Genomic DNA, 72,089 nt, shown 5'->3' with positions numbered 1-72,089 from the left:
ACAAGGTGCTTTTTGCATCACAATTATTTCACTGTAAGCCCATTAAAAACTAGAAACAAAACACCATTCATTATTGTTTTGTGTACCTCCATGAGCTAATTTGACATTATAAAGTGGTATATTGTTATATGGGAATTTTTCATTTTCTCACAGACAGTGAAATTCCACTAAGATACACATGCTCCCTTATTGTAGCAATTTTAATTTTCACACCAAAATAAGCCATGCATTTTGTTGTTCTTGTTAAAACCAAACACAGAGAAAATAGTATGTTTGTCGCCATGTTTCCTGGGCCTGCCTGACCTCACTTCCATTACTCAATGTTCACTTGTTTGGCTGTCTAAATAGGGTCAACATATCCAGGATGCAGTCTTCAGACTCCAGTGTTATCTGCTTTCCAGCTCAGTCCACCACAGGCATTGCTGACAGGAGATTACAGTGTACAATGAGAAATAAGCTATAGCATTTTTCCTTCTCCTCTTAAATAAGGTGATGTTTCTGGCAGCAGTTCTGACTCTTCATGGCTCCAGTTTCTCTGCTCTATAGGCCATGCTGCTAGATCCTATTTGGTGATTCCTGCTCTTGGTATCTTATAACCCATAGTGGTACATTGAACAATGCCCCCCCCCACCAAAAATGTCCACATCTTAATCCCTGGAACCTAAGAATTTGTTACCTTACATAGCAAAAGGGACTTTATACATGTGATTATGTTGAAAGTGTATAAATGGAGAGATTATCCTTGATTATTTGGGTGGGTTCAGTATAATAGGAGAGTCAGAGTTAGAGAAAATGATGTGACCGCAACCAGAGAGATTGGAGAGATTCAGAGCCAGGCATGAATCAAGAAATATGGGGAGCCTCTAGAAGCTGGACAAAGAAATTTTTTCTTCCCTAGAACCTCCAAAAGGAACCCATCTCTGCTGACATATTTTGAACTTTCGACTTCTACAATTGTGAGTTAATAAACCTGTGTTGATTTAAGCCACATCATTTGTGGTATTATGCTACAATAACAATAAAACTCAAACATCCATTTATTTCCTTTGCCTCTAAATCCACTTGTAATACTATTTTCCTGTACCTGTTAAACTCTACTGGGCTTTCTACTTTTGACCCTTGAATTCCATTGTAAGAATGTAACCAAACACCTACATTAAATATCTTGTGTGATCCACTTCCAATATTGACCATGATTTAATAACCTGTGTCACTGTAAAACTCTTATCAATATCAACTACAATAGCCAAGATTTTTTTTTTTAACCTGAAGTAACAACTGTTTGGAAGCTCTTGAAAGCAACTAAGGTATCCAGGATTTGAAGTCCAATATTCTGAAGAGTGGGAAAATAACTAGAAGCTTTATTTTTCTCTACAAATTTTTTCTTCAAGGCATTTGCCTGTTCCTCACAGGTGAAACAGAAGTTTAGCACAAAGAGGTAGCCTGGAACCCATTGTATCTCACTAGGCTGAGAAGTCCAGTGTGGGTTTCTGGCTCTACAAAATAAATAAGCATAAGAGTACAAGTTTCTACCTATGTCGGCAAAGGCCATGTGGGAAGTGTAGAGTTCAAACCTTTCCAGGCATGTTATGTCCACCACATGCCAGGGTGGTGTCAGAGAAGGCTAAGTAGTGAACCAGGACTGAATACAGCCAGGCAATAACAAGACCTCCTCCCAGTGGTATCAGTGGAGACCACCAGGAGATCCTGGATTTATCCATACCCTCTGCTGGTACCAAAGCACCAATGCCCCTCTTATCTGGGATGGAGTCACAGGAGACCTGGTGAAGAGTTAAGACATTTTCCATAGACCAGTGATAACAAGAGCACTCTAGCCTATGTAGGGAATAGTAATTAGGCAATACTATTCCTTCAATAAAGGCAGATATCACTAGAGGCCTGGGGAAAAGCCAGAACTTTTATTTTAGCTAGGCTGTATGGAGGAGACCTACCCCACTTGTGTCAATTGCAGCAGTACGTAGAAACTAGACTTTCAACTCCGCTTAACAGTAATTATTCAGGGCCCCCTCTTTCTGCTGAAGTGATATAAGCAGCAGCTAGCTAAACAAAAGATTTAAATAATACTGAAAGCATAAAAACATGATACCTAAAATGTATAGAACTCACTTGAAAATCAATCATCATACCAAGATCCAGAAAAATATAACTTTCAATAAAAAGAGACAATCAGTAGATGCCAGCGCCAAGAAGGCAGAGGCTTTAGAATTCTTTGACAATGATTTATAAAAACCATGATGAAAATGATTCACTCATCAGTTAAAATCTACTTTAAACACATAAAATAACTTCAAACAGAGATAGTCTTAGCAAAAATTAAAGATGTAAAAAAGAACCAAATGGTATTTTAAAACTGAAAAGTACAATAAGCAAAATATCCAAGTATTAGAGTTATCGAAGGAGAGAAAAAAGCAGGTAGGGCTGAGCAGTATTCAAAGAAATAATGACAAAAACTACCCATATTTTGTAAAGGATATAAACCTACATATTCAAGAAATTGAGTGAAGCCCAAACATGAGAAACTCAAAAGAAATCTAAATGGAGAAACAATAAAATCAAACTTCTATAGGATAGGGACAAAGGAAAAACCTTGAAAGCAGTCAGAGAGACATGACACCCTCTCTACAGGGAATACTATCCTAAAGACATCAAATTTCTCATTGAAAACCAAAAAGACCATGGGGAAATGACACATCATTTTTCAAAGATTGAAGGAAATGATTTATCAAGTTAAAATTCTACATGCAGTAAAAAGTATGCTTCATGGAAGAGAATACAGAGCCCAGAAATGAACACTTGAACATTTGGTCAATTATTTTTAACAGTGGGGTAAGAATATTCAATGGAGGAAAGGATCAACATGCAAAAGAATGAAGTTAGATCCTTATCTTACACTATATACCAGCATTAACTCAAAAGGTATCAAAAACTTAAACATAGTATATAAAACTGTAAACCATCTGGCCGGGCGTGGTAGCTCACACCTGTAATCCCAGCACTTTGGGAGGCGGAGGCGGTTGGATCACGAGGTCAGGAAATCGAGACCATCCTGGCTAAGACAGTGAAAACCTGTCTCTACTAAAAATATAAAAAATTAGCTGGGTGTGGTGGCTGGCGCCTGTAGTCCCAGCTATTCAGGAGGCTGAGGCAGGAGAATCGCTTGAACCCGGGAGGCGGAGGTTGCAGTGAGCCGAGATGGCACCACTGCACTCCAGCCTGGGTGACAGAGCAAGACTCCGTTTCAAAAAAAAAAAAAAAAAGCTGTAAACCATCGTAGAAATGAATATTAGGAAGTGTTTCATGACACAATAATTTCTTAAATATGAAACCAAAAGCACAAACAACAAAAGAATAAATAAACTGGACTGCATTCTAATTTCAAATTTTTGTCCATCAAAAGATGCAGTTGGTTTATGTTTTTTTTTATTCCTCGCTCCTAATTCCCATTTTTTAATTGAGGTATTTAGAATAGTTACATAGACTGTAGTTATTAATATGCCAGCTCTTAAATCTGACATTTAATCTTGTATTTTTTTATTTTGTTTTCCTTTTTCTGCCTTCTTGTGCATTATTTCAATTCATTTTGGTTTAAATGTGGTGTTTCTGAGCGTTGATCTTGGTATTAATGTGTCAGTGGTGGCTTTGGGTATTACATCATATATACAACCTGTCAGCCTACTGGTACAGTCATTTTTCCACTTTGAGTGAATTGCAGAAACCTGATCTCCCTTTGTATCCTATTACTTTTCACTATTGAAAATTATTTAAAATACATACTTGATGTAAAATTATTTAAAATATATACTTAACATCCCAGCAGTGCTGTCGTTTTTGTATCAATGTTTAACCATAATTTAGACAACTCAAGAAGCGAGTTGTTTATATTTATCTTATCTACATTTGTACTTTGTAATTTGTTCTTTCTCCCTTTCTGATGTTCCAATATTCCTTTTCTTGTAATTTCTTTTCCGTCTATACTACTTTCTTCTTTCCAGGTAGAGCTGCTGGCAACAGATTTAGTTTTCCATCATCTGAGCTTATTTAGATTTTCCCTTCATTCTTGTAGTTATTTTTTAGTTGCGGTAAAAATGTACGTAAAATAAAATATGCCCTCTTAACAATTTTAAGAGTACAGTCCAGTGCTATTAATTGCATTTATGATGTTGTGCAACCATCAACATTGTCCATCTCCAGAACTATTCTATCTTCACAAACTGAAAAAATACATTATATATTAAAGATACATAAAAAATACATAATATATTAAAGAAAGTTCTTCAGACACAACATACTTATGAAATAATAACTTCCCATTCCCCCTCTTTCAAGTCCACCATTCTACTTTCTGTTTCTACGAATCTGATGATACTAGATATCTCATATTAATGGAAACATACAGTATTTGTCTTTTTCAACTGGCTTATTTGACTTAGCATAACTTCTTCAAGGTTTATCCATGTCGAGACATACGTCAAAATTTCATTTCTTTTGAAAGCTGAATAATATTATTATGTAATACCACAACTTGTTTATCCATTCATTTGTGGATGGATGGACATTTGGCTCTTTCCACTTTTTGTCTATTGTTACTAAAACTACTATGAACATTGGTGTGCAAATATCTGTTTGAGTCTGCTTTTACTCTTGGGTAGATATGTCAGAAGTGGAATTGCTGGATCACATGATAATTCTACATTTAAATTTTGGAGAAGCCACCATACTATTTTCCAGAGTAGCTGCACCATTTTACATTTACATTTCCACCAGCAATTCACAAGAGTTTTAAACTGAACTAATTTACATTCTCACCAACAGTGTATAAACACTCATTTTGTCTGCATCCTCACCAATACCTGTTATTTTTGACTTTTCAATAATGCCCATTCTGACTGGTCTGACATGGTATCTCATTGTGGTTTTGATTTGTGTTCCTCTAATGATTAGTGATGCTGCGCATTTTTTCATGTGTTCATTGACTGCATGTATGTCTTCTTTTAAGAAGTGTCTGTTCATGTCCTTTAATATAGGACCCAAATAACGCGAATTGCCAAAGCAATCCTATGCAAAAAGAGCAAAGCCAGAGGAATCACATGACCAGACTTCAAGCTATAGTACAAGTCTACAATAACCAAAACAGCATGGTACTGGTATAGAAAGAGACACAATAGGCCGGGCATGATGGCTCATGCCTGTAATCCCAGCACTTTGGGAAGCCAAGGTGGGCGGATCACCTGAGGTCAGGAGTTCGAGACCAGTCTGGCCAACATGGTGAAATCCTATCTCTACTAAAAATACAATAATTAGCTGGGCATGTGGCAGGCGCCTGTAATCCCAGCTACCTGGGAGGCTGAGGCAGGAGAATCACTGGGAGGCAGAGGTTGCAGTGAGCTGAGATCATGCCACTGCACTCCAGCCTGGGCGACAAAATGAGACTCCCTCTCAAAAAAAAATAAAATAAAATAAAAAATAGACACAATAAACACAAAGACCAATGGAACAGGATATAGAACCCAGAAATAAAGCTGCACACCTACAACCATCTGATCTTTGACAAAGTCAACAGAAATGACTCCCTATTCAATGAATGGTGCTGAGAAAACTGACTAGCCATATGCAGATGAAACTAGAGCCCTAACTTCTTATGTTTTATTAATTATATATATATACACACACACACATATCAACATATATTTTAAATTTAAAATTATATATTATACTATTACTTATGCATTTTATATATGTTATACTATAACATTATATATTATTTTATTATATATAATATAACATATATATTTTATATATATGTGTGTGTGTGTGTGTGTCAAGGTGGATTAAAGACTTAAATGTATGACTTGAAACTATAAAATTCCTAAAAGAAAACCTAGGAAAACCATTCTGGACATTGGCATTGGCAAAGAACTTATGACTGAGTCTTCAAAAGTAATTGTAACAAAAATAAAAATTGACAAGGGACGTAATTAAACTAAAGAGCTTCTATATAGCAAACCAAACTATCAACAAAGTAAAAAGATCACCCACAGAATGGGAGAAAATATTTGCAAACTATGCATCTGACAAAGATCTAATAACCAGAATCTATGAGAAAGTTAAACAATTCAAAAAGCCAAAACAAAAATCATTAAATGTTTCTGTCTTAATATAACATTACTAAAATTGTAAAACTGTAGAAGAACAGGTGAAAGGGAAAAAGGTGTGGGAATCCTTGTGGTGATGAAAATTTTCTGTATCTTCAATATAACAAGGTCAATTACATTATAGTTTTGCAAGATGGTTTCAGTGGAGAAAATTAATAAAGGATATTTGAAATCACTCAGTATTATTTCTTACAAATGCATGTAAATCTATATGAAAACTTGTCTTAAAGATTATTTGTGACAAAAATTTAATATCTGACTTGGAAAAAATAATGGAAATAATGAAACATTTTCAGAGAAACCAAATTTAAGAAAATGTGTTATCAAAAACCTGCACTAAAAATATATTAAAGAAAGTTCTTCAGACATAACTAAAATAATTTTAGATTAAAAAATTTTTAATTCAGTCTGGTAATGCAGAAGTTTGATGTATATGACTTTTTCATTTGTTTAGTGACTACATTTTATTTATGTCATGTCTTTCTATTTCTTTTTTCTTCTACTTTTAAAATAATATTCAGTTTTTAAATTCTCACTTTTAACTGAAGTATTTAGTCCTATTTACATTTTTCTGACATGTTTGAAATAATATTATCATAACATTATTTATTCTATTCATTCCAGTTTTTTGTTCTTCCCATTGGATTTTTTGCCTTCTTTAGAATAAATTAAATCATCTTTTTATATCATTTCTTTCTCTCTACCTTATTTATTATATCATCTTTTAATAATTATACCTAAGATTACAGTAGTCATTATAAATACATGATATACTGGTGCTTCACCACTTCAAAGCACAGAAAGCAATTTACAATGAATTAAATCTATTTACTCTTTCTCTTGCATTGTTTTGCTACTATTATCTGGCTTTTAATGCCAGATAAACTCTATACCTCCAAACACATTATTATTTTTAATAGGTTATTATGTTAGTTTTACACATATATTACTTCATTTAGAGTTATTCATTCCTCCCTGCAAGGTTAAGCTAAATTCTAAGAATTTAAATGAGCCACTACGTAGCTGCTACAGAGCAAAAGTCCTTCTGCTTGAGCAAAGCAGAACACAAAGTAAAGGGGACTTTGTCTTACACCTTAGGTACCAACACAGCCACAAAAGGGTAAAAAACCAAGCAGACTCTTGAGATCCCTGATTCCAGGACTTGACTCTTAGATGGCATTTTTGGACCTTTTCTGGGACAGAGGACAGCCCACTGCCCTGAAGGGTGAGTCCCAGGCTAGGCAATATTCATCACAAGTGGACTCAAGAGACCTTGGGCCTTGAGGGAGCATCAGCAGTAGCCTGGCAGTACTCCTTATGGCCTGGGGTGGCAGTGGCTGCAGTTTGAGGCTCATCTGTCTTTGGAAAATGGAGAGAGGAGTGGGACAACTGCACCTTGTGGTTTGAGTGCCAGTTCAACCACAGTAGACAAGAACAGCAGTTAGACTTCTAAGGTTTTTGACTCTAATCCCTGAATCCTAAATTATACCTATGGACCCACCTGGGGCCAGGGGGAGCTTGCTGCCCTGAAACGAAGGACACAGGCCTGGCTGACTTTGTACATTGGCTGGCTGTAGAGCCCCAGGTCCTTGAGCAAACACAAGCAGTAGCCAGGGTGTGGTTACAGCAGGCCTTGGGGACCCAGTGCTGTGCTAGCTTCAGGTCTGACTCAGCACAGCCATTAAGGCAGTGACCAAAGGGCCACTACACCCCCAGCTTTAGGTGACTCAGAACAGAGAGAGAGAAAGACTCTGGTTTTTTTGGAGAAAGTAAGGGAAGAAAACAAGAGTCTCTGCCTCGTGATCCAGAGAATTCTCTCAGATCTTGTCCAAGACCATCAATGTGGACCACTGAGTCTGTAAGAACAGCAGTGTTACTGGGCTTTGGGTGCCCCTAAAACAGATACGGTTTAGCTCAAAATACCCAAGTCCTTTCAAATATTTAGAAAGCCTTCCCAAGAAGGATAGGTACATGTAAGACCAGACAGTGAAGACTACAATAAATACCTAACTCTTCAATGCCTAGACACTGAAGAACATTTCCTAGCATCAACACCATCCATGAAAATTGACCTCACCAAATGAATTAAATAAGGTACCAGGGGCCAATCCTGAAGAAACAGAGATATATGAACATTCAGACAGATAATTCAAAATAACTATGTTGAGGAAACTGAAAATTTCAAGATAACACACAGAAGGAGTTCAGAATTCTACTTTAGTAGCAGAATAGATCAATCCGAAGAAAGAATTAGCTTGAAGACAGGCTACTTGAAAACACATAGTCAGAGGAGACAAAAGAAAAAAGAACAAAAAACAATGAAGCATGCCCACAGGCTTTAGAAAATAGCCTCAAAAGGGGAAATCTAAGAGTGATTAGTCTTAAAAAGAAGGTAGAGAAAGAGATGGGGTAGAAAGTTTCTTCAAAAAGATAATAACAAAAAACTTCCCAAACATAGGGAAAGATACCAATATCCAAACACCAAGCAGATGTAACCCAAAAAATACTACCTTAAGGCATTTAATAATCAAACTCCCCAAAGTCAAGGATAGAGAACGGATTTTAAAAGCAAGAGAAAAGAAACAACATACAATGGCACTCCAATCCATCTGGCAACAAAATTTTCAGTGGAAACCTTACAGGCCAGGAAAGAGTGGCATAACATATTTAAAATGCTGAAGAAAATGTCCTATAATAGTATATCCAGTGAAAATATCCTTCAAACACGAAGGAGAAATAAAGACTTTCCCAGACAAACAAAACCTAAGGGATGTCATCAACATCAGACCTATCCCAGAAGAAATGCTAAAGGAAGTACTTCAATCAGAAAGGAAAGGATGTTAATGAGCAATAATAAATTATCTGAAGGTACAATATTCACTGGTAATAGTAAGCACACAGAAAAACACAGAATATTGTAACACTGCAACTGTGGTGTGTAAACTACTCATATACTAAGTAGAAAGACTAAACAATGCACCAATCAAAAATAATAACTAAAAATTTTTAAGACATATTTAATACAGTAAGATATAAACAGAAACAACAAAAAGTTAAAAAGCAAGGAGATGAAGTTAAGGTATAGAGTTTGTATTAGTATTATTTTTGCTTATTTGTTTGTTTATGCAAACAGTGTTAAGTTGTCATCAGGTTAAAATAATGGGTTATATGATAGTATATGCAACCTCATGGTAACCTAAAACAAAAAAATACAATAGATACATAAAAAATTCAAAGTAAGAAACTAAACCATATCACCAAGAAAATCACCTTCATTAAAGGAAGACAAGAATGAAAGAAAGAAAGAAGACCACAAAACAACCAAAAAAAAAATAGCAGAAATACGTTCTTACTCATCAATAATAACATTAAATGTAAATTAACTAAACTCTCTAATCAAAAGATATAGAGTACCTGAATAGATGAAATAACGAGGCCCATTGATCTGTTGCCTACAAGAAACACACTTCACCTGTAAAGACACATATAAACTAAAAATAAAGGGATGGAAAAGTTATTCTATCTTTTTGGAATATCTTGGACAACGGAAACCAGAAAAGAGCAGGAGTTGCTATGCTTATATAAGAAAAAAATGAATTTCAAGACAAAAGCTATAAGAAGAGACAAATAAGGTCACAATATGATGAGAAAGGGGTCGATTCAGCAAGAGAAAATAACAATTTTAAGTATATATGCACCCAACACTGGACTATATAAAGGAAATATTATTAGAGCTAAAGAGAGAGGTCTCAATAGAATAATAGCTGGAGACTTCAACACCTACTTTTAGCATTGGACAGAACTTTCAGACAGACAATCAACAAAGGAACCTTAGACTTGATCTTCACTATGGACCAACTGGATCTGATAGATATTTACAGAACATTTCATTGAACAGCTACAGGGTACGTTCTTTTCCTCAGCTCATGTATCATTCTCATTGATAGGCGATATGTTAAGACACATAACAAGTCATAAAACATTAAAAAACACTGGAATAATATCAAGCATCTTCTCTGACCACAATGGAATAAAACTAAAAATTAATAACAACAGGAATTTTGGAAACTATACAAACACATGAAAATAAAACAAAATGCTCCTGAATGACAAGTGAGTCAATGAAAAAATTAAGAAGAAAATAGAAAATACTCTTGAAACAAATGGCAATGGAAACACAACATAGCAAAACCTATGAGATACAGCAAAAGCAGTACTCAGAGGGAAATTTATAGCTATACATGCCTGCATAAAAAAACAGGAATAGTTTAAATAAACAATCTAATATGCATTTTAAAGAACTAAAAAAGCCATAGCAAACTGAACACAAAATTAGTAGAATAAAAGAAATAGTAAAGGTCAGAGCAGAAATATATCAAATTGAAATAAAAAACAAAAGATATAAAACAAAAAGTTATTTAGTTGCAAAGTTAAACAAAATTGACAAACCTTTAGCCAAAGAAATATGAAAGAAAAAATAAAAATAAAATCAGAAATTAAAAAGGAGACGTTACAACTGATACTGTGGAAATTCAGTATCAGGATAACTATAATCATAGTGGTTACTATGAGCAACTATATGCCAGTAAATTGGAAAATCTAGAAAAATGGAAACATTCCTAGCACATACAACCTACCAAGATAAAACCAGGAAGAAATTCAAAACCTGAACAGACCAATTACAAGTAATGAGATTTAAGTGATAATAAAAAGTCTCCCATTAAAGAAAAGCCTGGGACCTGATGTCTTTACTGCTGAATTCTACCAAACACTTAAAGAACTAACACCAGTCATACTAATACTATTCTGAAAAATAGAGGAGGAGGAAATGCTTCCAAACTCATTCTATGAGGCCAGTATTACCCTGATACTGGAACCAGACAAAGATACATAAAAAAAAAAAGAAAGGAAGGAAGGAAGAAAGGAAGGGAGGAAGGAAGGAAAGAAGGAAGGAAGGAAGGAAAACTACAGACCAACATCTCTGATAAATATTGATGTGAAAATCCTCAACAAAATACTAGCAAATCATATTCAACAGTATATTAGAATGATTATTCCTCATGACCTAGTGGAATTTATCTCTGGGATGCAAGGATAGTTCAACATATGCAAATCAATCAACGTGATACATCATATCAACAGAATGAAGGATAAAAACCACATGATCATTACAATTGGTACTGAACAATCACTTTATAAAATACTATATCCTTTCTGATAAAAACTCTCCAAAAACTGGGATAGAAGACACATACATCAACATAATAAAAGCCATATACCACAAAACCACAGCTAGTGACATATGGGGGAAAAAAAGAAAGCGTTTTCTTTAAGATCTGGAACATGACAAGTGTGCCCACTGTCACCACTGTTATTCAACCTTGTGCTGGAAGTCCTAGCTAGATCCATCAGACAAGGTAACGATACAAAGGTATCCAAAATGGAAAGGAAAAAGTCAAATTATTCTTGTTTGCAAATGATATGATTTTATATTTGAAAAACAACTAGAGTCTATGAAAAAACAATTAGAACTAAAAAAATTCAGTAAAGTTGCAAGATAGAAAATCAACATACAAAAATCAGTAGCATTACTGTATGCCAACAGTGAACAATGTCAAAAAGAAATAAAAACGTAAGCCCATTTACAATCGACACACACAAAATTTAATACTTAGAAATTAACCAAAAAAGTGAAAGAGCTCTATAATGAAAACTATAAAATACCGACAAAAGAATTGAAGAGAACACTAAAAACAAAGGAAAATGTTCCATGTTAATGGGTTGGAAGAGTAAGTATTGTTAAAATGTCCATACTACCAAAAGCAATCTACAGAGTCAATGCAATTTCTATCAAAATACCAATGACATTCTTCACATAAAGAGATAAAAAAGAGGATTCACATTACCTGACTTCGAATTAAAATACAGAGCTGTAGCAACCAAAACAACATGGTCCTCGCTTAGAAACAGACACATGGGCCAATGGAACAGAATAGAGAACTCAGAAACAAATCCACACACCTACAGTGAACTGATTTTCAACAAAGTTTCCAAGAACGTACACTGGGGAAAAGACAGTCTCTTCAATAAATTGTGCTGGGAAAACTGGATTTCCATATGCAGAATAACGAAACTAGAACCCTATTATTTGCCATATACAAAAAAAAATCAAAGTGGATTAAAGACTTAAATCTAATACCTGAAACTATTAAACTACTACAAAAAAGGACTGGGGAAATCTCCAGGACATTGGTCTGGGCCAAAATTTCTTGAGTAATACCCCACAAACACAGGCAAACAAAGCAAAAATGGATAAATGAGATCACATCAAGTTAAAAAGCTTCTGCACAGCAAAGTAAACAATCAATAAATTAAAAGGACAGCTCACAGAAAGGGAGAAAATATTTGCAAACTACGCATCTGACAGGGGACTAATAACCAGAATATATAAGGAACTCAGACTCCTCTATAGAAAAAAATCTAATAATCTGAAAAAAAAATGGGCAACAGATCTGAATAGAGATTTCTAAAAAGGATACATACAAATGGCAACAGGCATATGAAAAAGTGCTCAATATCACTGATCATCAGAGAAATGCATATCAAAACTGCAATGAGATATTTTCTCACCTCAGTTAAAATGGCTTATATCCAAAAAACAGGCAATAACGAATGCTGGTGAGGATGCGGAGAAAAGAGAACACTTGTACACTGTTGGTGGGAATGTAAATTAGTGCATCCACTATAGAAACAGTTTGGAGGTTTCTCAAAAAACTAAAAAGTTAGTTACCATAAGATCCAGCAATCCCACTGCTGGGTATATATAAAAAAGAAAGGTAATCAGTATATGAAAGAGATATCTGCACTCCTATGTTTGCTGCAGCACTGTTTATAATAGCTAAGATTTGGAAGCAACTAAAGGTTCATCAGCAGAATGAAGAAAATGTAGTACATATACACAATGAAGTATCATTCAGCCATAAAAATGAATGAGATCCAGTAATCTGCAATAACATGGATGAAACTGGAGATCATTATGTTAAGTAAAGTAAGCCAGGCACAGAAAGACAAACATCACATGTTCTTACTTATATGTGAGTTATCAAAATCAAAACAGTTGAACTCATGGACTTAGAAAATAGAAGGATGATTATCAGAGGCTGGGAAAGTTAGTGGAGGGCTGGAGGATGGGGGAGGAGAGGATGGTTAACAGGAAAGAAAATATTTGAAAAGAATGAATAAGACCTACTATTTGATCGCACAACAGGGTGACTATAATTGGTAACAACTTAATCGTACATTTTAAAATAACTTAAAGAGCATAATTGGATTGTTTATAACTCAAATAATAAATGCTTGAGGGGACAGATACCCCATTCCTCATGATGTGCTTATTTCACATTGCATGCCGATAACAAAACATTTTGTTTAGTCCCATAAATATATACACCTACTGTGTACCCACATTTTTTAATCTAAAAAATAATTAAATGAGCCACTATATTGAATGAATGTGCTAATATTTACAGTATATCTCAAATAATACTAAAAAGTAAACATGAAGAGGGTAAGTGGAGGGCAAGAAAAGGTGAGAAAACCAAGCGAACTAATACAAATATCTAATGAAAATAGCAGCAAAGAAATTAGTGTGAAAATAGGGTGGGAAGGGAATATAGTGATGGACATTATTTAAGGAGTAAAACCTCACTAGACTAAAGATGTTATGCAAATAGTCTTGATACATTATATATTATGATGCTACTTTTATCACAATGATATTTGCATGTTTACAGCTGACAATTTATTAGAAACCCAAGTTGTAGAAAAACTGTAATGGAATACATCTTAGATAACTAAAAATAAGGATTTACAGACTTAAATTATATAATCAGAGCAATCAACTCTGATTTTATTTGATTTATATTTGAAAGACAATGGTTTCAGAGCTCTGAATTATAGCTGAAAATTGTTTAGAAGCACTGATTAAAGTTTTAAGCACTTACATAAAAATATATTTTGGAAGATCTTTATTTTTTAAAAAGAATTTAGGTGTCTTCAAAAACATTATAGGAATTCTTGATAGAGATTTGAAGGTAAAAAAATGTTTTTGAACAACATTTTTTTCTAAGCTTTATAAAATATTGTATTCCACCAGAACTTAATATACTAGAAAATCCCTGTGGAGTGCAACAAAAAGATTTGTATGTAGTTCTTATGTCTTTTTTTCTGACTAATGGAAAACAAATGAAATGATGAAAAAGTCACATTAGATTCAGTCACACATCATAAATTGCCTTTCTTAGTGTGTCATTGTATAAAATGACTCAATGTGCCCCAGGGGAGAATTCCATTAGAACACACACCCTTTTCATTTAGAACCTAAGCTTCAAAAAGCAGAGAGGATAGAAAGTTAGTAACTTCATCTGAACAATTGATGTTATAATAAATGTAGGTAACTGTGGTTGGAAAACAAAGTGAAAACTTACAAAGAACGGAAAATTTCCTTTCTATAATACTCTCTACGTAACAAGAGGATTGATCAATATCTAAAGGCCTATTTTCTTTATTTGACCACTTAAAAATAGTATAGCCATTATGGAACACATTATGGTAGTTCGTCAGAAAATTAAAAATAGAACTATCATATGATCCAAAAATCCCACACCTGGTATTTATTCAAAGGAAAATAAATCAGTACAGGCATGCCTCAGAGACTGCTGTTTTGGTTCTTAATCCCCACAATGTAGTAAGTCACACAAATACTTTGGTTTTCCAGTGTGTGCAAAAGTTATATTTACACTATAGTGTAGTTTAGGTGTACAAAAACATACCTAAAAACAATGTACATGCTTCAATTTCAAAACATATTTTATTGCTTAAAAATACTAACCGTCATCTGAGCCTTAAGTGAGTAGTAATCTTTTTACTGATGGAAGGTCTTGTCTTGATGTTAATGGCTGCTAACTGATTAGAGTGGTGGTTGCTGAAGGTTGGGGTGGCTGTGGCAATTTTAAAAAAATAAGACAACAATAAATATGTAATTACTTCAAATAAAAACTTTACTTAAAAAAGGTTTGTGGCAAAAATTTAATATCTGACTTGAGAAAAAATAATGAAAACATTAAACACTTTTTTTGGGGGGCACATTAATTGACTTTTTCTTTCATGAAAGATTTCTCTATAGCATCTGATGTTCTTTGATAGCATTACTCACAGTGGAACTTCTTTCAAAATTAGAGTCAGTCTTCTCAAACTTTGCCACTGCTTTATCAACTAAGTTTATATAATATTCTAAATTATGCGTTGTCGTTTTAACAAAGTTCACAGCATCTTCATCAGGAGTAGATTCCATCTCAAGAAACCACTTTTATTTGCTCATTCATAAGAAACAACTCCTCATCAATTTTATCATGAGTTTGTAGCAATTAAGTCACATCTCACGGATCACTTCTAATTCAAGTTATCTTGCTATTTCCACCACATCTGCAATTGCTTCCTTTACTGGAGTTTTGAACCCTCAGTGTCATCCATGAAGGCTGGAATCAATTTCTTCGAAATTTCTGTTAATGTTGATATTTTTACCTCCTCCCGTGTATCATGAATTTCCTTCATGGCATCTGGAATGGTGAATCCTATGCAGAAGGTTTTCTACTTATTTTGCCCAGATCTGTCAGAGGAATCACTATCTACGGCAGGTCTAGCCTTACAAATGATAAGATCTGACAGTCTAAATTACTCTTTGATCCATAGATTGCAGAATAGGTGTTGTGTTAGCAGGCATGAAGACAACATAAATCTCCTTGTACATCTTCACTGGAGCTCTTGCATGACCAGATACATTGTCAATGCGCATTTTCTTACCAATAGGTATCAAAAGTGGGCTGAAAATGTTCAGTAAACCATACTACAGACAGATGTCCTATTAGCCAGGCTTTGTTGTTCTTAATGCACAGGCAGAGTTGATTTAGAGTAATTCTTAAGAGCCCTAGGATTTTTGTAATGGTAAATGAATATTAGCTTCAACTTAAAGCCACCAGGTGCACTAATTTTGAAAAAGAGTGTTAGCCTGCCTTTGAAGCTTTGAAGGAAGACATTGCCATCATTTATTTTAACTGTGAAAGTCCTAGATGGCATCTTCCTCCAATACAGGGCTGTCTACATTAAAAAAAAAAAACATTAAAAAATGTCATTAAGTGTAGCCTCCTTCATCGATGATGTTAGCTAAATCCTCTGGATAACTTGTTGCAGCTTTAAACCTCAGAACTTGTGACTTCCACTTTTGGGTTATGAAGATGGCTTCTTTCCTTAAAGCTCATTAATTAAGCTCTGCTAGCTTCACACTTTCCTTTTACAGTTCCTTACCTCTCTTAGCCTCCATAGAATTGGACAGGGTTAGGGCCTTGCTCTGGATTAGGCTTTGGCTTAAGGAAATGTTTTGGCTGGGTTGATCTTCTATCCAGGCCACACAAACTTTATCCATATCACAATAAGGCTGTTTCACTTTCTTATCATTCGTGTGTTCACTGGAGTAGCACTTTTAATTTCCTTCAAGAATTGTCCTTGGCGTTCACAATTTGGCAAACTGCATGGCACAAGAGGCCTATCTTTAACTTATCTTAGCTTTTGAGGTGCCTTCTTTATTAAGCTTAATTATTTCTATTTGTTGATTTAAAGTAGAGACAGATCACTTTTCCTTTCACTTTAACACGTAGAGGCCACTGTATGGTTATCAAATGGCCTAATTTCAATATTGCTGTGTCTTAGGGACCAGACAGCCTCAAGGAGAGGGAGAAACACAGTGAAATTGCCAGTTGGTGGAGCAGTTAGAACACACACAATATTTATCAATTAAGTTTGTTGTCTTATATTGGTGTGCTAAGTGGCATCCAAAAACAATTACGAAAGTAGCATCAAAGATCCCTGATCACAGAACACCATAACATATAGAACAGTAATAATTTGAAATATTGCAAGAATTACCAAATTTGACACAGAGACATGAAATGAGCACATACTTTTAGACAAATGACACCAATAGACTTGTTCCCCTCCCCTCTCCTCTCCTCCTCTTTCTCTTCCCTTCTCTTCCCTCCTCTCCTCTCCCCTCCCTTCCCCTACCCTCTCCTCTCCTCTCTTTTCTTTCTTTTTTCTTTTCTTTCCTGACAGAGTCTTGCTCTGTTGCCTAGGCTAGAGTGCAGTGGCATGATCTCAGCTCACTGCAGCCTCTACCACCCGGGTTCAAGCAAGTCTCCTGCCTCAGCCTCCCAAGTAGCTGCAATTACAGGCTCTTGCCACCACACACAGCTATTTTTTTTTTTTTTTTTCTGTAGAGATGGGGTTTCACCATGTTGGCCAAGTTGGTCTTCAACTCCTGACCTCAAGTGATCTGCCTGCCTGGACCTCCCAAAGTGCTGGGATTACAGGCATGAGCCACCACCATGCCCAGCCAAAAAGCTCCATCTTTAAAAAGAGTTTCTCTCCTTTCTTTGTCTGATCTAAAATATGCATCTTTTGTTAGATCGCTGCTTCTCATATAGTATCGTGAGCATTTGCTAATTTTAACGTAGCCCATGCTCACTGGACGAGACCTGCTAGAAAATGCCAGGTTTAGCTATGTAATTATTGAAGTATATAATGGAGATGCTTCACTGTGTAATTATTGGAGTATATAATTGGAGATGCTTCAAGATCACTATTGTTCCCTTTCTGTAAAATAATTTTCACATGCATCACTGAGGGCTCTGCTGTTTTAAATACGAAGCAGGGAGCTTACCAAAAAAGAACCCAGGAATCTGTGTTGATGTTTCTCAGATTCTAGCATGACTTACCTGTGACACATGTTTACATGCATTCATTTCTTTCTTTTTGGATTTTAAGAACAGTCTGAAAATGGGTAGCATCTCAAATTCTTTGGGTCAAATTTGACAATCTGAATCAGTATATTCTCAACAAATAATGAAGAGTGAACACATTTAGTAGCATGGCTACTGCTTCTTCCACCCTGCAGTTCACTAATCTAAAAAATAAATAAATTACATAAATCATAAACAAATTTAAAAAATATTTTTATAAAAAAGTTATTAAATTAAATAATAAAATTTTAAAAATGTAGAGTCCAAATAGGAGCAGGAATATGAGGATTTAATAACAACTAAAAAATGCTCAAAATAAATCAATAAAGAAATCGGTAAAGGCCTCTGGAAGTAGTAAGAATCATGAATTGGTGTTTGTGTGTGTAAAAATGAGGACTGCAACATGGGGCAGAGGTGGTCGTGAAGCAATGCTGAAAAGACAAGTTAGGGAACACAAGTAAGCTGGATTTTTCCTCTCCAAGGCAAATATTGCCTCAACTTACACTGACAGCACAAGCCATCAGGAACTGTGGGACAAGATAAGGATATTGTGAAAGCACTGCTGAGGTGAGGACTGAATGCTACCAGGCAGGGGTTTACCCACTCACCATTGGGAATTAATTCCCAAAGTCTGCTTTCTTTTAAAACCACAAGTTTTTTGTCCAGGAATAAGCCTTTGACCAAAAGAGTTTCCTGATGGAGATGCAATAAAGGGAAATGGCTACAGGTTGGGACTTTGAGGATAGCTGAGTAAGGAGCCCAGCAGATCCTCTCCCGAACAGGCAAAAGAAAAACTGAACAATATTGTCAAAAACATAATTTAAAGACTGCAACGTGACAAGGCAAATTTAGCAACACATCTTCAAAATATCTGCTAAATGTCAGAACAATTGTAGTGTGTACTCTGTTAATCACAGGCTACTCTCCCTGTTGCTTCCCATCTCCACTGTGAAGAAATTCCACATGGCCAAGCAAAGCAGGAATAGCAGCTCCCTTGTCTGACTGCACAAGGTTGACTTTTGTTGGAGCAAAATGCAGAGAAAATCCATGCTCAGATTTTAAAAGTCTCATCTAAGGCCACATAGTCAGTTAGTGGACCAATCTGGCTGAAAGCTCTAAGAATTCTCGCGCTTCAGAGGGTCTTAACAGCAAGCCATGCATTTTTTAAATTTTCACATTTGGTTCCCCAACCTGAATCTGCCTGAAATCTCTCATTCCTCCTACTTTTTGGAATATTCCTAAATGCAAATCTTATCTATAATCTGTCTTTCATAGAATATTATACCCAGATACTTCAGTTACATTGTAAAGAACTTCCCCCATCCTCATCATATGCAACATTTTTTACAAATAATTTGTCTCTCCTCTTTGCCTGAACTAAAATATTGGATCTCTTCTGAGATCACTCTTTCTTCTATGTCATCTATAGAAGGTTGCTAATTTTCCTGTAGCCCATGGCCCTAATGTCCCAAGGTGATATAGTGCTATCATTCATATGCTTTGTTCCCATTTCTAGGTTTATCTCTTTAGGCAATAACATTTTCAATTGATTTTCATTAGCAGAATTTCCTAAACCTACAGAAATGAGTCCAGATTGACTGAAAATCTGGACTCTGGGTCACAATTTACTTTCCAGACATCATCCTAGATGACTTCTATATCTTCGTAGATGATCAAGTGAATCCATTTGTTTCATAATCTCAATACCACTCTAACTTCTATGACCTGTTTTCCACACCTTCCTAGAATTTTCCCTCCTTAGACAGCTCATTTGGTCATATCATAACCTAGAATTTGGTCGTACCATAATTGTATTAGTCTGTTTTCACACTGCTGAAAAAGGCATAACCAAGACTGGGAAGGAAAAGAGGTTTTAATTGGACTTACAGTTCCACATGACTGGGAGGCCTCTGAATCATGGTGCAAGGTGAAAGGCATGTCTTACATGGCAGTGTCAAGAGAAAATGAGGAAGAAGCAAAAGCAGAAACCCATGATAAAACCATCAAATCACGTAAGACTTATTCACTAGCACGAGAATAGCACAGGAAAGATCAGCCCCCATGATTCAATTACCTCTGCCTGAGTCCCTCCTACAACACATGAGAATTCTGGAAGATACAACTCAAGTTGAGATTTGGGTGGGGACACAGGCAAACCATATCAATAATTTTTTATATAATTTTAAAAACCTCACCTAATCTTCATAATAAATTAACTTCTACTGTTCTCAATCCCTTATTTCTACCTCTGTTGTGCTTTGGCTTTCTTAAGCTTTTAAATATTCTCTTTCTTTCCTATGATACCCTTTTACTTTTAGCTTCTAGTCCGTTTTTCTTTCTTTCCTTTTTTTTTTTTTTTTTTTTCCCACAGAGTCTCGCTCTGTCTCCAGGCTGGATTGCAGTGGCGCAATCTCCGCTCACTACAACCTCCACCTTCTGGGTTCAAGAGATTCTCCTGCCTCAGGCTCCCAAGTAGCTAGGACTACAGGCATGCACCACCATGCCAAACTAATGTTTGTATTTTTAGTAGAGATGGGGTTTCACCATGTGGGCCAGGATGGTCTTGATCTCTTGACCTCATGATCCACCCACCTCGGCTTCCCAAAGTGTTGGGATTACAGGCGTGAGCCACCACGCCCAGCCAGTCCCTTTTTTTAACCAAAATGTTTTTTATTCAACCACAATTGCACTTAACCCATTTAACCACCTTATTTTTTTAAAACTGTTTCTATATTCGTAGAATTATACGTATTAATAGATAGCCTTTTGTTAATCCTAACATTCATTTTTTTTTCCTGGTGTTTTTGGAGCCTAGATAATCATGATACAGTTTAAATTTGTGGTTTCTAGTCTCCAGTTGTTTATCAATCTTTCTTTGTACTATTTATTCTTTTTAAATAGTCTGATTTTTAATGTTTGTGGGTACACAATAGGTGTATACATTTATGGGGTAGATGAGATATTCTGATACAGGCATGCAATGTGAAATAATCACATCATGAAGAATGGAGTATCCATTCATCCCATCAAGCATTTATCATTTGTATAAAAAGCAATCTAACTGTACTCTTTTGGTTATTTTTAAATGTACAATTAAATTATCATTGACTATAGTCATGCTGTCGTGTTATCAAATCATATGTCTTATTCATTCTTTCTAAATATTAGTCATCTCCACCTCTCCCTGCCAGCACCCCACTACCCTTCCCAGCCTCTAGTAACTATCCTTATACTTTCTATGTCCATGAGTTTGTTTTGATTTTTAGATCCCACAATTAAGTGAGAAGACGTGATCTTTGTCTCTGTGCTGGACTTATTTCACTTAGCATAGTGACCTCCAGTTCCCTCCATGTTGTTGCAAATGACAGAATCTCATTTGAGTAGTACTCCATTGTGTATATGTATCACATTTTCTTTATTCATTCATCTGCTGATAGACACTTATATTGCTTCCAAATCTCAGTTATTGTGAACAGTGCTACAACAAACATGGGAGTACAAATATCTCTTTGATATACTGGTTTTCTTTCTTTTGAGTATGTACCCAGCAGTGGAAATGCTAGATCATATGGTAGCTCAATTTTTAGTTTTCTGAGGAAGCTCCAAACTGTTTCCATAGTGATTGTGCTAATTTACATTCTCACCAACAGTGTACAAGGGTTGACTTTTCTCCACATCCTCACCAGTATTATCGCCTGTCTTTTGGATGTAAATCATTTTACCAGGGGTGAGAGGATATCCCATTCTTAGACACATTTCTTAGAAATGCTTAGGATTTTCATTTCTCTGAAGATCAGTGGTGTTGATCACCTTTTCAGATGCCTGTTTGCATTTGTATGTCTTCTTTTGAGAAATATCTATTCAAATATTTTGCCCACTTTTTGACTGGATTATTAGATATTTTCCTATAGGGTTGTTTAAGCTCTTTACATACTCTAGTTATTAATCCCTCGTCAGAGGGGTAGTTGTCTTTTCACTTTGATTATAATTTCCTTTGCTAGGCAAAAGCTTTTTAACTTGATGTGATCCCATTTGTCCAGTTTTGCTTTGGTTGCCTGTGCATGGAGGGTATTGTTCAAGAAATCTTTGCCCAGACTAATATCCTGGAGAATTTCCCCGATGTTATCTTGTAGTAGTTTCACAGTTTGAGGTCTCAGATTTAAGTCTTTAATTGATTTTGATTTGATTTTTGTATAAGGTGAGAGATAAGGGTCTAGTTTCATTCTTCTGCATATGGAGATCCAGTTTTCCCAGTATCATTTATTGAAGAGACTTTCTTTTTCCCAATGTATGTTCTTGGAAACTTTATTGAAATGAGCTCCCTGTAAGTATGTGGATTTGTTTCTGGGTTTTCTATTCTGTTTCATTGGTCTCTGTTTGTTTATTTATTTATGTACTATTTTTTATCATTCCAGTACCATGCTGTTTTGGTTACTACAGCTCTGTAGTATAATTTGAAGTCAGGTAATGTGATTAGTCCAGTTTTGTTCTTTTTACTTAGGATATCTTTGGCTATGCTGAGTCTCTTATGGTTCCATATATATATTAGGATTTTTTTTCTATTTCTGTGCAGAATGTCATTGATCTTTTGATAGGGATTGCTTCGAATCTACATATTGCTTTGGGTAGTAGAGACATTTTAGCAATATTTAATCTTCCAAACCATGAACATGAAATACCTTTCCATTTTTTGTTGTCCTCTTCAATTTTTTTTCCTCAGTATTTTATAGTGTTCCTTATAGGGATCTTTCACTTTTTTGGTTAGTTAATTCCTAGGTATCTAATTTTATTTGTGGTTATTGTAAGTAGGATTTAAATAAAAATTTTTTCAGATTGCTCACTGTTGGCATTTAAAAATGCTACTGACGTTTGATTTTATATCCTGCAACTTTACTGACTTTTTAAAATTAGTTCTAATAGGTTTTGTGGGTATCTTTAGGTTTTTTCAAATGTAAGATCATGTCTACAAAGAAAGATATTTTGACTTCTTCCATTTCAGTTTGGATGTCCTTTATTTCTTTCTCTTGACTGACTGCTCTAGTTAGGACTGCCAGTACTATGTTGAATAACAGGGGTAAAAATGGGCGTCTTTATCATGTTCTAGTTCTTAGAGGAAAGGCTTTCAGTTTTTTCCACATTCAGTGTGATTCTAGCTGTGGGTCTGTCATATATGGCTTTTAATTATGTTGAAGTATGTTCCTGCCATCTCCAGTTTTTTGGCAGTTTTATAATGAAGCAATGTTGAATTTTATCAAATGCTTTTTCAGCATCAGTGGAAATGATCTCATGGTTTTACCCTTCCTTCTGTTGATGTGATGCGTCACATTTACTGATTTATGTATGTTGAATCATCCTTGCATCCCAGGGAAAAATTTCTACCAATCTTTCTTTGTAACCCTTGAAAATGCCAATGGTCAATGTCATCTCATACTTCCTATGGGATGTGACTGAAATAATCATTACCAGTCTTAACCCTAAGCACACTAACCTTTGTCTCAGCTTCTCTCAATCTTTGTCTCTGTCTCTCACAATCTGTCTTTATCTCCTTCTCTAAGAACCCAGGCCTCTTACTTCACAGAGAAAATGAATATTATAAAATAGCAACTCCCTTATGTTTCCATAATATAAAAAGAAAATACTTTGTACATATGTTCCCTTCCTGTAATCCTATATTAGAGTAGTAGGTTTCTTTCCTGTTTAACTTTAATCTAATCTATTCTAGTCTGGATCCTATTACATTTTATATTTTGGGGGAATCTATGTAATTAAAGGTTTCCTTTCTCCAAATTCTGTATTTTTATATTTTCTCTCTTCACTATTTTCTTTAGCATACACTTGGCTCAACCCCTTCCCAGCTTACAAATATATACAAACAAACAATATAATCTGAGAAAACGACTCTCCCCTATCTAATTTGGGTTTCTTTTTAGGTGTCACTTTTTCTTTCCTTCATTCCACTATAATTTTCCTAGAGATAAAATATATACAAACTATCTTGTATTAATATTTTATAATAAAAATAGGAAAATTGATAATTTAATAACAAATAAAATATTTACAAAAGAGTCAATGATTTTCCTTAGGACTCAACTCATTAGTTTTTTGCATTTATTTAAACAACTATGGAGAATATATTATTCCTAGTGTCACACATAAATAATTTATACATTAACAATTTTCTTCTCAGTCTCACAGATACCCAGTTTCCCTTTGCTTCCAGAGCCTACATGGAAGGTCATGATTGGTCTGGCCACTGTGATATGAAGGTAAGTAATGTGTGACATATTGGAGCTGAGGCAGTGAAGATGCCCGCATAATTATCCAGTCTCTTTTCTTTTTGTCAACATAATGGTAGAAGCCTTCTGTAGAGAATACGGAGCTGCAATATGAAGGCCAACAAGTTCACTGAGTCACTGCATGCAGTATAGATGTCCTTAAGAATTTCCTTGTCTTGCAGAGGATTTTGCATGTGTTAGGAACTAATTATTCTGCATAATCCAGGTTGACTGGCAGATTGTTGCCTTTCTTGGGGTTGATACCTTTTCTGAACCAGTATACTTCTCTTTTTGGTGATCTTTCTCTTTAGCCTCTGACACAATTGATTGCATTTGTATTTCTGAGGCGCTTTTCCCCTTGACTTCCATCATTGCCTTCTGTCCTGCTTCCTTGGATCAGCTCATTCTACACATCAGAATTTGTTGTTTATCATATGGACTTTATCTCCTGTTAACAATTTTATATGAAATAGGATGTTTGGTTTAAATATAACGGACAACACATTTTAACTGGCATGAGCAACCAGTGGATGATAGTTCAGGTATGTTTCTCTTTTCTTAAAAAATTATTTATTTATTTTAAATTAAACTAAATTTTATTTATCATGTAAGACATGTTTTAATCAATATTTCTGTGGTAGTTTCTACACATAATTTAACTACACTCTTTGCTATATGTCCACTTTTGCCCTCCTGATAGTAAACTGACATCAGCTGTTACAGGTCCCATATGAAATTCTCAGACGAAATGTGTATACTGGGATTTCCAGAGCAGGACTATGGCTGACCAATCCTTAGGGATATGAGGGGGTAGTAAGTTTGGTTATATGGATCAATCATGGGTGCCAAAGATAAAATATTTGCTCTTAATGACTTCTTTCAGCCAATATTCAAACAAATGTAATGGTGCTCTAAAGTGAAGGGAAGAAGTTTTGTAAGGAAGACCCTGAACATTACTAGAAAAAGCAAAGAAGGTGAATAGACTGTGACATAGATGCATCCTGTACTTTAATTTGTGTTTTCTTTTTAATTAAGTGTAAACATAATTAACCTGAAGAAATAGATATTACTCAAATTCAAGAAATTTTGCACTTCGTAAAATAATTCTATAATAAATTTAGATTTATCTAAATTTATATTTTCTAATAACAAATGCTTTTAATTTTTGTTTATAAAATAAACATCAAAATTATAAAATAATTTTAAAATTATACTAGTATATATTTGATTCTGAAAAGTAGCACAGTTTTGATTACATCATCAATTCTGTCACATCACACTGTTTTGATAGATTAAAAATGGGTAAAACTAACGTGACAAAGCAAAAAAATGATATCAATCTTAATATTTTAATAAGGAAACTTTTGAAGAGTTTAAGCCAAATATTGTTTAAATGAACTTTAAAGTTACAGTTTGTCTCAACATAAAGACAGACACCTGTTCCTTATGCAAAGGGCCTTAACACAATGAAGAACAACTGAGGAGAGTATTTTTTCTTCTAACATATCAGAAATATTCACTTAGGTCTGTACGTTATACTAATTAAAGTTATATTTTTATTATTTCTTTATAAGGAATTCATTAAAATAATGGAAATGTATCTCAATATTATACCGTAATAGGCCAGCAGTACTTCTTAAATAAATGAATCAATATTTTGCTTATTTATATTACAGTGCACACTATCTCAAGTATAAAGTAATTTTTACTTCAATTGTAATAAGAAAATAAGCTCTATAAAATGAGTTTTAGAATAATGTTGTTTATTGAGAATCATGTATAAGCATTATCATTAAAGAAAAAGCTATATATACTATTATTTTAATACTTTCCTGTTTGTGTTTGCATATCTGTGGGCATTATATTACAGACTTTCTCTTGAAGGCTTTGTGGTAACACATGAAAATGGAGAGAAATATAATTTTAAAACCCTCAGGTGATTTTAGAGGGAGTCTGCAGCACATTAAGTAATTATTGAAGATATAGGAAAAATAATATTAAAATATGTACACGCCAACAGGGATTTTTTTTTTTTACATAAACAGAATTTTGATAAGATACCTAAAATAAACAGTGGCTTTCTGTGTTCACAAACGTTATGTTTTTGGTGATATTAACAAGGCTAAAATAATCTGTTTAATGAAGAAAGTTTACATATTGCAATGGCAACAGAATTCATTTTAAATTTAAGGAGAACATATGGGAAAGAATTTAGTTTTCTGTACATACTCTCATTTCTTTTCAGTTATCAAATCCAAATGTTGCTTTTTTCATTTAATGTAGGAAACTGACTGGATTCTGTTCTCTTTGTCATGAATAAGTAATTGCGTTTATCTGCCATGGGATTTTTAAACTAAATAGACCAAGAGTTTTCTGCGGGAGTTCTTTAATGTATTTTTCTATAGGCACGTAATTTAACATCGGCCAATATCAAGTAATCAAATTTCTAGAAATTGATCTCAAAAATAATGTTGAATATTTACTTAGAAAAGAGAAACAGGATTTCTACACATATAAAGCACAGCTGAAAATAGAGGTCAGCATTTTTTGATGTATAGTGTACATAAGCTGCTCAATATATAAATAAATCAATTTTGAAAGCAAAAAATACCCTAAATATATCAAGCTTAATTCATGTTATCAGAAATCTACAATGGTTGTATGCTGTCAAAACAGTGGCTCTGAAGAAAATTATGAAAATCACCTAGATTAAATACGTACAAAGTGTATTAAAAAGGCAGTATGTGCTATTTTGGTGTACTGATTATATACACAATAACAGAGAAATAAAAGTTACAGTATTTGAAGCTGTTTTTATAGAAGAGGTAGTACTGGAATTAAATCTGGATGAGTGATTAGAATACCCATAGGCAGAGTGTTTGGAGAAATATTCTGCTATTTTTCAAGTAAATTATTTTTTGAAGGAAATGAGCATATTAGTAAGACTAAGACGGGAGATCAGGAATGTATTCATTTACTCTTTCAACAAACATTTATGCTTAAAAGAGAAGATGCACAATATATAATCCTTGTGGATGGTTAAAAAAAATAAAAAGAAAAAATGCTTCCCGGTTGCTATATAGTATGAAATGGAGGAAAGAAAATTACTGGAATCGAGCAAGTATATAGTATTGGACAGGGTTCAGTAAAAATGCCCTGTGGGCCAAATTTGAACCACCACATGTTTTCATAAAGTTTTATTTGATCACAGCCATACTCGTAGGTACGTATTTTCTGTGACTGCTTTCATATAACAATGGCAGAGTTGAGTAGTTTTGACAAAGTCCACATGGTTGACAAAGTCGAAGATTTTTTTTTTTTTTTTAAATCTCATCCATGCCAGAAACAGTTTGCCAACTAGTAGAATAAAATATCAAAATTATGGGTGCCTTAGTGGCAATCCAAAGAATACTAATTTCAATCCCTGGGTTGGTAGACCACAGAAAGCTGTTAATAAATGTATTAATCTCTTGTGGCTGCAGTAACCAATTACCACAAATTTGGTGGCTTAAAAAGACAGAAATGTATTTTCTCAGTTCCGGAGGCAAAATGTCTGAAATCAGTATCAGTGGACCAAAAATCAAGGTTTTCCAAATTCTGCTGCCTCTAGAGGAGAATCCATTCCTTTCTTCTTTCAACTGCTGATGGCTGGCTGCACACATTGGTCTAGGTCACATCACTACAATTTTCAAGGTCAGTATCTTCAAATATCTTTCTGCTTAGTCTTCACGTTACCTATTCCTGTGTAGGTTCATGTGCATGTAAAATCTCTCTCTGCATCCCTTCTTATAAAGGATACATGTGGTAGAAGTTAGGGCCCACATGGATAATCAAGGATAATCTCCCTATCTGAAGACCTTTAACTTAATCATATCTGCAAAACTTTTCCAAATGAGGTAGCATTCCTAGCTTCCAGGGGTTAAAACATGGATCTCTTTTTTGAGCGGAGAGGGGATGGGCATTGGCTATTGTCTGAAATAGGATTTTGAAAGTATGAAGAAAAAGAGAGAGAGAAAGATTTGGAACTGTGAAGAAAAAATAGTGTGATAGTTTCTGTTATTACCTTTTAAGACTCACAAACAGGCCAGGCGCAGTGGCTCACGCTTGTAATCCCAGCACTTTGGGAGGCCGAGGCGCGCGGATCACGAGGTCAGGAGATCTAGACCACGGTGAAACCCCGTCTCTACTAAAAATACAAAAAAAAAAAAAAAAAAAAAAAAAAAAAATTTAGCCGGGTGTGGTGGCGGGCGCCTGTAGTCCCAGCTACTCGAAGAGGCGGAGGCAGGACAATCCCGTGAACTCGGTAAGCGGAGCTTGCAGTGAGCCGAGATTGCGCCACTGCACTCCAGCCTGGGCGACAGAGACTCCGTCCAAAAAAAAAAAAAAAAAAGGCTTACAAATAGCACTCAAGTAATTTACTGAATCCAGGGATTCTCTACTCATTGACTAGCCATTGTTCTCCTCATCTTAATAATTACTTTATAAATAATAACTACTGTATAAATAAAAATACTACTGATGTGAGTAAATTGTACAGGGAAAAATTATGGAAAGAAAAAGAAACAAAAAAAAGACTGAGATCCATTATTTTAATCTAATCTTTACTATATCAGAATGATATAGATGGTTAGACATTATTATATGCAACTGTCAGAAGAGGGATCTATGGCTTGGAGACCTTAAATGATGTTCTTCTGGTTCTTAACTCAAGATACAAGTTTTCTATTTTAGAAACAAATATTTGATGGTGCTCTAAAATGCATGCACTGTGATGTTTCTCTTTCTGGTCAATTTCAATATTCCCAGCTCCTAACACAGATTAGTCCTACAGTAAATAGTTAATTATCTAACCAAAGGAGTTAAGGACTCTACTCACCTGGACAAGATTCTGGACTTCAAATTGATACTGTTACAGATAAGATATTTGGGAACTTTGGAGGAGATGAGTGTATTTTGCATGTGGGAAAAACGTGACACATCGTGAGCCAATGGACAAACTGTAGTAGCTGGCCTCCATAATGACCTCTGGGTTCACTTGTCTGTTTTCACACCCTTGCATGCTTACCTCCCATATTGTACCAGGTTGCTCTGCATGAACAACAATAATATGCAACAGAATTTATTTTTAAAAAAATTTCAACTTCTATTTTAAATTCAGAGAGCACCTGTTCAGGTTTGGTATAAAGGAATATTGGATGATGCTGAGGTTTGGGGGTACAATTGAACCCATCACTCAGGTAGTGAGCATAGTACCTAATTTGTAGTTTTTCAGCCCTTGATCCTCTCCCTGCCTCCTCTCTCTTGTAGTTCTCAGTGTCTATTGTTCCCATCTATATGTCCATGTGTATCCAATGTAAAGCTCCCAATTAAAAGTGAGAACATACAGTATTTGGTTTCTGTTTCTGCATTAATTCACTAGGATAATGGCCTCCAGATGCATCCATGTTGAATTAATATTATGTCACTTCCAAGATTAAGTTGTTAAAAACTGTGACTTCCATCTTGTGTTCTGTATTCCTCAGGTCACTCACTCTGGGCAGTATGAGCTGCCATGTTTTGAGCAACCCTATGAAAAGGCCCACCTGGCAGGGAACTGAGGCCCCAGGCCAACAGCCAGCAAGAAACTGAGGCCTGCCAGCAACCATGTGAATGGTCCTGGAAGTGGAATTCTTCATCCCCAGTTGACTTTTCAGATGTCTGTAGCCCTGGCTGACAGCCTAACTGCCACCCAACAAGACTCCACATACAGGACTCTGGTTTCCAGATATACAGAAAACGCCGAATGAGATGATTTATGTTTGTTGTTTTTAAGATGCCAAGGTTTAGTATATTTTTATGTACTAACAGATAATATAGATACACATATACTCATACATACACATATACTAACACAAAATTTTTAATGAACCAAGTTCTGTTTAAAAATTGTGGAAGACAGTGTGGCGATTCCTCAAGGATCTAGAGATACCATTTGACCCAGCCATCCCATTACTGGGTATATACCCAAAGGATTATAAATCATGCTGCTATAAAGACACATGCACCCATATGTTTATTGCGGCACTATTCACAATAGCAAAGACTTGGAACCAACCCAAATGTCCATCAGGGATAGACTAGATTAAGAAAATGTGGCACATATACACCATGGAATACTATGCAGCCATAAAAAAGGATGAGTTCGTGTCCTTTATAGGGACATGGATGAAGCTGGAAACCATCATTCTGAGCAAACTATCACAAGAACAGAAAACCAAACACTGCACATTCTCACTCATAGGTGGGAATTGAACAATGAGAACACTTGGACACAGGAAGGAGAACATCACACACCGGGGCCTGTTGTGGGGTCGGGGGAGAGGGGAGGGATAGTATTAGGAGATAAACTTAATGTAAATGACCAGTTAATGGGTGCAGCACACCAACATGGCACATGTATACATATATAACAAACTTGCACATTGTGCACATGTACCCTAGAACTTAAAGTAAAATAAAAAAATAAAAATAAAAATAAAAATTACATTAAAATAAGCATGCATAAAAGGATAGTTCAGAAAGGATAATGAAGAATTCCTAATCTTCCTTAATATTTAAACATATAACAAAATCATAACATTTAGAATAGAGTGATTCTAGTGCATGAATACAAAGATAAAGCAATAGAAAGAAGGAAGGCAAGTTTAAAAACACAGCAAACTTGATGTTTTCAACGATTGGGGAAATATAGATTTTTTAACAGATTGTATTGCTATGTCTCACTAAAAAATTGAGTAAAGAATTAAATTTGATTTTTACCAAACATCTGACCAAATTCATTCATATCAAAGATCCACTGTAGAAAATTAAATTGGACTAATTTTGAGAACACAAGGAGAGGGACTGCTTTTGTTTTCCTATTTTTTTTCTGTTTTTATAGATGTAGGGGGTACAAGTGCAGTTTTGTTACACAATATATTGCATAATGTTGAAGTATGGGCTTTTTTTAGTGTTCCCATTGCCCGAATTGTCTACATGCCCAGTGATTTCTCATTCGTCGCTCCTCTCCTATACCTGGGCCTCCAGTGTCTATTATTCCACTATCTCTGTTCATGTGTACATATTATTTAACTCTTGCTTATCAGTGAGAACAAGTGGTACTGGACTTTCTGTTTATGAGTTATTTTACTTAAATAATGGCCTCTGGGTTCATCCACATTGCAGTAAAAACATTACATCGTTCTTATGTCTGAGTAGTATTTTGTGGGATATATATAACATTTTCTTCATCCAATCATCCATTGATGGGCACCTAGGTTGATTCTATGTCTTTGCTATTGTGAATAGTGCTGCAACAAACATATGAGTGCAGGTATCTTTCTAGAATAATGGTTTCTTTTAATTTGGGTAGATAGCCAGTAGAAGAATTGCAGTGTCAAAAGGTAGTTCTATTTTTAGTTCTTTGGAAAATCTTCATAATGTTTTCCATAGAGGTTTACTAATTTACACTTTCATGAACAGTGTTATAAGCTTTCCTTTTCTCTGCATCCTCTCCAACATCTTTTGTTTTTTGACTTTTTAATAATTGCCATTCTGACTGGTGTAAGATACTTTTTGATGGTAAAAGTACTTTGGAAAATAATTGAAAACTGAGAAACCAAAGAAATTTTAGACAGTAAAATTTTTTTGTTATTTTCACATTTCTAGGATTGAAATTAATGAAAATTTAATGAGTGGTAATTAAGAAGGCCTACTGAAACTAGAGTATAGCTTTTTATCTAAAAATTCCATAGTTTGCTTATTTCCTACAGATATAATTGAATGTCTGCATAATAATATATGCATAAATTTATAGAAAATTTCTTTTCTAAAAAAAATCAGAAGCAATATGACTAGCTACATGAATCACATGACATCCATAAGAACACTTCCATAGCCATATAGAATAATAAAGAAGCTACATATGTTCTAGTTTAGAAAAATCTACGAGAGCATTAAAAACAAAAAAGTTTAGAACAATATGTATACTCTAGTACAACTTGTTCGAAACAAAATAAACAACAATTATATGTGTTAATATCTATAACCATGTAAGGCATGAAATTGAATTCAAAGGATAGAAGCAAAGCCAGATCAGCAGCTGTCTCTTGAGAATGAAATAGAGTGTTTAGAGATAAAATTCAAAAGAAATATATTTTGGTAGTATATTATAAATATATTTGGAAATCAGTTTTGAGTTTTGTAACATGAGCATTATTATCTATTAGTATTAAATAAATATTTTTGGTTTTATATTTTTGAGACAGGCTGTAGACCAGGCTGGAGTTTAGTGGAGTTTGGTGGCACCATCTCATCTCACTGCAGCCTCAACCTCCCACCTCAGCCTCCCAAATAGCTGTGACTACCCACACAGCACGCCATCATAACAGGCTAATTTTTGTACTTTTCGTAGAGACAGGGTTTTGCCATGTTGCCCAGGCTGGTCTGGAACTCCTGGGCTCAAGCAATCTGCCTGCCTCTGTGGCCTCCCAAAGTTACAGGCCTGCGCCATCGTGCCGTGCCCATAAAGATTTTTTTTTATTTTTTTAAAAATTTTATTATTATTATACTTTAAGTTTTAGGGTACATGTGCACAACGTGCAGGTTTGTTACATATGTATACATGTGCCATGTTGGTGTGCTGCACCCATTAACTCGTCATTTAGCATTAGGTATATCTCCTAATGCTATCCCTCCCCCCTCCCCCCACCCCACAACAGTCCTCAGTGTGTGATGTTCCCCTTCCTGTGTCCATGTGTTCTCATTGTTCAATTCCCACCTATGAGTGAGAATATGCGCTGTTTGGTTTTTTGTCCTTGCGATAGTTTGCTGAGAATGACGGTTTCCAGTTTCATCCATGTCCCTACAAAGCACATGAACTCATCATTTTTTATGGCTGCATAGTATTCCATGGTGTATATGTGCCACATTTTCTTAATCCAGTCTATCGTTGTTGGACATTTAGGTTGGTTCCAAGTCTTTGCTATTGTGAATAGTGCCACTATAAACACATGTGTGCATGTGTCTTTATAGCAGCATGATTTATAATCCTTTGGGTATATACCCAGTAATGGGATGGCTGAGTCAAATGGTATTTCTAGTTCTAGATCCCTGAGGAATCACCACACTGACTTCCACAATGGTTGAACTAGTTTACAGTCCCACCAACAGTGTAAAAGTGTTCCTATTTCTCCACATCCTCTCCAGCACCTGTTGTTTCCTGACTTTTTAATGATTGCCATTCTAACTGGTGTGAGATGGTATCTCATTGTGGTTTTGATTTGCATTTCTCTGATGGCCAGTGATGATGAGCATTTTTTCATGTGTTTTTTTTGGCTGCATAAATGTCTCCTTTTGAGAAGTGTCTGTTCATAGCCTTTGCCCACTTTTTGATGGGGTTGTTTGTTTTTTTCTTGTAAATTTGTTGGAGTTCATTGTAGATTCTGGATATTAGCCCTTTGTCAGATGGGTAGGTTGTGAAAATTTTCTCCCATTCCGTAGGTTGCCTGTTCACTCTGATGGTAGTTTCTTTTGCCGTGCAGAAGCTCTTTAGTTAATTAGATCCCATTTGTCAATTTTGGCTTTTGTTACCATTGCTTTTGGTGTTTTAGACATGAAGTCCTTGACCATGCCTATGTCCTGAATGGTATTGCCTAGGTTTTCTTCTAGAGTTTTTATGGTTTTAGGTCTAACATTTAAGTCTTTAATTCATCTTGAATTAATTTTTGTATAAGGGGTAAGGAAGGGATCCAGTTTCAGCTTTCTACATATGGCTAGCCAGTTTTCCCAGCACCATTTATTAAATAGGGAATCCTTTCCCCATTGCTTGTTTTTGTCAGGTTTGTCAAAGATCAGATAGTTGTAGATATGCAGCATTATTTCTGAGGGCTCTGTTCTGTTCCATTGGTCTATATCTCTGTTTTGGTACCAGTACCATGCTGTTTTGGTTACTGTAGCCTTGTAGTGTAGTTTGAAATCAGGTAGCATGATGCCTCCAGCTTTGTTCTTTTGGCTTAGGAAAAGATTTTAAAGTAAAAAGAGAACATGTAGAGTTTGAATATAGTGTATCAAATGTATTTAATGTTCAACTGCTAAACAAGAAAGTGTGTTTTTTGTTGTTGTTGTTGTTGTTGAGTCAAGGTCTGGTTCTGTCACCCAGGCTGAAGTGCAGTGGTACAATGTGGTTTCACTGCAATCCCCCTGCCTCCCCTCAAGTTCAAGTGATCCTCCCACCTCAGCCTCTGGAGTAGCGGGACTACAGGCGTCGCCCCACCAGCCCTCACTAATTTTTATTGATTATTAGAGATGGGATCTCCCCATGTTTCTCAGGCTGGTCTCGAACTCCTGGGGTCAAGCTATCTACCCACCTCCCCCTCCCAGGCACGAGCCACCTCCTTCAGCCTTGGTTTCATATTTTAAAAAAGTATTTCTTGGCTGGGTGTGGCAGTCATGACAACAGGCCTGAAGTCCCAGATACTTGTGAGGCTGAGACAAGATTGCCTGAGCCCAGGAGTGCAAGGCCAACCTGGGCAACATGGTGAGGCCCCATTTCTTAACAAACACTAATTTAAAAAAATTAAGATCTGTAACATAAGACTATATATTTAGATAACTATTAAAATGCAGAGTCATGTGATGAATAATTCTTTTCAGTACAAGAGAGACTCAGGACATGGCTCATAAAGCGTAGTTTTTCACATAAAAAGTAAAATTGCCAAAATTAGTATAATTTTTAATTTTTAAAAAAGAAAAATATAATAACTATTATGGTTACTTATTATTTTACTTATTATAGATGAGGTCTGTCTATGTTGTCCTGGCTGGACCTGAACTCCTGATCTGAAACTATCCTCTCACCTTAGCCTCCAGAGTAGCTGGGACTGCAAGCAAGCACCATCGTACCCCAAAATTACTTATTAATGAGAAAAAAAGGTATTTGCTTGTAATTATACTTTGAGAAGTTACATGTTAACACTTCAGTGAGAAAAAGTGTCCAAAAGAAATCAAATGAGAGAAATAAGTAGCTGAAATGAGAATTTACTCTTTAAACATGGCTGTCAGCCTACATTATTTAATGCCATCACAGTATATTATAATCCACAGAGATGTTAATTAATATGAACATTTTTAATGCCTGCCTTTTAAACTGAGCATTTTTAAAACACATTTTATCAACTTCAGTTTTAGACATGTCACTAATTCATTTTATGTATTTGACAGTAGAGCAATTTAATAAAATTTTTCGAAAATACATTCTATACATTTGCTTCCTGGAAGCCCAAAAATGGAGGAAATTTAAAAAATGAGTAGTTATAGCTATTTAAGGAAATCTAAAGGTATTAAAAAGAGCATCTTCAGGAATACTTTTGTTTGAAACACTGTTAAAGATTCCACAGGAATTATGTGAGAAATTTAGCAGAATGTCAAATGATGGAAGCCTTAAAGCACGTTAGAGAGATTTCATTCCTAGCACTACCTACAATAGTTGTAAAATGAATTATAAAATTCTACTCTACAATTTTTTCAGCAAATTTTTTAAAAAGATGAATAATATGTACAATTTACAGAGAAAAATATGACTAGGAAATTAATATATCATGAAATGACATGTATAGGCAAATTGCATTGATACGTATTTTTATAGAGGAGCTAATATTCTCCACCTTTTTCATTAGTATTTCAATTCCTCACATTCTTTGCATTCTCCATTTTTCTGTAGACATCCTTTGTATAGTCTTTTCATTCATGTATCTTTTAACTGCAAAGAAGAAAAAAGTGAGTTCATAATATAGCTATTCTCCTGGCTCCTTTCACCATAGTTCCAAAGAGCTAATTTAGTGTGACACCCCTTTTCTGCTTGGAAGAAACTGCCTGCTGTCAGCATGATTTCACTTCTTATAAAATTGTCATTGCAGTTTCACCTGTCTCCTTCAGGAAGGATGCCCTGTCTTAAAGAGGAAGAAGCTAGAAAATCACTTTGATAAGAAATTCAAAGATTTCTGGCCTCTCGTTGAATATGTGAGCCCTGGCATGATTATTTTAAACTATATACCTTAGAACACTAACTGAAGAGTTCATAATATTATATATAAATATTCCATATAGTAAGGCAGTGTTCTCAAATGTGTTTCTCAGGCCAGCAAAATAAGCAGCAGCAGGGAGATTGTTAGAAATTTGAACTACGGGGTTCTACCCCAGACAAACTAAACTAGAAATTATGGGCATGGAATCCAGCAATCAGTATATAATAAACTCTCCAAATGATTCTGATTAATGCACAAGTGTGAATAAATAAGCTTAATAAAAATAGCCAGGGATAGTAGGAAATACCTGAGTTCTAGAATAGGAAGTACCTAATTGTGAATACTTGCTCTTCCAGAGGAAGCAGTGGAAGATAATTGTTTAATATCGTAGCCTATCAATTGCATTGAAATTGTGTCGGCCGGGCGCGGTGGCTCACGCCTGTAATCCCAGCACTTTGGGAGGCCGAGGCGGGCGGATCACGAGGTCAGGAGATCGAGACCATCCTGGCTAACACAGTGAAACCCCGTCTCTACTAAAAAAATACAAAAAATTAGCCGGGCGTGGTGGCGGGCGCCTGTAGTCCCAGCTACACGGGAGGCTGAGGCAGGAGAATGGCGTGAACCCGGGAGGCGGAGCTTGCAGTGAGCCGAGATCGCGCCACTGCACTCCAGCCTGGGCGACAGAGTGAGACTCCGTCTCAAAAAAAAAAAAAAAAAAAAAAAGAAATTGTGTCTCCAGCAATTACAAACTCTAAGAGCTTATGCAAGATACTTAATAATTTGTTTGTAATTTCTATTCTCTGTAAATAAGTGATAATGTTAGTGTTTAATGGCTATTTAGTAAGAACTTAATATATACTATATTTTCTTTGCCATATTATTGATTTTATATATTCTCATAGGCAAAATGCTTAATTTTCTGAGCATCAGTCTCTAATTCAAAAAAGTTGGAAAAATTATGTTTGCCTTGTAAGACTATTATACAAACGAAATATGAAAATGTGTAGTATGAAATTTAGCACTGTACTTCAGGATATGCTAAGTAACCAATCCAAGATACCTTTGTATTTGTTTGAAATGATAATCATTTAACTAAGTTTTCACCGTTTAATGCTTTGTTGCTAAACATTAATTTCAGTACATTCTTCACATTCTCTCTTGCTTAAAGTCAGTGTCTATTTGACATTCTTCAGTAGGCTATATAACTCGTCTTTCAAAATGAATATTTCCTAAGCTGAACTCTTGATTTGCATACTATTTCTCATCCACCAGCCAAAATTGCTGCTCTCACAAACTATTCAAGATCAGTAAATGTCAATTTCTTCTACTCGCTCAGGCCAGACCTTTGAGTTATCCTTGATTTTTCTCTCTCTCTTTTCACTTCATATGTAATCTTTCAAAACTTCCTTTTTCTGGTTCCAAATATATATCCAGAACCAGAACATACCTCACTTCTTCCTCCACTTCCACTGTGCCTTGATCACCATTCTCCCTCACATGTTTGTTGAGTAGCCACCTGACTCATGTCTGTGTTTCATCTACTGCTCTACCTTTATTTTCCAACAGAAGCCAGAGAGATGCTTTTAATAAGTAAGTCATCCTCTATCTCTTCTCTCCTTAAACACCAACTACTCTCCATCACACTCAAAGAAAGAGTCAATGTGTCCTAAATCAGTGCTTCTTAAACTATCTGTGGGACAAAAGATAATTTTCCCCCTAGCTTTCATGGACCAATGCTATTGTATAGATAGATAGATAGATGATAGATAGATAGACAGACAGACAGACAGATAGATAGATAGATAGATAGATAGATAATAGATAGATAATAGATAGATAGGTAGATAGATAGATAGATAGATAGATAGATAGATAGATAGATAAAATATTAATGGAAAAGTTTAAGCCATGCAAATTTAAGTTTAGTGGTCACATCCTCAGATGTTATGGTAATATCGAATAGCTATAAAAGTGTTTAAACACTTCCCTTCGGTGTCTCTATTTATCTTGGCAACTGATATATTTATCACTTTTTGAACAGCCCTCTAGCCAGTTGTCTGTCCATACATATTTAATTCTTTGGCCTCATCTACAATTTTGCCCCTTGTTCAATCTGCAAACTGTGCTACTTGTAGGCATGTTTGTCCTCAAGATTTTGCCTTTGTTGATGTTTCTACTTGCACAGTTTTTTTTTCCCCCTGAAAACTAAACATGCAGATCCTCACTTTTTCCACTCAAATATCAACTTCTCGTTGAATCCTTTTCTAAGTGCCTTTCTTAAAGTGCGCTATCCCACACATTCCTTTTCTGTTTTGTTTCCTCATTTATACTTATCATTATGTACCACATATCAGGTATTTTACTTAATTATGTTAGCTACTGTCTTCACAACCAGAATGCAAGCTCCATACAGAGAAAGCTCATTGATTTTCCTGTGTCATTTCCTGAATGCCAAATACTCGCCAAGGAATGTACTGATTCTAAATTATTTGAATTAAGATACTAAAAGAGATGGTTTAAATTCAATAGAAAGTCTTGAGGAAATGGTAACCCGGACTAGATTTCAGTCGAGATGCAATTTCTAGTTTTAATTGAAGTTGAATATGTCACATAAATTTTGTTTGCTCACAATTGAATTTATTTACCATTTCATCAGGGAATCACAACAGCCATATAACACTGGTCTGATATTTCAGTATTTGCCAGGTTAAAAATTACACACACACAAAAACAAGGCTAAACTCCTGAACCTAACAGTGCTTTTACTCTTCAAAACCTCCTACTCTACCTAGGCAATACCATTTAGGACATAGGCATGGGCAAAGGCTTCATGACTAAAACACCAAAAGCAATGGCAACAAAAGCCAAAATAGACAAATAAGATCTAATTAAACTAAAGAGCTTCTGCACAGCAAAAGAAACTATCAGATAGAATAGGCAACCTACAGAATTGGATAAATTTTTGCGATCTATCCATCTGACAAAGGGCTAATATGCAGAATCTACAAATAACTTAAACTAATTTACAAGAAAAAAACTACCCCATCAAAAAGTGGATGAAGTATATGAACAGACACTTCTCAAAAGGAGACAGTTATGCAGCCAACAAACATATGAAGAAAAGCTCATCATTACTGGTCATTAGAGAAATGCAAATCAAAACCACAATGAGATACCATCTCATGCCAGTTAGAATGGTAATCATTAAAAAGTCAGGAAACAACAGGTGCTGGAGAGGATGTGGAGAAATAGCAACACTTCTACACCATTGGTGGTAGTGTAAATTAGTTCAGCCATTGTGGAAGACAGTGTGGTGATTCCTCAAGGATCTAGAACTAGAAATACCATTTGACCCAGCAATCCCATTACTGGGTATGTACCCGAAGGATTATAAATCATTCTACTATAAAGACACATGCACATGTATGTTTATTGTGGCACTGTTCAAAATAGCAAAGACTTGGAACCAACCCAAACGCCCATCAGTGATGGACTGGATAAAGAAAATGTGGCACATATACACCATGGAATACTATGCAGCCATAAAAAAGGATGAGTTCATGTCCTTTGCAGGGACATGGATGAAGCTGGAAACCATCATTCTCAGCAAACTAACACAAGAACAGAAAACCAAACACCACATGTTCTCACTCATAAGTGGGAATTGAACAATGAGAACACATGGACACAGAGAGCGGAATATCACACACTGGGGCCTCTCAGGGGGTGGGGGCCTGGGGGAGAATAGTATTAGGGGAAATACCTAACGTAGATAATAAGTTGATGGGTGCAGCAAACCACCATGGCACATATATACATATGTACCAAACCTGCACATTCTGCACATGTACCCCAGAACTGAAAGTATAATTAAAAAAAAAAAAGACTCAGGTATGTTCCAAATATTTTTTAAACATGTATTCTTAGTTCTCTATAACATTATCAAGTCATATATATATACATATATACATATGTATTATGTACATATATACATATACATATACATACACATACATATACATATATATATATATGCATGCCATGGAATACTATGCAGTCATATAAAAGAATGAGATCTTGTTCTTTGCAGGGACATGGATGGATCTAGAGACCATTACACTTAGCAATCCAATACAAGGGCAGAAAACCAAATATGGCCATGGAATATTATGCAGCCATATAAAAGAATGAGATCATGTTCTTTGCATACATATATATATATATATATATATATATACACACACACACACATATGTATAAAATCACATATATATAAAACCACATATACACATAAAATCACACATATATTATATATACATATATATATAATATATATACGTATATATTATATATATACGTATATATATGTATATATTATATATACGTATATATAATATATACGTATATATTATATATATATCAAACGTATATATATATCAAATAATATACGTATATATAATATATATACGTATATATTATATATATATCAAACGTATATATATATCAAATAATATACGTATATATTATATATACATATATAATATATACGTATATATATACGTATATATTATATATATATATAAAATGTTTTATTTACCAGTCTAACATTGATGGGCGTTTGATTCCATGTCTTTGTTATTGTGAATCCTGCTGCACTGAACATATATGTGCTTGTGTCTTTATGACAGAACTATTCATATTCCTTTAGGTATCTACCCAGTAAGGGGATTGCTGGGTCAAATAGTAGTCCTGTTTTTAGGTCTCTGAGGAATTTCTGCACTGTTTTCCACAACGTTCGAACCAATTTACACTCCCATCAACAGTGTAACCATTCCTTTTGCTCTGCAATCTCACCAACATGTGTTTTTTTACTTTATAATACTTTTTGATATTTCTACAACTTCTAAGTATCCCTAAAACATATTTCTTTCTTTTCAGACCAATATCTCATTGGTTAATAATTATTAATCTTATAATAACAATAAAATACAACTAACATAAGGTTGAAAAAATACAAATGAGTACATCATCAGTTTTGGGAAGTGTGCCAAGATATTAAAGAGTGGCCTATTGGCCATAAATAATCAGCATCCAGTGAGAACCAGCAGCTGTATTTTACAATGGAAATGGATACCTTTGCTTAATTATTCAGTTATTTAAAGGAATTTTATGAAGAGTACATCTGCAGTACAGATGAACAAGTCTATATTTGTGTTAATCTCAGTTATTAAGCTAAACATTAGTGATAAGATCTTAGAAGTGGACAGGTCTATTTTGAGTATGCATTACATTGTACCATTTGTACCATTTCTGTAAAGTAGCAGAGCAGATTTCACTGTGGTGGTGATGCAAAAGATTATTAACTTTCATAAGGGTTTATGTAGAGCCATATTTTATATATTAAACATATTTTTTGTTATTTATTCACATACTATAAAAGGATCTCATTTACAATAATTTGAGTCTTTTATTTTGATACAAGGTGGGTATTTACAATTAAATTAACACAGGTATACCAATTTAGATATGTATGAAAGAAAACAGGTTATTTTATCTCATTTACTCATTCACTACACCTTGTGCAAATTAAAGTGTATGTGTATTTTCTGGTAGACACTAATGAACACTGAAGAAATGTCAGTTACGGGGCAGAAGTAAGGGTGGTTGGTAGAGCTTAAAATAATTAGAAGTTAACAGTCATATTATCTTCTCAAGGTTTTTGATGTGGTTTGGCTGTGTCCCCACCCAAATCTCATCTTGAATTGCAACTCCTACAATTCCCATGTGTTGTAGGAGGAACCTGGTGGGAGGTGATTGAATTTTGGGAGTGGATCTTTTCTGTGCAGTTCTTGTGATAGCGAATGAGTCTCACCAGATCTGATGGTTTTAAAAAGTAGAGGTTCCCTGCACAACCTCTCTTCTTTTCTTGTCTGCCATCATGTGAGACGTGCCTCAGGTATGTCTTTATCAGCATCATAAAAACAGGCTATTACAGTAAATTAGTACCAGTAGGAAAAGGTGTTAATGAAAAGCACCCAAAAATATGGAAGTGACTTTGGAACTGGGTAACAGACAGGAGTTGAAACAGTTTGGAGGGCTCAGAAGAAGATAGGAAAATGTGGGAAAGTTTGGTACTTCCTAGAGACTTGTTGAATGACTTTGAGAAATTGTTGATAGTGATATGAGCAATAAGGTCCAGGCTGAGGTGGTCTCTGATGGAGAAGAGGAACTTGTTGGGAACCGAAGCAAAGTCTTGTTGTTTCAGCGAAGAGACTGGTGGCATTTTGCCCCTGCCCTAGAGATTTGTGGAACTTTGAACTTGAGAGAGATGATTTAGGATATCTGGCAGAAGATATCCTACTCAAAGCAAATCATTCAAGAGATGACTTGGGTGCTCTTAAAGGCATTCAGTTTTAAAAGAGAAACAGAGCAAAAAAGTTTGGAAAACTTGCACCCTGACAAATGAAAAGAAAATCTCATTTTCTGAGGTGAAATCCAAGCCAGCTGCAGAAATTTGCGTAAGTAACAAGGAGCCAAACATTAATCGCTAAGACAATGGGAAAAATGTCTCCAGGGAATGTCAGAGGTCTTCATGTCAACCCCTCCCATCGCAAGTCAGAGACCTAGAAGGAAAAAGTGGCTTACAGGGTCCCCGTGCTATGTGCAGCCAAGGGACTTGGTGCCCTGCATCCCAGTTGCTCCAACCATGGTTGAAAGAGGCCAACGTGGAGCTCAGACCGTGGCTTCAGAGGGTGCAAGCCCCAGTATTTTGCAGCTTCCACATGGTGTTGAGCCTGCAAGTGCATAGGAGTCAAGAATTGGGGTTTGGGAACCCCCACCTAGTTTTCAGAAGATGTATGGAAATGCCTGGATCCCAGGGAGGGATGGGCTTTTCATGGAAAACTTCTGCTAGGGCAGCATGGAAGAGAAATGTGGGGTCGGACTCCCACATAGAGTCCCTAATGGGGCACCACCTAGTGGAGCTGTGAAAAGGGGGCCACTGTCCTCCAGACCCCAGAATGGTAGATCCACTGGCAGGTTGCACTGTGTTCCTGGACAAGCCACAGACGCTCAACACCAGCTCGTGAAAGCAGCCGGGAGTGAGGCTGTACCCTGCAGAGCTGCAGGGGCAGAGCTGCCCAAGACCATGGGACCCACCTCTTGCATCCGTGTGACCCTGAAGTGAGAAATGGAGTCAAAGAAGATCATTTTGGAGCTTTAAGATTTGACTGCCCTGCTGGATTTTGGACCTGTATGGGGACTGTAGCCTCTTTGTTTTGGCCAATTTCTCTCATTTGGAACAGCTGTATTTACCCAATGCCTGTACCCCCATTGTATCTAGCAAGTATCTAACTTGCTTTTGATTTTACAGGCTCATAGGCCGAAGGGACTTGCCCTGTTTCAGATGAGATATTGGACCGTGGACTTTTGAGTTAATGCTAAAATGAGTTAAAACTTTGGGGCACTATTGGGAAGGCATGATTGGTTTTGAAATGTGAGGACATGAGATTTGGGAAGGGACAGGGTTGAATGATATGTTTGTAACCAAGCAAAAGTTGGGTGTCCCCCACCCAAATCTTGTCTTGAATTGCAACTCCCACAATTTCCACATCATGTCATGGGAGGAACCTGGTGGACTGTGATTGAATTATGGAGGTGGGTCTTTCCTGTGTTGTTCTTTTGATAGTGAATGAGTCTCACAAGATCTGATGGTTTTAAAAATGGGAGTTTCCAGGCACAAGCTCTCTTCTTCTCTTGTCCACTGCCACGTGAGACATGGCTTTCACCTGCCACGATTTTGAAGCCTCCCTATAGACATGAAACTATAAGTCCAATATACCCTTTTCCTTCGTAAATTGCCCAGTCTCGGGTATGTCTTTATTAGCAGCATGAAAACAAACTAATACAGTTTTCTTACCAAAATTCCATATTATTTACATACATGTGTGTATATCTACTTGTGTATGTGCATATGTGTAAGAATACATGTCTGAATAATTGTGGCATTTAAATACATACCATTTTTAAATATTTTATTATAAGTTATTTGAAGTGGATACTTCCCTGAAATAGTTACTCTACTCTTTTAATATTTAATCTTATGAAGAAAGAGAGTATGCTTACTATTTTAACAAGATAAAAATGTTTGACTTTAATATGATAATTTTTTTCATGAATATTAAGAAAAACAGACCATGGTAAAGGTTTCTAACTTTGTGCCATGTGGCAAACTGGCACAACATATACCTTCTGCAAATAGAATGGCTTATAGAAAAATCCATTGAAAAGATAAATTCTTGTTCCTCCTAAACACCATCATCAGTCTCAGAATAGTGTTTTCTCTTTTTGCAAAATTATACCCAATAATTAAACAATAATAGAACAAAAAATATCTTATTGTGATCTCTCATTTTGCATTCCAGAAGCATTCTACCCAGCACCAAAGAAAATCACAATTCTAAGTAAATGATACATCCTTTTCAATATCAAACCAAAATTATTTCTGAAGAACAAGTTAATTTAGTCTCTAGAAGTACTGATACAGCCAAGAATATTAAAATAATCAATGAGCAGCGTGTTACCGATTGGCCTCCATTTTGTCAAGCCTTGAAATAGACTGTGTATTCTATGTGCTTTCATGATAAGCCTCTTTTTACAAGTTACAAAAGTTGAAAAGCTCTGTATAGCGTTCCTACAAAATGAGTTATTTATTTAGAGAAAAAGGTTTTTCCAAAGGAAAAAATAGATAAGGCAACATAAGTTCTTTAAGATAATTTTGGATAAATGACCTCAACAAAAATTAGTACTTTAAAAAAAATCTATTGTATAAACTTAAGATTCATGACAAAAGAAGAAAAGTCTCTGGTTGATTACATTTTAGGAAAATATAAAATGTAAAAGTCCAATCCTTGAAACTTATTTTAGGAAAGGATTCCAAAAAAATTCTTTGAAAATGTATTATGAAATGTATCCAGAAAATGTCTTAAAAATAAGTTCTTTCATGTTATATAACTAATATTATGTATTTGAGTTAAGATTCTAATGTTTTCTTTATTATTTGAGGTCTACCATTTAGGTCAGATTATAAATATATAAACTCTAATTCAATACTTTTACTATATAGTTCTTCTTAGAGGCATTTACATATTATCTATGCTAGTTATATATAATATAGATACCATATATATGTGTGTGTCATATATATATCATACTTATTTGTGTGGTTTTAATTTCTACTTTTGTTTCTTCAGATAATCAATTACTTTTTCTAGACTTGCTATCTAAAGTTCATCCTCGCAATTTACTGTCTTGCCCTCTGCCAAACAATACTTGTTGAGTTTAAGAAAAATAATTGAAGCCAAACTGCATTATTGTAAAATTGTCATCCTTTTTTATTCTGAGATACGCATTCTCCATGCTAACATTTCTGAAAATACAATATGTTTTAAAATCAAAGTCATGAACATATGCCAGTTACCACCAAAGTGATAAGCTATGATGCAGTTATCATTGTCTATGCCAATTTAAAATTAGCCAAGTCTAGAAGGGATGTGAATGTCACTTCAGTTAAATTTTTGTATTGATGTTTTCTCTCCCATTTGAACATCAGGTAATACAAGTAAAGGAAGAGAAAGTAGCCAAAATATAGACTAGATAATGATTTTCAAAATGTCAGAAATTCGTGTGGCTGAGATGCACTTGTGGAGGATTTTTTAGTAGGACGCCAACAATCTATTTGCAAAACATTTCTAGGTAGTGTTCTGAGAAGTTATGTAATTTCCTCCAATGATGCACTAGTCCAAAAGGGGAAGAAAACCCAGTTTAACCAAGCAAAAGTTTCACAGGAAACCTTAATATTCTCTATAGAATTTGTAATTTTACTATCTGTTCTAAATGTTAAGAACATAAACAGTATCAACATGCAAAAGCAAGTCACATGTTATGTTGATAGTTTTCATAATTGCTATGTCACAAGTAAATTAAATAAAACTTTAGACTTTTGATTGAAAAACAGATTAACTAAAATTGTAAATTTTACTTAACATTAATTGGGTTCTTACTATATCATAATATGTATTTTCAATATATTACACTTACAAATGCTTTTTATTTTACAACAGCCTTATGATGTAGGTACCATTATTCACCCTAGTTTACTAATGAAGAAACCAATGTTCAAAGATTAAGAAAATTGCTAGTGAAGTATAAAAACAAAAATCAAACTTAGTTTAACTGGTTCTAGAGAACATCCTCTTAATATTTGCCTCTCAATATTTCCACTAAAGAATAAAGTGATATGTTGCTTAACTTACTATGCATTTTTGTTTATTTGTCTACTTTCTGTTAGTGAGAATTCTCTTCTTTTGGAAAATGGATTTTATGCCCACTACCATAATTTGGCTTTTTTTCAGAGCTTCCAGGTATTTCACTTGATCAAGCTGGAGAAAATAATTATTCTTCTTGTTTTGATTAGAAACTACTGGTAGAGTTTAGAAACGTAGCCCTAGCTTTTTTCTGACAACCATTATTCCTGCTCTTTAAAAACAAAAACAAAAACAAAAAAACAAGTCTACCAATCTGAAACAACAACAACAACAACAACAATTGAGTTAATATGAACACATATTTTTGATGCCAGCATACTACAGGCAAACACCTCTTAAATCAATCTAGGAGTGGCCAGGAATACAGAGCCACTTTAAAGATTACATAAATAAAGGAGTTGATATACATTTAATGCTTGATTTACATGAATATATAAAGAGCTGGGTGAGAGAAGATCAAGAAGGGAAATATTTCCTGAGGACCTCATTGTGAAACACTGAAGCAGGTTTCCACAGGTTATTGGGAAAATACCGCTACCACTTGTGTATGTGTCAGAAAAGAAATGCTCCCCTAGGCCCTACCGAGAGAAAACCACCTTAGCACATTTTGGCAGACAACAGGGACTAACTCTGTCACATCCATGAGTGTAAGCAGCACTCAGTGTGGCCTCAAAGCCTACCCTTGGGTCCCACCAAGGGAGTGAGATGACCACCCTGCAGCACATTTCAGCAAAGAGCAGGAGCTGATTGTGACATGCCCAGGAGTATAAAAAGCACTCAGCTAAGCCTTAAAGGCCACCCCAAGGCCCTGCCTGGGCAGGCAGTCAAAACTCAACCGTGTATTTCTACTAAGCACAATGGCTGGTCTTGCATATCTGAGCAGTGGCTCCACCCCAACATTGGGGCTGCTTCCCACATCCCTATCCAACTGTTGAACTCAAATACAGCTACCATCTGTCCAGAAAATACACCCTGTGGCCAAGCCTGATTACAGGTTACTGTAGGGTCCATTCACCTACTCATTCTAATGGCAAAGCTCAGTCAGTGGTCTCATCAAACAACAGAGCTCAGCCAGCTGCTCCACCTGAACTAAGAGCAAAGGAAACAGCCCAGCCATTTATAGAACGTGAAAGCAAGCTCTATCTGTTCAGGGTCATTACCACCTGGCCCATTCAGAACCACAGGATAGACTAAATTCATGAAGATCTATCCCCACCAAAGAACACCTATAAAAGCTAGAAGATGTAGCTGTCTCCTCAAATGCAGACAATGCAAGGACACAACAATGAAAAGATGCAGGAAAATCATTACCCTTCCAAAAGACAGCAAAAAAAACACCAACAATGGACTCCAAATAAATAGAGATCTATAAAATTAAAGACAAAAAGTTCAAAATAATTCTGTTAAGAAATTTCAGTGAACTACAAGAATAGATTTTTAAAAATTAAGTGAATTTTGGAAAATACACGAAGAAAATTAGAAGTTTGAAAAAAAATTAGAAAAACAACAAAGAAAAAAACCCACCAAAATCCTACAGACAAATACAAAGACTGAACTTAAATATGCAACAGAAAGGTTTAACAATAGGCTTGATCAATTTGAAGAAAGAATCTGTGAGCTCAAAGACAAAACATTTGAAAGTATCCAACCAGAGGATCTAAGAGGAAATTAAGAAAACAACAATGAAAAGGAATGAAGGCCTATGTAAATTATGGAACACCATCAAGAGACCAAACCTTTGCATAATAGGGATTTATGAAGGGTATGATACAGCAAAAGGACCAGAGAACATATTTATAGAAATAAATGCTGAAAACATCCCTAATATAGGGAAAAAAGCCAACATCCAGGTTCTAGAAGTGTAGAAATCTCCAATCAAATTCAGCCTAAAGAAGAGTTCACTAAGACACACAATAATTTAACTCAAAAATTAAAGACTAAGAAAAATTCTGACAGGAGGAAGCAATAAGAACCTCATTACATGGAAAGGAGTGCCTATATGACTATCAGCAGATTCATTAGCAGAAATCTTACAGGTCTGGAAGAAAAATGAGATGAAGACCTGGCACAGTGGCTCACGCCTGTAATCCCAACACTTTGGGAGGCCGAGGTGGGCGGATCACGAGGTCAAGAGATCAAGACCATCCTGGTCAACATGGTGAAACCCTGTCTCTACTTAAAATATAAAGATTAGCTGCATGTGGTAGTGCATGCCCACAGTCCCAGCCACTCAGGAGGCTGAGGCAGGAGAATCACTTGAACCTGGGAGGCAGAGGTTGCAGTGAGCCAAGATCGCGCTACTGCACTCCAGCATGGTGACAGAGCGAGATTCTGTCTCAAAAGAAAAAAAAAAGAAAGAAAGAAAAGAAAAGAAAAATGATGTGATATATTCAAAGTGCTAAAGGAAAAAAAAAGCTGCCAACCAAATATATTTTACCCAGCAAAGTGGTCAGACAGAAATGAGACAGAGCACAAAACACAAAGGCAGAACCCTATTTGAAATACTGTAAGGACTGTAATGGTGTTGTGTAAAGCAATTTTCTACCTAGTATGAGGGTAAAAGACAAAACGGTTAGTAACAACTGTAGCTGAAATATATGAGTGAAGAGATAAATATTAAAACTTATGAGCTGGTCACAGTGGCTCATGCCTGAAATCCCAGAACTTTGGGAGGCCAGGGAGGGTGGATCACTTGAGGGCAGGAGTTCAAAAAAAAAATTCTCAAAAAAAAAAATATTAACATATTCCTCAAGGAAATGGAAAAAGAAGAACAATCTAAGCGAAAGGTTAGCAGAAGGAAAGACATAATCAAGAGCAGAAATAAATAAAATAGAAACTAGAAAATGATACAAAAAATAACAAAATTAAGTGTTCATTTTTGAAAAGATAAAATCAACCAACCTTTAGGAGGACTAAGATAAAAGAGAGAAGACCCACATAAAGAAAATAAGAAATGAAAGAGGCTATATTATAACTGATATCACAGAAATACAAAGGATTATAAGAGGCTATTATGAACAGTTGTATGCCAACAAATTGAATAATCTAGAAGAAATGAATAAATTCATAGACACATACAATCTACCAAGACTGGATCATAAAGGAATAAAAAATCTGAACAAATCAATGATAAGTAAAAAGACTGAATTAGTAATAAAAAGTCTCTCATCCAAAAACAAAACAAAACAAAACCACCTCGGGATTCGATGACTTTACTGCTGAATTCTACTAAACGTTTAAAGAATACCAACCCTTCACAAACTTAAAAATCAAAGAGGAGGGAATACTTCAAACTCTTGTTATGAGGCCTGCATTACTCTGTTACTAAAGCCAGTTACGAACATTACAAGAAAAGAAAATTAAAGGCCAATATTTTTGATGAACATAGATTCAAAAATCCTAAAATAAAAAATACTAGCAAACTGACTTCAAAAACACATTAAAAGGATCATTCAACATAAGCAAGTAGGGTTTATCCCAATGAAAGATTGTATTTCATTTATCTCTGCTCTTTATTATGTTTTTCCTTTTGCTAACTTTGGGCTTAGATTGTTCTTCTTAGATGTGATGATGGACACACACTCACAAATCAATAAACATGGTACATTACATTAATAGAATAAAAGATAAATATCATATGATCATCTCATTAGATGCAGAAAAAGCATTTGATAAAATTAAGAATCCTTTCAGTATAAAAACTCAACCAATTAGAAACAGAAGAAACGTACCTTAACACAATAAAGGCCATATGTAATAGTCCACAGCTAACATTATACTCCATGGTGAAGAATTGAAATCTTGTCCTCTAAGATTCATAAAAAGATAAAGACGCTCACTCTTACTATTTCTATTCAACATAATTTCAGAGTCCTTGTCAGAGCAATTATGTAATAGAAAAAATTAATAAAAGGCATCCAGTAGGAAAGGAAGAGGTAAAATTGTTACTGTTGGCTGACGACATGATTTTATAGATAGAAAATTCTAAAGATTCCACCAAGAAACTGTTAGAACTAATAAACAAATACAGCATAAAGGATAAAAAAATCAACACACAAAACCAATAGCCTTTCTATTAACAACAAACTATCCAAAGAAATCAAGAGAACAATCTCATTTACAATTGCTAACCTCCCAAAATAAATAAAATACTTTCTAGTAAATTTAACCAAGGAGATGAAAGATCTATACACTGAAAACTTTAATGAAAGAAATCGAAGACACAAATACATAGAAAATTATTCTATGTTCAGGGATAATGAAAATTATATTGTTAAAATATCTATACTCCCCAAAGTGGTCTACAGATTCAATGCATTTTGTATCAAAATCCCCTGTTATTTTTCATAGAAATAGAAAAATAATCCTAAAATTTATATGAAATTACAAAAAAACTGAATAGCCCAAGTAATAATGAGCAAAAAGAACAAAGCTGGAGACATCACACTACCTGATTTCAAACTATACTACAAAGCAATAATAAAACAGCATGGTACTGACATAAAAACAGACATATTTACAAATGAGACAGAATAGAGAGCCCAGAAACGAAACCATGTATGTATGTTTAACCGATTTTTTACAAAGTTGCCAAGAATACACAGCAGGGAAAGGAAAGTTTTTTTCATATTCACATGAAAAAGAACGAAATTAAATGTTTTTCTTACACCATATATAAAAATCAATTCAAAATGGGTTTAAGACTTAAATGTAAGACCTAAGACTGCAGTACTGCTATAAGAAAACAGGGGAAAAAACTACAAAATATTGATCTGGGCAATGACTCTCTTTTTTTTTTTTTTTTGGTCTCCCAAAATGTAGACAACAAAAGCAGAAATATCAAATGGAATTGCATCACTTTAAGAATCCTCTGCACAACAAAGAAAGCAATTAACAGAGTGACAAGCCAATCTAGAAATTGGGAGAAAATATTTGTAAGCCACACCTCCAATATGGGGTTAATATCCAAAATATATAAGGAACTCAAACAAAATTTTATAGTAAGAAAAACAAATAACCTAATTGTATAAAATAGCAAGGGACCAGAACAGATATTTCTCAAACGATGACAGAAATGGGCAAAAGATGTAAGAAAAAAATGCTCAACATCACTAATCATTAGGAAAATGCAAGTTAAAACCATAATGAGATATCATCTCATACCTATAAGAAGGGCAATTATGAAAAAGATGAAAGATAACAAGGGTTGGCTAGGATTTGGAGAAAATGGTAACCCTTGTAATACTGTTGGTGGAAATATAAATTAGTAGAGCCATTATGGAAAATGGTACAGAGTTTCTTCTAAAAGCTAAAAATAGAAATATTATATGACTCCAAAATCTTGCTTCTGGGTATTTACCCAAAATATTTGAAATCTGTATGTCTAAGAGATGTCTGCCCTTTATGTTCACTGCAGCCATTTTCACAATAATAAAGTTATGGAATCAACCTAAGAGTCCATCGACAGATGAATGAATAAGAATAAAGACAGATGAATATGTCTATGTGTTATATATACACAATAGAATACTATTTTTCAGCCTTAGAATGACCAAAGAATTTTGGTCATTTGCAGCTACATCAATGGAATTGGAGAACATTCAGCTATGTGTAATAAACCCGGCACAGAAAGAAAATACCACATGTTCTTAACTACATATGAAATTTAAAACCATCAAACTCATAGAAGCAGAGTGTAGAATGGTGGTTACCAGAGGCCGGGGGATAGGGGGAATGAGAAGAAGGTGGTCAAATGGCACAAAACCTCAGTTAGACAGAAGGAATTTGTTTTTCTTTTTCTGAGAATCACAATGTGGTAAATATAGTCAATAATAGTGTATTGTGCCTTTCTAAATTACCAAAGGAGTAAATTTCAAATGTTCTCACCACAAAAATGAGTATTGGGAGGTAATAAATACATTATTTTGATTTAATTATTCCATATTGTATTCATCTATCATAATATTACCTTGTACCTCACTAATATAAAACATAATTTGGCAATTTATAAATAAAATAAGTTTCAAAAAGAAAGAAAAGTAGTGCTTACAAAGAAGTCTGAGAAGCCACTGGGTTGGCCATTGCCACCTCTCAAAATAAATAGCTTCTCCCTCTCCCACTTTCCAAATATACTGTTTGTTACTTTCAGTGGCAAACTCTAATCCAGAATCCTAGAAAGGAGTATCTTGTAAACGTAGCTTCTGGGCTAGCTATTCTCTGCAATGCAATGAGAAGGAGACGTTTCAAGTCAGTGCAAACATGCAAAATTAACAACTGGCAGAATGTCACACTATTTTTCTACAAATTGCCTTATTATGGCAAACAGTGATTTGGTGTTATTGAGTGAGATCAGAGAAAAGGAAGAGACAATAGGAAATAAAGAAATCATGGAGCTTGGAAAGAAAGATATGGTTGTCTACATTTCTTGGATAATTTAATACCTATGAAAAATCATTCCAATAAAACTTAGGTTCATAATCGCTTGCCAACTTCATGTATAATGACATCTATCTTGAAATTTCAGCAGCAGTTACTACTATGAAGAGTTTATCTTAAGACTTCTCATTAACTGAAAATTACTTTACTTCTGGAATACCTCTGACCACAAACTTGGATGCCTCTAAAATAGTCACACTGAGATGGCTGAGGATCAACAGTGTCTGATCAACTTTATTTCATCTCTATCTTTCAACATCCATCTTATTTATTTTTCTTACGCCGGTTATTACCTTGATTCTTTAGTGTGTGTGTATATTCACCACTCATTTTCCAGTGAATGCACCTTAGTTCAGTATTTTTCACAAATGAGCATAATGTCATTGTATGGCGTTAATCATATTGTTCCTAAGCATATGGGAAGTTTTAAAGTTTTATTACTTAAGAAAACATTATGAACATACCTGTAGATATCTTCTAGTACATATTTGTAAACAGTTCTTTAGGACATTAACTAGGAAACAGAATTAAGGGTTAATGAGTACTGCTGCAACTTTACTGTTATAGATAATGCCAAATGGTTTCTATAACAGTTCTACTCTTTAATGTGATTATCTTTTGATATTTGTGGATTATATTTTTTAACTAAAGTTGGGGCAGCTAGGAAAGAAATACCTTTCTCTGTGTCAAGAATATAAAAATATTCTCTTAAGCAGTATTGAATTCTATTGCTATTTTATTCTAATATTATAAAGTTGCTTTCCACTTGGTATATATTCCACTTGGAATATTATATATTATATATATATATAAATGTATGCTTTAAGATAGTTCAATCTCATTTATTTCTACCTGAATGGCTCTTATATTTCTCTGTCTTACTCAATACTGATAAAGATTTCCCTTCTCCTTTTTATGTTCTCATATTATGTTATTCTTTCTACATGATTAAAAGTTAAACATACTTTTTATATCGTTATCTTGGTTCCCCTTGAGATTTCACCATTACTTTTTCCTGAAAAATCAAAATGAATTATTATCCCTCCAGACTGTGATACAACTTAAGGACTTTAAAATACACACATTAGGGGGTCTCTTTCTAGCGTTATATTTTTGTCCTTACACAATATAATATTATTATAAAAATAGGTAATATTGTAATATCATTATGCACAAAGACATTAGATTTACCTATTTATTAATTTCTTTACTCACTTTTCCTTCTTGAATCTTTGACTTTCCTTTTAGGCTTGTTTCAGTAATGCACCACCTTTAACAATTACAAAGTTGTTTAGTGAAGTTATAATGGTGGTAATTTCTAAGATTTTTTTGCTCTGAAATGACTTATTTCACAATTTACTTATGGATGAAATTTTGTTACATACTTATTTTTTCTCAGTTCTTTAAAGATATAATGCCATTACCTTTTTGCTTCTGTTATTAGGGAGCAGTCTGCTGTCAGTTAAATTGTCATTTATCTGTAATTGGCTTGCCTCCCTTGTAGATTGAAATATATTATTTTTGTCTATAGTTATATAAACACACTGTAATGTGCCTAAATTTTAATTTCTTATCATTTATCTTTTTTGATATATGTTGGGTCTTTGGGTTAATGTTTTTTAAACATGAATTTGGAAAATTCATTTTTGTCTCTTGAAAAAGTTTCCTTTTTTGCTTTCATATTATCCTCTTTGGGGACTCTATTTTAAATGCATGAGAGATTTTTTCAACTTTACCTATTTTCAATTTAATATTTTTTCTCTTCCAATATGCCAAATATTCCATTTCATACATCCAGTGATATTTGCAGTATATATACATATATACCACACATGTATACACACACACACACACAGATACACACATATATATATGTCACAATTCTATGAGAGTGTTACTATTGTCATCTTCATTTTATAGTTGAAAAAATTCTGGAAACGCAGGTTTAAGCGATAAACCCAAAGATTGTCTGTTCTTAAGTGTCAGAAGTAAAATTGAATAAAGGTAGTCTGAATCTAGGGTACTTTCTCTTAATCCTATGCTGCTCCAATCATGTGACTGTAAAAAGAGAAAATTGTGAATTTCAGCCCATAGGAAAATAACGTATGTAACATTCAATTACTTTCATTCACATTTCTTTCCTTCTTTACTGATGCCTAATTAGCATATAGCTCAATTGCCCTAGATTTATTTTTAACCATGTCTGATAAAAGGTGTAAAGCATAATTTAAACGTTTTTACTTTGTGTGTGTGTGTCTCATTTATTTTGTGTCTTTGGGTGGTTCTGAGAGAGGGAGGAATGGAGAAGGAGAGAGAGAGAGAGACTCAGTTTTGAAATGTGCTCAATAATTTAGTGATATTTCATGGCTTTATAATAAAATTCACAATTCTTTTTAACAACAGTTATACTAAGAAAATTGTTCTGACCTTTACTTATTCTGATAGAAGCCTTAAGAAAACTTTTAACTAAATCAAGAAGGTGAATTTGAAGCAAAAATATGTTGAAAATTTATTTACCTGTAAATATTTTTTTGGAGCCATTATGTTCAATCACAAAATATTTATTGACTATCTTGGAGAACCTTGAAGCAAGTTTAAGGTAGGCTAAAAGATTTCAAATGCTTCTTTCAGGTAGAAAAATGAGAAACAGCTCAAGCTTTCTTGAACAGCATTTATTATTACTTGAGCAATCAAATAATTCTATAAAGGACTCTGGGAAAAAATGAAGTATTAATTGCATTTTAATATTCATCATAACATATATATCTTGATGCATCAAACTTATGATAGAAGTATATAGTACCTTTTCTATTATGCATATATAAAATGCACTGTGAACCCGTTATAAATACAATTTAAAATATATGCATGTTTATTTCATGGTACTCACACCAAATTGTATTATTCCAGATTCTTGTAAAGCTGTAATTGTTGTAGCTTTGCTTTAAAAGCATGTTATTGATCCTATCTATGATTTTATATAGACACTAGTAAGAAATGCTAACTCCTACAATTTTATCGTTGTCCTTATGGGAAATCATCATCCACTTTACAAGAAGTAAATTATGATGCAATTTCTAGGAATGCATTGGAGTTATAAATTTAGATTACATATAGATCAAAATTTATGTATACCTTTGATTCTACGTAGTTAACTGGTGTTTCTTTGTTAAGATATTCAGAAGGAAAACAGATTAAAATACAAGTCTTAGTGTATAAATGTTTTGAAATTGATCTCTAAGGTCACTTAAAAAAAGTCTTGGAGCTATTTAAGCAGACATTAAATATCACATATAATGTACTGTATAATAACCCTGTCTAATTGCAATATAGCAGTTACAAACTTTACATGCAAATTAAGCTATGATCATATATATTTAATACATCTTTTAGCTGCACTTATGTCTATTGCTCAGAAAGTCAAATTTATTTAAACTCACTATTTTACTCTTACTTTTTACATACATGTTCAGATCTCAATCTTGATTATAAGAAAAATTATAATTGTCTAGAATTAAACTCATATTAGAGTTTGACCTAGATCATGAATCTGTTTGTCAAAAAATCATATTGTATTTTGTGCTCTGGAAAACAATGCATGTCAGAATTCATGTATCTTAAATCTGTGAAAGGATTGAAACTTGAAAAGCAGATACTTATGTCCTTTCAATAATGGTATATTGAGCCATAATGGAAAGGAAGAGATGATAATATTATATTTAAAAATCCATGAAGTTCTTTAATGCAAAGGAGACTGACTTTAGCAGCATTAAGCACAGAGCTGCTGACATAGCGAAGGATTACGCTGTAATATGGAACAGTATGATTAAGTGATATGCAAACTTCCTACCAGAGGAGCGTGCAGGATACCGGAACATATGGTTCTGGATGTTTTTTTTGTTTGTTTGTTTTCTCTCAATAACTACAGATTCTGGCCAGAGATTTCTGTTGATTCATACAAAATCTCTTGATTAGAATCCTCAGCCATCTGCTGTAGGATGGCAATGTACGAAAATGTCAGCAGAAAGAGCAGAACTTAAAGCTTATTTGTGGAAAGGATTTAAAGCCAGCATAACCATGAATAAGACAAGGTGATCAGCTTTAATGTGGTCAGGAGCTAATTTATGTTGAGAGTAAAAAGGGGATGAAAAGTTGGATAAAAGTATTCTCCAGAAAAAGCAAAGACAACCATATAAACATATCTCTACTGTTTATAGTTCTCTATTGTTTATAGTTCTCTATTGTTTATAGTTAACACAGCTGCTGAATCTTTGTTAGACAGAAGCAGAAAAACAATTTACACTGTAATATTCTAAAACTGAAATTTTCTGAAACATAAAACTAATAATTATTTATATTTTATTACAGAGGAAACCTGGGTACAGAAATATTAACTAATATTTACATAATTTTCTAAACTATTTTAGGATATTCCATAATACTTAATAATGTAGATTCAATAACTACCATGTCATTGAAATTTATTCTTTGTAAGTCATCAGTAATAATCCAAATTTCACACGCAACTTTTTTTGTCTTTATCCTTTTGACAAAATCTCTTTTACTCTCTCTCAAATTATTCTCATTTATCTTTCAATACAGTACATATATCTGATTTTTCTCCTAGTCTTTTATATTTTCTTTGGTGTCAGCACTTATTTTCACTTCCCAAAATACATAAATTCCCCCAAATATTTTATTCTTTTTTACATGTCCTGTCAGTTTCATTCACCCTGACATGATTTCAACTACTAGGGTTATTCATTGACACTCCCAGAATTTTCTCTCAAAGTTGATAATCCACCTATTAGCAGTATATTGAACATATCACCATAATCTTAAAGTATAGACTCTACAAAAACAAACCTTAAAAACCTCTCCAATAGATTTTTCCACTTAACTAAAAAAAAAAAATTGAAAAACCACAGAATATATCAGCTTTTTTTCCTGACTTTCCTATTTTGGTAGTGTAAGGTAATAACCTTAGCCTAGAAGAAATGAAAAGGAAACAATTCAAGAGTTGTACGTGTTTTTAAAACACATAAACATAACTGGGCACAGTGGCTCATGACTGTAATCCAGCAATTTGGGAGGTCAGAACTCACTTGAGTGCTAGAGTCCAACACCAGCCTGGCCAAAATGGAGAAACTGCATCTCTACAAAAAAAAATATATATAAATATACAAAAAATAACTGGGCTGGTAGTGCACCTGTGGTCCAAGCTGAGACCACAGGAGCTTCAGGTGGCAGGTAAGAGTATCTCCAATCCCAGGAGGTTGAAGCTGCAGTGAGCCGTGATTGCACTGCTGCACTCCAGCCTGGGCAACAGAGCAAGACCCTGTATCTGAAAACCAAATCAAAACAAAGTACGTAAACATGAAAGTTGCTAATGCCAATATCAGTGAAACTTTTGAAACACTTCTCTCTTGTACATGGTTCATTTGGCCCAGGCTTCACATGGTTTAGACAGTAAACAGAGTGGACACTATTGCATTAGTATCCTAATTAAGTTGGATCTGAAAAGTAAGAGGTACATTAGTAATCTAGCTAAAACTAACAGGCTATCATAATTAACATTTAAAAATAATAGTAATTAAGCATGCTGAATATGAACAATATGTGCCAAATCAATAAATAATTTCTTCCGTATTACCCTTGTAATACAATAGAACACAGACTGGAAAAAATAGACACGCTTCCCTCTGAGGGACTATTCAGAGGGGAGCCTCCCTCTTTTTTCTTTTTCTTTGATTCTTTATTTACCCATCAATGAAGACTGACCCGTGATTTGGTAATCCAGCCAGGAGGTCACCACTCAAGAATGGTGCTGACCATTTGACCCTTGAGTATCTTTCTTGTACTTCCCTGCGTTCAACTGGAACTGCCATTTCCTGAAATCTCAGTCTCATATTTTGTCCATACTAGGGTCAAGGCAGCTTAAACCCTGGCTGCTAGAGTTATGACTGTAGCCCCATGGTCCTCCTTGACTAGGAGGGCAAGTGAAGTAGACATATCATAATCACATTTTATTATAATTAGGTTTATAGGGACATAGTATGAGGTCCCCAAACTACAAATAGATCCTTTTGCAGATTATCAGTCTAGGTTTATAAGCAATAAAAAAAAATCCTATTTTGAAGAATATGTTAGAAAATCTTTGTGACAGTAGGTTAGGCAAAGATTTTTCAAAGAGAACAATATAAACACAAGTTACAATTAAAAACATAAAAGGGAATTCAAAAAAAGGGGAATATTTTCAAAAAAATTATTAAGATAATAAGAAGGCAAGTACACTTAGAGAAAATTTTTGAAAACATATTTGACAAAGAGCTTATATCTGGAATACTTACAGAAGTCTTACAACTTGACAATAAGAAGATAAACAACTCTATTTCAACGAACTTTCAAAATAAATGTCATATAAAAGTCCAATAAGCACAGAAAATATAGTCAACATTGACATTCATGAGATAAATGCAAATTAAGACAAAAATGAGTTATCAATACACACTCACTAGAACAGTCAATGTTAAAGACTGACATTAGAATCAACATGGTTAAACCCCATCTCTAGTAAAAATACAAAAAAAAAAAAATTAGCTGGATGTGGTGGCACATGCCTGTAATCCCAGCTACTTGGGAGGCTGAGGCAGGAGAATTGCTTGAACCTGGGAGGCGGAGGTTGCAGTGAGCCAAGATCGTGCAACTGGACTCCAGCCTAGGCAACAAGAGCGAAACTCCCTCTTAAAACAAACAAACAAACAAACAAACAAAAAGACTGACATTAGAAATGTGGATGAGAAAGTGACCCAACTGGATATTTACTAGGTTACTGATGTGAATGCAAAGGGGTACAGGCACTTTTGGAATAAGCATGGCAAAAGGTGAACATATGCTTTCTGTATGGTCCAAATATTCCACTTCTAGGTATTTACCCAAGAGAAATGAAATCATATACACACACAAAGATGTGCTTCCAGATAGCCAAAATCTGAAGTAGCACACGTACCCATAAGTGATAAACAAATTTAGTATTTCCATTCTATGATATAATACTCAACAATAAAAAAATTAATACATGTAACAACATGGATGAATTTTATAACAATACTTCCAGTGAAGAGTTAAACACACAGGATTATGTACTGTATAATTCCAAACAGATGCAATTCTACAAAAGCAAAATTATAGTGACTGAAGGCAGATCAGAGGATGCCTGGGGCCAGGGGTGGGGTGCAATGCTCAAGTACAATAAAAAATTAGAAAAATTTATGATAAAAAAGGCGTTATTATGATTATACAACTGTAAACTGTTATATAAATTCATCAAAGTTTACATACAGTGAGTGAATTTCATTGCATGAAAATAACTTAATTAAAAAATCCTCTCAGCTGGGCACAGTGGCTCACACCTGTAATCCCAGCACTTTGGGAGGCTGAGGTGGGCAGATTGCCTGCACTCAGGAGTTCAAGATCAACCTGGACAACATGGTGAAACCCCGTCTCTACTAAAATACAAAAAAAAAAAGTTAGCCAGGAGTGGCAGCATGTGCCTGTAGTCTCAGCTACTCGGGAGGCTGAGGCAGTATTGCTTGAACACAGGAGGCTGAGGTTGCAGTGAGCTGAGATCGCACCACTGCACTCCAGCCTGGGCGACAGAGTGAGACACCATTTCAAAAAAAAAAAAAAAAAAAAAAAAAAAAAACCCTCTCTAGGCTGTTTATTATCTAAATGTCACATATTATTTTTTACAGCTTTATTGTATGTTTGGCAAACAATAAATCCCAAATAATTAAAATATATATTTTTGTGAGTTTGACATTTGTATACACTCATGAAACAATCACAATACTCTGGATGATAAAAAAAAAATACCTCATTCATTTCCTTGTGTCCTTGTGTCCCTTTGTTTTCCATTCCTCCCCATCTGGTCCCCAGGACACTGATATGATTTGTCTCACTATGGATCAATCTGCATTTTCAAGAATTTTATATAAGTAGAATAATACAGTATGCAGCTATTTTTTTCTGTTTCTTTCAATCAGCATAAATGCTTTGAGATTATTGTAGTTGCCTAAATAAATAATTTGTTCCTTTGCATTGCTAAGAAATACTGCATTTTAGAGATATACAACTGTTAACTTAGTCAACTTTTGATGGACCATTTGTGTCACTTCCAGTTTGAAGATATTATAAATAAAGCTGTTATGAGCATTTGTAAAAGTATTTTTATTTTCTTTTCCTATTGTAAATATTAGGTGTTGAATGATTGATTCATAGGGTAGCTACATGTTTTACCTTTTCAAGAAACTGACAACCTTATTTCTAAATAGACTATATCATTTTTTATCTCTGCTAACAATGTATAAAAGTAACAGTTCACATTTCTGACAACATTTGTTATGTTTATTCTTACTTTTTAATCTGAGTGTTGTTTCTGAAAATTGAGATTGTTGTCAGGATTAAATAGATAATTTTTTTTTTTTTTTTTTTTGAGATGGAGTTTTGCTCTTGTTGCCCAGGCTGGAGTGCAATGGCGCGATCTCGGATCACCGCAACCTCCGCCTCCCGGGTTCAAGCGATTCTCCTGCCTCAGCCTTCCCAAGTAGCTGGGATTATAGGCATGCACCACCAAGCCTGGCTAATTTTGTATTTTTAGTAGGGATGGTGTTTCTCCATGTGGGTCAGGCTGGTCTTGAACTCCCAACCTCAGGTGATCTGCCCACCTCGGCCTCCCAAAGTGCTGGGATTATAGGCGTGAGCCACCGCACCAGGCCAAATAGATAATATTTTTAACAAACTTAGTGTATCTGAATTTTTAAAAATCTGTGTATTAGTCAGTTTTCACATGCTGATAAAGACATACCCGAGACTGGGAAGAAATAGAGGTTTAATGGACTTACAGTTCCACATGGCTGGGGAGACCACACAATCATGGCAGAAAGCAAGGAGGAGCAAGTCACATCTACATGGATGGCAGCAGGCAAAGAGAGAGAGAGGTTTTGCAGGGAAACTCCTGTTTTTATTGCCATCAGATCTTGTGAGACTTATTCAGGATCATGAGAACAGCACAGAAAATACCCATCCACATGATTCAATTACGTCCCACAGTGTTCCTCCCATGATACATGGGAATTGTGGGAGTTACAATGCAAGATGAGATTTGGGTGGTGAAACAGCCAAAACATATCATTCCACAATCTGGCCCCTCCAAATTTCATGTCCTTACATTTCAAAACCAATCTTGACTTCCCAACAGTTTCCCAAAGTCTTAACTTATTTCAGGATGAACTCAAAAGTCTACAGTCCAAAGTCTCATCTGAGACAAGGCAAGTCCCTTCCACCTATGAGCCTGTAAAATCAAAAGCAAGTTACTTACTTCCCAGCCACAATGCGGGGGAGGGGCACAGGGTGCACTGGGTATAGGCATTGGGTAAGTACAGCCATTCCAAATGAGAGAAATTATCCAAAATAAAGGGACTTCAGGCCCCACGCAAGTCCAAAATCCAGCAGGGCTGTCAAATCATAAAGCTCCAAAATGATGTCCTTTGACTCCACGTCTCACATCCAAGTCATGCTGATGCAAGAGGTAGGCTCCCATGGCCTTGGACAGCTCCACCCCTGTGTCTTTGCAGGGTATAGCTGGCTGCTTTCATGGACTGGTGTGGAGTGTCTGTAGCTTTTCCAGGCACACAGTGCAAGCTGTTGATGGAGCTACCATTCTGGGGTCTGGAGAAGAGTGGTCCTCTTCTCACAGCCCCACTAGGCAGTGCCCCAGTAGGGACTCTGTGTGGGGGCTCTGACACTACCATTTTCCTTCTGCACAGCCCTGGCAGAGGTTCTCCATAAGGGACCCACCCCTGCAGCAAACTTATTTCTGGGCATCCAGGAATTTTCACACATCCTCTGAAATCTAGGTGGAGGTTCCCAAACCTCAATTCTTGACTTAAGTGTACCTGCAGGCTCAACACCACATTGAATCTGCCAAGGCTTAGGGCTTGCAACCCTTTGAAGCCACTGCCCAAGCTGTACCTTGGCTCCTTTTAGCCCTGGCTAGAGCACTGTGATGTAGGGCACGAAGTCTCTAGGTTGCACACAGCAGGGGGGCCCTGGGTCTGGCCCAAGAAATCATTTTTTTTCTTCCTAGGCCTCTGGGCCTGTGATGGAAGGGGCTGCCTCAAAGGTCTCTGACACGCTGTGGGGACATTTTCCCCATTGTCCTGGCAATTAACCTTTTGGCTTCTCATTACTTATGCAAATTTTTGCAGCCAGCTTGAATTTCTCCTTAGAAAATGTTTTCTTTTTTGTATTGCATCATCAGGCTGCAAATTTTCCAAACTTTTATGCTCTGTTTCCTTGTTAAAACTGAATACTTTTAACAGCACCCAAGTCACCTCTTGAATGCTTTGCTATTTAGAAATTTCTTCCACCAGACACCCTAAATCATTTCCCTCAAGTTCAAAGTTCCACAGATCTCTAGGGCAGGGGCAAAATGCCGCCAGTCTCTTTGACAAAACATAGCAAGAATCACCTTTACTCCAGTTCCCAACAAGTTTCTCATCTCCATCTGAGACCACCTCAGCCTGGATTTCACTGTCTATATCATTATCACCATTTTGGTCAAAGACATTCAACAAATCTCTAGGGAGTTCCAAACTTTCCCAAATTTTCCTGTCTCCTTCTGAGCCCTCCGAACTGTTCCAACCTCTACCTGTTAGCCAGTTCCAATGTCTCTTTCACATTTTTGGGTATCGTTTCAACAGCACCCCACTCCCAGTATCAATTTACTTTTTTAGTCCGTTTTCACAGGGCTGGTAAAGACATACTAAGACTGGGCAATTTACAAAAGAAAGAGGTTTGATGGACTCACAGTTCCGTATTGCTTGGGAGGCCAAACAATCATGGCAGAAGGTAAAAGACACACATCATATAGCAGCAAACAAGAGAACAGAGCTCGTGCATCAAAACTCCACTTTATAAAACCCTCGGACCTCATGAGACTTATTCAGTATCAGGGGAGTACCATGGGAAAGACTCGCCCTCATGATTCCATTACCTCCCACCAGGTAGCTTTTGTGACACGTGGGAATTGTGGGAGCTACAATTCAAGAGGAGATTCGGGTGAGGACATAGCCCAAACCGGTATCAGGGCACTAATTTAATACATGAGGGGGTCTATGCTGTTGACATAATGCTTTCCAAATGCCCCACCTTCTAATACCATCATAAAGGGGGATGGAATTTTACCATATGAATTTCTGGGAGACCCAAACATTGTGTCCACACATAATCCTTCTTATTATTAATCTTTTTATTTGAGTGTCAAGCTACACTAATGAAAACAGACCCAGAGTTATACCTATTTGATTAACAATACTGAACTGGTCAGGATCAATTAAGTAAATAAATAAATGTTTCCTTGCAAGCATACACCAACCAGGCACATTCGCTTACTACCTTCTGCAACACTAAATGCATGAAGATAGGGTCAAATAAATGAAAACACAAAGAAAGCAGATGGCCACATATGTATCAGCCATATACAATGCAAGGGGAAAAAAAGCACTCAGCACAGTAATAAGAGTGATGTTTCATGCAGATAACATTAAAATTTGCAATACAGATGAACCTGTGACAATCCCTCTAATGGAAAAACTTTATAAAATGTACTCAGAAAACTTCATTCTTTCCATTTTTGTTCTGGTAAGCTAAATGGAAACAAGTCTATCAATAGTTTTCTTTTTTTTTTCCTTTTTTTTTCTTTTTTTTTTGAGATGGCGTCTCGCACTCTCGTCCAGGCTGGAGTGCAGTGGCGCCATCTCCGCTCACTGCAAGCTCTGCCTCCTGGGTTCACGCTGTTCTCCTGCCTCAGCCACCCGAGTAGCTGGGACTACAGGCGCCAGCCACCATGCCTGGCTAATTTTTTGTATTTTTAGTAGAGACAGGGTTTCACTGTGTTAGCCAGGATGGTCTCGATCTCCTGACCTTGTGATCCACCCACCTCAGCCTCCCAGAGTGCTGGGATTACAGGCGTGAGCCAGCACACCCGGCCGACCTATCAGTAGTTTTAATAATATTTGTGTATATATTCACACAGATCTGTTTCTTTTTCTTGATATATTTTTCAGTCTGTAATTCTCTGCAAGAGAAGGATCTTTTTTATAATGTCCATAAAACCTTTCAAATTTCCTTCACATATTATCATAAAAATTAAATCTCAATAAATAGAAACCACAGTTGTATAGGCTGAATTATCAGAATACAATGGTATTTAAGTAAAAGTAACAGATGGTGAGAAAGAAAGATTATGTAATACTCTAAAATTTGAGAGTAAAGATAAATGTTTAAAATTCATTTTGCATCAAAAGGAAAATCAAAATGAAGATTGCAGATTACCTAAAAATGGTGAAAATTAAAGATATAAATTTCAAAATGAGCAAAATAATGGAATAAAATAGATTAATATTTATAACTTTATTCTATTATTAAAACAGAGTATAATAATGTTAATAAAGTTTTAAAATATAAATCCTTCTTATAATGAAACAGTATAAAAATCATTTAACTCAAATTTTAAAATATTTATTTTACTGGTTAAGTTAAACTTGTAAATCAAGATAAGCATTATACAAAATGAAGAAAGCAACAGGAAACACATAATTATAAAATATAGATTGAAAATGTTTGAAATCAATACATAAGTATAAAATACACCAGGACAAATGAATTGTGCAAAAGCTAAGAAAAAAGAGAACAAATATAAAAAATTACACAATATTAAAAATGAGTTAGCTACCAATATAAAGATTTTTCAAAATCCTAAGACTGATTCATACCTATCTTTGGGCAATAGGTAACACCAGCAGATGGAATATTTATCAGAAAATTATATATTTTCAAATACAGTGAAGAAAAAAGGGAAACATAAAACTACATACACAGAAATAAAATTACATGCTTTAAAATGATTATTATCAAAAAGTAATTTACCAATAATTTTTTTAAGTAAAGTTATTAAATTTTCAAAATAAATGATTACTCTTATGTTAGTTAATTTCTCTTATTTTACACCTACCATTTTCACTTAACTATATATAAGTAAACATATATATGTTACCACAAGTTCCTAAATATCTTTTTTCTTTATTATAAATATAAACATCTTAATTTTCATTACATGACTATTGATAAGCAGTGATACAGTTTTCCTGCAAGAATTTCGTTTGTTGAACCAGCCTTGCATCTCAGGGATGAAGCCAACTTGATCGGGGTGGATAAGCTTTTAGATGTGCTGCTGGATTCGGTTTGCCAGTATTTTATTGAGGATTTTCGCATCAATGTTCATCAGAGATATTGGTCTAAACGTCTCTTTTTTTGGTGTGTCTCTGCCAGGCTTTGATATCAGGATGATGCTGGCCTCATAAAATGAGTTAGGGAGGATTCCCTCTTTTTCTATTGATTGGAATAATTTCAGAAGGAATGGTACCAGTTCCTCCTTGTACCTCTGGTAGAATTCGGCTGTGAATCCATCTGGTCCTGGACTCTTTTTGGTTGGTAAACTATTGATTATTGCCACAATTTCAGCTCCTGTTATTGGTCTATTCAGAGATTCAACTTCTTCCTGGTTTAGTCTTGGGAGAGTGTATGTGTCGAGGAATTTATCCATTTCTTCTAGATTTTCTAATTTGCATAAAGGTGTTTACAGTATTCTCTGATGGTAGTTTGTATTTCTGTGGGATCGGTGGTGATATCCCCTTTATCATTTTTTATTGCGTCTATTTGATTCTTCTCTCTTTTCTTCTTTATTAGTCTTCCTAGCGGTCTATCAATTTTGATCTTTTCAAAAAAAAAAACAGCTCCCGTATTCAATGATTTTTGAAGGGTTTTTTGTGTCTCTATCTCCTTCAGTTCTGCTCTGATCTTAGTTATCTCTTGCCTTCTGCTAGGTTTTGAATTTGTTTGCTCTTGATTCTCTAGTTCTTTTAATTGTGATGTTAGGGTGTTGATTTTAGGTCTTTCCTGCTTTCTCTTGTGGGCATTTAGTCCTATAAATTTCCCTCTACACACTGCTTTATATGTGTTCCAGAGATTCTGGTACGTTGTATCTTTGTTCTCATTGGTTTCAAAGAACATCTGTATTTCTGCCTTCATTTCGTTATTTACCCAGTAGTCATTCAGGAGCAGGTTGTTCAGTTTCCATGTAGTTGTGTGGTTTCGAGTGAGTTTCTTAATCCTGAGTTCTAATTTGATTGCATTGTGGTCTGAGAGAAAGTTTGTTGTGATTTCTCTTCTTTTTCATTTGCTAAGAAGTGTGTTACTTGCAATTATGTGGTGAATTTTAGAATAAGTGTGATGTGGTGCTGAGACACACCTGACAAAAACAAGAAATGGGGAAAAGATTCCCCATTTAATGAATCATGATGAGAAAACTGGCTAGCCATATGTAGAAAGCTGAAACTGGATCCCTTCCTTACACCTTATACAAAAATCAGTTCGAGATGGATTAAAGACTTAAATGTTAGACCTAAAACCATAAAAACCCTAGAAGAAAACCTAGGCAATACCATTCAGGACATAGGCATGGGGAAAGACTTCATGACTAAAGCACCAAAAGCAATAGCAACAAAAGCCAAAATTGACAAATGGAGTCTAATTAAAATAAAGCATTTCTGCACAATAAAACAAACTATCATCAGAGTGAACAGGCAACCTACAGAATGAAGAAAATTATTGCAATCTATCCAACTGACAAAGGGCTAATATCCAGAATCTACAAATAACTTAAAGAAATTTACAAGAAAAAAAAAACCCCATCAAAAAGTGGGCAAAGGATATGAACAGATACTTCTCAAAAGAAGAAATTTATGCAGCCAATAGACACATGAAAAAATGCTCATCATCATCGGTCATCAGAGAAATGCAAATCAAAGCCACATTGAGATACCATCTCACATCAGTTAAAATGGTTGATCATTAAAAATCAGGAAACAACAGATGCTGGAGAGGATGTGGAGAAATAGGAATGCTTTTACACTGTTGGTGGGAGTGTAAATTAGTTCAACCATTGTGGAAGATAGTGTGGTGATTCCTCAAGGATCTAGAACTAGAAATACCATTTGACCCAGTGATCCCATTACTGGGTATATACCCAAAGGATTATAAATCATGCTACTATAAAGACACATGCACATGTACATTTATTGCAGCACTATTCACAATAGCAAAGACTTGGAACCAAGCCAAATGTCCAACAATGATAGACTGGATGAAGAAAATGTGGCACATATACACCATGGAATACTATGCAGCCATAAAAAAGGATGAGTTCATGTCTTTGCAGGGACATGGATAAAGCTGGAAACCATCATTCTCAGTAACTATCACAAGGACGGAAAGTCAAACACCACATGTTCTCATTCATAGGTGGGAACTGAACAATGAGAACACTTGGACACAGGGCGGGGAACATCACACACCCGGGACTCTCAGGGGGTGGGGGCTGTGGAGGGATAACATTAGGAGAAATACATAATATAAACGGTAAGTTGATGGGTGCAGCAAACCAACATGGCACATGTATACCTATGTAACTAACCTGCACGTTGTGCATATGTACCCTAGAACTTAAAGTATTATAATAATAATAAAAGAATTTCATTAGCCAATTAAATTACTTAGTTTTTTAAACATTTCCATTTTTTTCACTTTAAAATGCCAACTGTAATTATGTAGCTTGGATGCATCAAAATTATATTTTTCACTTATTTTGTTTCATGGCTAATGCATTTATCTATTTTATCAGTATTTTATTTTACCAACCACTATTTTATTTTCAGGATTGGTGGCTATATTTTTTATTTTAAATTAAATATTCTTCCCTGTACTACTTATTGCAAGTTTTAGTAAGTAATTAATAGTTTGTTGTAAGGATATGTTTACTGCAGTGTTGCTTTCCCCTTCGCTTTTCAGATCACATAATTTGGAGAAAATATAAGGCAAATTTTAGTGTGAAAATATGATCACAGCACAGAGAGACTATTATTACTAGTTATCAACTACTGGTATTAGATTTCCCCTCCTGTTGAATAACCATAAAACTAGAAAAAATGTGTGCAGCAACTCTTTTCAGGTATTAGACAATAGATGGCATAAGACTGTAATGCCTGAGCAAAAAAAAAAAAAAAAAAAAAAAAAGAAAAGAAAAACAACCACAAAGTGAGTTTTACATTCATTCTTGCACTCTGCCTTGAAACAATTTTCAGATATCTGCACAGGGAGCATGGGAGATAGACTCTAAGGTCATGCCATTCACACTGAGCTAAGGGGCCAGATATTGAAGTTCAGAGCTGCTGAAGCAGCTACAACATGTAAAGTAGGTTATTTACCATTGGAAAGGGAGATGAAAGGTAGGCTTCAATAAAGATGTGTAATTATTCCCCATCGTCCCCGTTGAGAGCTGGGTTGCAAATATACAAGGTAAAGAGCACCATAAGCCCCATAAGCCCTCACAGAAAGTTGCTACTACAGGGTTTAGAAGAGAAAGTTAATTGAGATTGTACAGTGCTTAGGGATATTGAGGGTATACACATGCTAGAGTAAAGTGATATCCTAAATACTCAAGGAATTAGTTTTAGGAGCAAGAAAAGTCATTGAGGAGTATTGCTTTTGGCCAAAAACTGTGTGTGATCTTTCAGGCCCAAACATGGGCAATTACACAGAATTATCTGGCAGGCTTCATGAGGGAAAGCTACCCTCCCAACACCAGACTTGGTGCACAGTCAATGCACTGCAGTCTCTAAAGGGAAGCAGTGCAGCCAAGAGCTCAGGCCTCATGCGTCTCTAGCCCATCATACATTTTGCATATCTACATCCTAGCCCCTGCACCTTCTTTCCTAGGCCCCTTTATCTGAGGCCTTGGACAGAGGTATTACTCAGTCACCTGTGCTGAGGCCTCCTTTGAGGGTAGTAAGGAGATCTTTAAGGACATTTTATCTATTCTGACTCAGTACCTAGTACTTTTGCACTCCTAGCCCTCCTCCCCTTGCTGTCTCCCCAGGGCCTATAAAACTTCCAGAGCCTTTTGTTTGGGGCTCCCTGGACAGTAAGATGACCCATGAATATGGTCAACTTATCTTTGATAAAGGGGCAAATGCAATGCAATGAAGCAAATATAATTTTTGAGCAAATAGTACTAGCACAACTGGACATCTACATGACAAAAAATAATAGTCTAGGCACAGAATTTACACCATTCAGAAAAATTAACTCAATGTATACCATAGACCTAAAGGCAAAAGGAAAAGCTATAAAATTCCTTGCCAGGAGAAAACTTAGATGACCTTGGTTATGGCAATGACTTTTTAGCTACAACACGAGAGGCAAAATCTATAAAATAAACTATTGATAAGCAATAAAATCAAAAACTTCTGCTCTGTGAAAGACATTGTCAAAAGAGTGAGAAGACAAACCAAAGACTGGGAAAAATTATTTGCAAAAGACATATCTGGTAAAGGAGGTTTATCCAAAATATATAAATAACTCAAACTCGACAATAAGAAAACTCAAAAAATAGGCAAATAAACTGAACAGACACATCTCCAAAGAAAATATATAGATGCTAAGTAGCATATGAAAAGGTATTCAATATCATATGTCACTAAGCAACTGCAAATTAAAACAACAATATGATACCACTATGTACTTATTAAGTGGCCAAAATCAAGAACACTGACAACATCAAAAGCTGTCAAGGAAGTGGAGCAACAGGAACTCTCATTCACTGCTGATGAGAAGATAAATGGTATAGCCACTTTTGAAGACACTTTAAGTTTCTTATAAAACCAGACTTATTTTTATCATACAATCCAGTGATAATGTTCCTTAATACTTATTCAGATGAATGAGAACTTATGTCCCACAAAAACCTGCACATGGCTGTTTATAGCAGCTTTATATGTAAACCTGGAAGCAATACAATGTTCTTAAATAGCTGAATGGATAAATAAACGGTAGTACATCAAGATAATAAAATAACTATTTGGTGCTCAAAAGAAATGATCTATTAAGCTATGAAAAGACACTGAAGAAAGATAAATGCATATTACTAAGTGAATGAAGCCAATATAAAAAGCTACATATTGTGTGATGCCAGATATAACATTCTGGAAAAAGCAAAAGTATGCAAACAGTAAAAATATCAGTGGTTGCCAACTGGGTGGAGGAGAGAGAGGAATAAGTAGAGTACGATAATTTTTAAGGCAAAAGAATTGTCCTGTATGATATTTCAATGGTGAATACATGTCATTACACATTGGCAACATCTATAGACAGCATATCACTAGAGTAAATCCTAATGTAAATTATGAACTTTGGGTGATAAGGGTGTAACATAACTTCATCAATTGTAACAAATGTAGCACTGTGATGGAGAATGTCAATAGTGGGGGAGATTGCGTGTGGATGGGGATGGGGTGTATGGAAATGCTCTGTACTTTCTGCTTAATTTTGCGGTTAACCTAACACTGCTCTTAGAAAGGTAAATTATTCATTATACTTAATAATAGTTATTTATAATAACCATAATTCAGAATTATTTATTAATAAAAAATGTAAAAATGAAGACAGCTTGGGCAATCAAGAAGTTATGTCTGTGTGGTGTGTGTGTGTGTGTGTGTGTGTATGTGTGTGTGTGTATGTGTGTGTGTGTGTGTGTGTGTGTGTAATTGAATTTCCTAAATGAATGAAGAGAGAGAAAGAGAGAGAAAGAGAGAGTGAGAGAGTATAGGAATAAGGGTTAGGGAAGTACATTGAAGAAATGATAATCAAAATTTTATTATATCTGTTGAAGTAAATTCAAAGTTCCAAGAAGGCAAACAAATCTCAAAGGGAATTTTAAAAAGACTGCATGTCATAGTCAAGCTTCTGAAAACTAAAAAATAAATTTTTAAAGATCGATAGCATCTAGAGAGAAAGATTGTATACTTAAAAA

This window comes from Gorilla gorilla, chromosome 1 (assembly GCF_029281585.2).
Source record: "Gorilla gorilla gorilla isolate KB3781 chromosome 1, NHGRI_mGorGor1-v2.1_pri, whole genome shotgun sequence".
Classification (NCBI taxonomy): Eukaryota; Metazoa; Chordata; class Mammalia; order Primates; family Hominidae; genus Gorilla; species Gorilla gorilla.
The sequence above is the reverse complement of the archived record's forward strand: the minus strand, read 5'-3'. Positions refer to the sequence as shown.